The sequence below is a fragment of the Euleptes europaea genome, chromosome 2 (assembly GCF_029931775.1).
Source record: "Euleptes europaea isolate rEulEur1 chromosome 2, rEulEur1.hap1, whole genome shotgun sequence".
NCBI lineage: Eukaryota > Metazoa > Chordata > Lepidosauria > Squamata > Sphaerodactylidae > Euleptes > Euleptes europaea.
Genome location: NC_079313.1, coordinates 44,747,287 through 44,819,375, shown reverse-complemented (window position 1 = coordinate 44,819,375; position 72,089 = coordinate 44,747,287). Strand labels below are relative to the sequence as shown.

The following is a 72,089-nucleotide window of genomic DNA, read 5'->3' as shown; positions in this document are numbered from 1 at the left end:
GGATCCTAGTTTGGACAATAAAAGTACCATCTGTTAATTTTTTTATTTTTATTTATTTTCAGACTTATAACCCGCCCTCCCCAGCAAGCTGGCTCAGGGTGGCTAACACCACTTAAAAACATAAATAACATTCAATATATATAATCGTTGATAAAACCAAGCAATAAAATTCTTTTAAAAAAAAAACCCAACATGATGGCGCACCAGCTCCCAAATATGCTGTAAATGCCATACAGGTGACCCCTTCAGTCTACATTATTCCCATTCAGAGGGAAGGGAGGAGAGAGGGGAGGCTGAAAAATAGGAAGCAGAGAGTAGGAATCAATGGTCCGTTCTCACAATGGTGGGATGTGAGCATTGGGGTGCCTCAGGGATCTGTGTTAGGACCGGTGTTTTTCGACCTGTTCATCAATGACCTGGAGTTGGGGTTAAACAGTAAAGTAGCCAAGTTTGCAGATGACACCAAATTATTTAGGGTGGATAAAACAAAATCAGACTATGAAGAGCTCCAGAAGGATCTCTGCATACTGGAAGAATGGGCATTAAAATGGCAAATGAGTTTCAATGTGAGTAAGTGTAAAGTAATGAATATTGGGGCAAAAAATCCCAACTTCACATATACACTGATGGGATCTGTGCTGGCAGCGACAGACCAAGAAAGGGATCTTGGGGTGGTAGTGGATTGTTCAATGACGATGTCAACCCAGTGTGCGGCTGCTGTAAAAAAAGGCAAATTCCATGCTGGCCATAATTAGACGAGGAATAGAGAATAAAACTAATATCATACTGCCCTTGTACAAATCTATGGTGAGACCACACTTGGAATACTGTGTACAGTTCTGGTCACCACACCTAAAAATGGATATTACAGAGTTTGAGAAGGTGCAGAAAAGAGCAACCAAAATGATTAGGGGACTAGAGCAACTGTCTTATGGGGAGCGGTTAAGACGCTTAGGGCTGTTTAGCTTGGAAAGAAGGCAGCTGAGGGGAGACATGATAGAGGTCTATAAAATTATGCATGGTTTAGAGAGAGTGGACAGGGAGAAGTTTTTCTCCCTCTCCCATACTACTAGAACACATGGTCATCTGCTAAAGCTGGAGGGTGAGAGATTCAAAACAGATAAAAGGAAGTATTTTTTCACACAAGGCATAGTTAAATTGTGGAACTCCCTGCCCCAGGATGTGGTGATGGCTGCCAGCTTGGAGGGCTTTAAGAGGGGAGTGGACATGTTCATAGAGGAAAGGGGTATTCATGGCTATTAGTTGGAATGGATGCTGGTCAGGCTGCATACCTGTTCTCTCTAGTATCAGAGGAGTATGCCTATTATTTTGGGTGTGGTAGAACACAGGTAGGATGGTGCTGCTGCAGTCGTCTTGTTTGTGGCTTCCTAGAGGCATCTGGTTGGCCACTGTGTGAGCAGACTACTGGACTTGATGGGCCTTGGTCTAATCCAGCAGGGCCTTTCTTATGTTCTTATGAGGCCAGTAAGGATGATATCGGCGGCTGACCTCAGTTGTAGTTTTAGGGAAAAAACTCTGTCTTACAGGCCTTGCAGAATGCCTTCAGATCCCACAGGGCCTTGATGTTACCAGGCACAGCATTCCACCAGTCCAAATGTTACCAAAATTGCTCTTTGGATGGGGAATTAGCTCGAGCAATCGGTAACTATGTATTTATTAAGCCAGGATCGCCCTATGTCTACGAGGGTTTTTCTCAGTGACTCCCCAAATAAAGACAGACTCAGGAATTCCAAATTAAAAGGTGTTTATATATATATTCATTCATTCAATGTTACAAGTAATACACATGCAAGAAACTAGGAATAATGATAAAGGAGGTAAGCTAGAGACATTGAGGGAGTTATTAATTATGATACTTTACCAATCTCTAGAAGTGGAGATGTTCCAACATCCGTGGCATAGAGGTAGACAGAATACAGCGGGGGGGGGGGGGTATGGAACTTAACACACGAGGGAGACATGGCAGAGTGAAGGGGGAAGATCTGCACTGAGCCTTGTTGGGTAGGGCAAAATATACCCTTTTCTGGGGGTGGGGGGGGGAAGTGAGATTCTCCAGATGGCTCCTTCCAACAACAAAAAGAGATTAAAAAGACTTCAGGATCAGAGATAGGGTGAGGTGGTAATTTGTTTACTAAGCTGGCATCCTTGATTTATACATCCTGAGATGGTCCTTCACGTTTGACCAAATCGGAGGTTGTAAAACTTCACATTCCAGGGAGGCAGCAGGGGGAATCCTTTAATGTAGATAGCTGAGGATGTTTTCCCAGGATACACAGGAGGGGGGGGGAGAATATGCAGAGAACGGCTACGTGATGCTCTCGCCTTGCAATAATGGCTTCCCTTTGGGTCAAGAGGCAATCAGGGATCATGGCAATTCTTTTGCAGGTTCTGCAGGTGATCCGGCCTCTTGTCCTGGAAAGTCTGGCTTGTACAAAGCTGGGGAGAGCTAGCCCACAGCAGCAGGCTATTAAGGTGCAGGCAGCAATGTTTCAAACAGTTCAGTGAGTCTCTGTTATGGGTGCCATCTCCAGGGCTGGAGCTTTTAGGTATCAATTCCCCCCTTTGGTGGCTCCAGAACTTCGTGACGGAGCCACCACAAAAACTGGATCTTAGGAACTGCTGGAGGCAGGATAACAGGAGCTCTGAAGCATGAATGCTGGAAACAAGAGGCAGCAAGTTAGAAACAGGAACGGACTAGAATACTGGAACGGTCTGGAACTTGCTTGTAGTGTTGATTGGAGACCCAGGAGATGTATAAATCAAAGGGAAGTGTAGGAGCCATTTTGCAATCTAAGCTAAAAACGGGCCAGATTAAAAAGGGTGACAGCCACGGGAATTGGAAACACCTGGGTGCTATATTGGTTTTGCTGTTACTACTCGTGAGAAGTAGATACAATGAATAGAGATGTGCTAGGAGGTATAGATATATATGTACAATTATTTACACTTGTTGATTTTCTAACTAGTTTAAAGATAACAAGAAAGAGAGAGAGTAACTGAATTGGCTATCTGCTATTTACAATACATAGAAAACTGTACAGAAAAAAAACTCTGGATGTTGCAGTTTGCAGAGAAAAAAACTGTCAGTCTTCTTTATAAGGTTACAGTTAGTAGGAAAGGAAAGTTTCCGCTGGCATCGCAATTAAGTTACAATGTAGGAAATAGGAAAGCACCCCCCTTAGAGCACTTCGTGAGCTCATATCTATAGCAAGGAGAGGGTTAATTAGCTTAATTAGGTCGCTGCAGGCTGGTGACAGAGACGCTTGCAGGGCTTCAGGTGCTTAGAGGCTCGGTATCACTTTCACTTTTTGGTTACAAAAAATAATAATAACATTGCTGAAACAATTCCATAAATTACAGCTCTTTTACGGCTGTTCATGTTTCTTGCTTGTATGTATACCCGGAAGACTGTGGAAGGGGTTAATTGGTTCACAGTGAGCTGGAAATAGAGCGGGCTGCAAGGCTAACACAAAAGTGAGCTTTCTCATACACATTTATATCCTTATACAAAAGAGAAATTGGTGCAAAATCCCGTGCCCCAGAGGGCCCGGCACATGCATATCTTCAAATGCTGGAGCATGATGGGTGCCTTACTGGTTGTCAGGGCAAAAGCAGGTGTCAGGGGATTGACACATGAAGAAGCAAAAACACATTTTCAGGTGCAAAAAGAGATTGACTGTCCAAGGGCAGGACCTTTTTAGAGGGGGGGGAAGGGGGGTCCCTCAGTCCCTCTCTAATTTTTGTCTAGGGGATGCCAAATGTTGTCCCCACCTTGGAAAGTCAAAAATAGAAAATAATAAAAACTTAAGAGCAAGCCTAGGGGTTACACAGGTCTCTATATTGCTTTTAGGAGAGCCGTGTAGCCTGGTAGGTGACTGTCATTTTGCTGGGCCATTTTTGCATCCATCTACTAAAACTCATAGATGTGTGAAAGCATAGGTAAAGGAAGAATGGCAGCTTGCATACACATATATATCCAATGGGATCAAACCATAACATTCATGTTTATACCCAATAAAAGAGACTACACATATAAATATCTAAAATCTATTCTGTCAATGCAGTGGCTGAGCTAGGTTGTTATCTTAATCTTCCCATCTTGGGCAGTCAACTGTTTCAGAAAAATCCTAATACTAACATACATAAAACCTTGCAAGTATGTAAACATTACTAAATCATTAAGTCTAGGCATTGAACTAATATAAAACCTTGGAAGGTGAAGCAGGTACAGACAAGTAATGAATGTAGGATACCAATGCAATCTAGATTAGTATACTAAAGCTATCAGCATGACTGTTTGCAGGGAAACCTAAGCATCTGTGCCTACAAAATAACAAGAAATCATAGGGCTATAAGTACTGGAAAGGGTTAAGTCAGTTTGTTAATGAGCCCTTGTGAGAAAGGACAGTGCAATAACATTGCTAGTGGAAGCGGTAGTTGGCAGTTGTCTGGATACCCAATGTTTTGATGGGGAGGGTGTTCCTTACATGGGAGGTTGGCACAAGGGGGAGCCCTGGGTTTCAAATGTCAGCGCAGGGTCCCATCTGAACCAATCACATCCTTGCATTAATACATACATCATAGTAACCTGGGACTGAATGACTCATATATACCCAATAGCATGTTTGTTTCGAGACAGGGATTCATTTCCTAAGTATGCCCCTACAACAAGCTCCTTGTTGACTCTCCTCCTTTCTCCCCGCAGGTGGGCTGAAGTAGCATTGCTTCAGATCAAGAGTCTCCTGCCTGGGAGGTGACTATGGGGGGGAGCACGCAGCAGAGAGTTCCACCAGTGACTGATAGCAGAGACCTGTATATTTAGGGATAGAACTTATACACATTAGTGGTTGGAGGATCACTCCAAGGACAGCTGCTCCTTGACGCAAAACAGAAAAAAACTCATTAAGGTGGAGAGAAAGTTAAAACACTGCACACAAAACAAAAAAGTTGGTAGTGGGTTGCCTCTCTTCCCGGTTTCCTGGCTGGTTGGCATGGCTTTCAGGAGGGAGGGAAAACAGGAGGCAAGATTGTTAATGAATACCAGGCAATCTGCATTTCAAGAAGAAGGGAGGGGGAAGAGACCCTTCAAGTGGGAGGGCTCCCCCCTTTCATATCTCTGATAGCCATATTCATTGGTACTCCGCAAGGGGAATGAAAGAGCTAGGTTGAAGCATTTCACTGACATCAATATATATATACATAAATCAGGGCTTTAAAAATCCTCAAAAATGAAATTCAAAAATGAAGGAAGACAAAAATCATAAACTTAATCACAAACTTAGGCTGGATTATTAGAAGGCACAATGATTAAAATGGATCCATTGCAAATGATCAGGTATTGTTCAGGAACTTAAAAAAAAATCCCTCAAATTCAAAGTCCAAAAGTAAATAAAAATTGGATCATATCTCCCTTTCCTTTCAACAACAAAAATGGACCGGACTGGACCGGGTGTCCTTCTCTCCCCCCTTCCTTTCTTCTGATGCAATCAGATGAAAGGAGTATATAAATGGGGCTATTGTTGCAGCCCTGGGGCATGTGCAAAGTGCTGCTTGGAAAAGTACAATGCAAGTCCTGAACATTGATTTAAATGGGACAGGACTGCTTTTAAGCGTTTTATACATACAAATAACAATACAATCTTGGGATGGGCAAGACCATTGTTTACATATAATATTACAACCTTGGGCTGTGACCATTATTTTGTGGGGAAAGTTTCCTTCCACTGCTGCATCAGTTCAGTGCAGCCCCTCTGAAACACATAGACACCTCTGTCAAATCCTTTCATTTCCATACCTTCAAAACCTTCCATTTACGAAAACACACCTTAACAGGTATCTGTTATGAGTAGCAGCCTCACACTAGATGCCATGCCATTAACCATCACTTTCTATAAAAATCCTGTCTTTCTACATACTTTTACCATTCCTTTTTCCACCACAATAAATGACTACAAGACCCAGAAAATATCGAGTGTGGAGCTGAAAAAAGGGGGGGGGAGCAAAGCGTACTAAGCTGTCCCTTCCCTCATTCATTCCATAGGGTAAAAACAAACAAACAAGGAAACCTTTGCTCTGATGCACTCACACTGACTCTTCACTGGGTCACATATTCCTAACTGGCTGGAGAACACATCACATTTTATACATTACCCCGGTCCACACATATATTCACATAAAAGAAAATTTAAAAAAAAGGCTTTCATTGCGCAATGAAATAGACACTCCATATTCACTTCATTCAATACACTCACAAAATATCTCATTCCAGTGCCTTCCCCTGGTACCGTGGGGTCGACACACACACACACACACACACACATACAAGTTTCAATATGAAGCAGGCAGGGGGGGGCACATATACACATGTAATTTCACTTCATTTTCCTCTTTGCCAAATTGTGCGAAAACTGCCTTTATTTTGGAGAGGTGGACGGGGGTTGATGATATTCTTGGGAAAGGCTGGCCATACCTTTCTCAAGAAACAAGCCCCGGTAAAAATCTTTACTTAAAACCATCACAAGGGTGATGAGAGATACACAGAGACATGTCATTGTTTCCTGCAAATGAAAACAAGTTATTTGGTACTCTTTATGGTTCAGGTACACTTCCCTGCGCCAGGGAGGCTCTGCTATAATTTAGAGAACAGTGAGAGAGCTTTGCACGGATCTTCCCTCAAGATCCGCTCCCCCATGGCAATACAGCTTGACTTGTTTACTCTTTCGTTGCCGAAGAGGCTATACATCTTAACATTGAGTTGCAGAGATTTTAGTTCTTTCATTACATAGTTAAAACTAGGCACACACTTCTTTAACCATTTCCCTTCCTGCACTGAGGAGGCTTTTTGCATGTTCGTTCAGTTGACTAGGAATAGTACAGAATGAAGTTTAGAAAAGAGAGAGGGGGGTGGGGATGCGCGCACACACACATTCACTCAAAAGGGGGAAAGAGGTGGGGCAGATTGCATGGCAAGAAGAGATGCACATTGCATGGGAAAAGCCCATAGGATCAAAAGAGATGGAAAAGGGGGGGGGAGATGCACATTGCATGGTAATTTTCAGACAGAGTCTTGAAACGGCATTTTTCCTTTGTATTGAACCAAATCACAATGTTGGATTTTGATTATGAAGTTACTGCAATTTTCCTTCGTGTCTTGCCGCTCCCAAGGCGGGGGTAGGCAGGTCGCTGCGTTTATAGCTAGCTTTCCTCCGCGGGGGAGGAAGCCGATAGTTTCCTTTGTCACTTGAGGGAATGAGCAGAGCCAGTTTTGCCTTGCTACAATCCCATGGGATATTCCGCTGTTCCTTCATTTGGGAAGGTGCAGCAGAGTTTCTGCTCTTGTCTTGGGCCATGATTTGCTCTTGTAAATACTGGATTTTGGCCCTAGAATGGTCTAGTTCTTGCTGAAGTGAGGTGATCCTGCTCAAGGCAGCTTTCATTGCTCCTTTCACTTGATTTAATTCCTTCTGTGTTTCAAGGAGAGCGTGGGACAAATCACTCCTATCCTTCATTAGTCCAGTATTAGTTGCCTGGGATCCAACAGGGTCGCGTTTGCCAATATTGTGCCTTGAAGGATCACCATGACTTAATTTTGGCAGCCATCTCTTTAGTTTGCTTAGGCTGGGGTCACTGTTCAATTTTCCTGCCATGATGAAAACTATAGCTCTGGGGGAAAGGGTGGATCGCTCTGGCTGATCCTCGTGAGGCAAAAGAAATCCGTTTCTCAGTAGAGAACCAGGGGAATGGGTTTGAGCCTGACCTGCACTCTTGGGATAAAAGCGCCACTTGCGGGTATTTCAAGGCAGCGGGGACAAAAATCTTTCACAGCAAGGGAGGGGTTGGAGTCGATCAGGGCTCTCTGGATTTTTAATCGCTGGCTGTTGGGGTGCAGCCCAGCGCGGAGAGAGGTGGAAGGTGGGGTCGCTCGGGTTGATTTTGGTAAGGCAAAATAAAAAGGTTTCCCAGTGGAGACCCAGGGAATGGGTTTGAGCCGGACCTGCACTCTTGGGATTGAAACGCCACCTGTGGGTATTTCAGGGTGGCGGGGGAAAACGTTCCATAGTCCACATCAAGGGAGGGATTTGAGTTGATCCGGGCTCCTTGGATTATTAATCACTGGCTGTGGGGGTGCAGCCCAGCGTGGAAGAAAAGTTCAGGGATTCAAGTTGAGCTATAATTGCTACAATTCCTAATTAGATATTTTTGCAAGCACTCTTTTATTGCTCTGGGGGTGGTTTTAACCCAGGGTCCATTGCTTAAGGCAGGCTAGTGCAGTCTGCTGCAGCCAGACTACACAACCCATATTGTTTCAAGGGGATACTCCCCTCCAGGGTTCTCTATTGGAAATTCTGTGCATTCCACTCCAGACTTTCCAATCTCAGTTGCTCTTGGATTGGGGCCTCGACGCACCTCGCTCTCGAGCCCATCCTATCATTTACTCAGTAGCAGACAGCCAGCGCTGTCGCTCCTTTTTTTTTTTTTAGGATTCCAGTGCACCTCGCCCCTGGCTCCTGTTGCTCAGACTTTGCAGTTGCTCTTGGATTGGGGGGGGGCACCTCGCTCCCGGCCAATCTTTCAGTTTCACTCAGTAGCAGACAGCCAGTGCTGTCGCTCCTGTTTTTGGGGGGGGGGCTTGAGCTCACCCCGGCTATGATCTGCGTCCAGATCGCAAGTTTTCAGGTACTCAATATTCAAATATGCAGTTACTCAAAAAAAAATTCAGGTTCACAAAAAAGATTCAGGTTCACATTCAGGTTCACAAAAATATTCAGTTACTCAGAAATATTCAGGTTCACAACAATATATTCAGGTTCACAAAAAGATTCAGTTTCACAAAAAGATTCAGTTTCACAAAAAGATTCAGTTTCACAAAAAGATTCAGAAAAAGATTCAGTTTCACAAAAAGATTCAGTTTCACAAAAAGATTCAGTTACTTAGCTCTAGTGGTGGCTGGAAGGTAAGCGCACCATAGAGAAATCTCAAGGAGAGAGTGACCAGTTTACTCACAAGGAGTTCTCTAAAAAAAAAAATCTCCTACAGAGGATTTTCCAGATGGGGAGGGAAGCCAACCCACAAGATAGCGCTCTCTAGAGCCAAACACACAGTTTACACACACACTTTGTTATTTTAATATGACAATTTTGTTCAGGTGATGCATTCAGTCAAGATTCAGAGAGTCACCGAGACTTCCCCTTACGTCTGCCATGGAAATGCTTGTGCGTCGACTTCACAAGGCATTCACAAGTGCAGGGGCTGCCCGCATTTTCTCCACCAATAAACTGTTACCAAAATTGCTCTTTGGATGGGGAATTAGCTCGAGCAATCGGTAACTATGTATTTATTAAGCCAGGATCGCCCTATGTCTACGAGGGTTTTTCTCAGTGACTCCCCAAATAAAGACAGACTCAGGAATTCCAAATTAAAAGGTGTTTATATATATATTCATTCATTCAATGTTACAAGTAATACACATGCAAGAAACTAGGAATAATGATAAAGGAGGTAAGCTAGAGACATTGAGGGAGTTATTAATTATGATACTTTACCAATCTCTAGAAGTGGAGATGTTCCAACATCCGTGGCATAGAGGTAGACAGAATACAGCGGGGGGGGGGTATGGAACTTAACACACGAGGGAGACATGGCAGAGTGAAGGGGGAAGATCTGCACTGAGCCTTGTTGGGTAGGGCAAAATATACCCTTTTCTGGGGGTGGGGGGGAAGTGAGATTCTCCAGATGGCTCCTTCCAACAACAAAAAGAGATTAAAAAGACTTCAGGATCAGAGATAGGGTGAGGTGGTAATTTGTTTACTAAGCTGGCATCCTTGATTTATACATCCTGAGATGGTCCTTCACGTTTGACCAAATCGGAGGTTGTAAAACTTCACATTCCAGGGAGGCAGCAGGGGGAATCCTTTAATGTAGATAGCTGAGGATGTTTTCCCAGGATACACAGGAGGGGGGGGGAATATGCAGAGAACGGCTACGTGATGCTCTCGCCTTGCAATAATGGCTTCCCTTTGGGTCAAGAGGCAATCAGGGATCATGGCAATTCTTTTGCAGGTTCTGCAGGTGATCCGGCCTCTTGTCCTGGAAAGTCTGGCTTGTACAAAGCTGGGGAGAGCTAGCCCACAGCAGCAGGCTATTAAGGTGCAGGCAGCAATGTTTCAAACAGTTCAGTGAGTCTCTGTTATGGGTGCCATCTCCAGGGCTGGAGCTTTTAGGTATCACAAAGCCAGGGCCAAAAAAACCCTGGCTCTTGTCTAGGACAGCCACACACTCTTAGGGCCAGGGATCACCAGTAGATTCTTGTCCGCTGATCTTAACATCCTCCAGGGGGTATAACAGGAGAGGCAGTCACAAACATACGAGGGTCCCAGACCTTGTAAGGCTTTAAAGGTCAAAACAAGCACTTTGAATCTGATCCAGTACTCCAGCTGGAGCCAGTGCAAGTGGTAAAGCACTGGCTTTATATTCTCCCTGGGTGAGGCTCCCATCAGGAGCCTTGCCACTGTGTTCTGAGCCAGCTGGAGCTGCCATGTCAGTCTCAAGGGCAACTCTACATAGAGTGAGTTACAGTAATTCCGCCTAGAGGTGACCGTCCCATGGATCACCATGGCTACGTCAGGGGGGGAGATATAAGGCACCAACTGCTGGGCCAGGCGGAGATGGAAGAAAGCCGCCTTGACCATAGATAAGGAGGCATCCAGGATCACACCCAGACTCCTGATGGCAGGTGCAGATGTTAATTGCACGCCATCAGGAGCTGGGAGCTGGCACCCCAACCCCAAACCGCCCTGTCCAAGCCACAGGACCTCCAACTTCACTGGATTCAACTTCAGCTGACTTTGCCTCAACCATCCAGTCATAGCCTTCAAGAACCCAGACAGTGCATCCAGGGCGGAGTACAGATGGCTGTCCATCAGTAGATAAAGCTGGGTGTCATCAGCGTACTGATGATACCCCAACCTGAAACTCCAAACCAGCTGGGCAAAGGGGCACATACTTATATTAAACAACATGGAAAGAATTGCCCTTGTGACACCCCACACACAAAAGGGTGCTGCTGTGAGACTTCCTCCCCAAGCGCCACCCTTTGTCCCCAACCTGTAGGAAGGAGCAGAACCATTGACGGGCTGTTCCCTGAATTCCAGTGTCAGTGAGGTGGTTATCTAAAAGATCACGGTTGACTGTGTCGAAGGCTGTTGACAGATCAAGAAGAATCAGCAGCCCCAACCCACCTCGATCCAGCTGTCTATGGAGATCGTCTAAGAAAGCGACCAGAGCCATCTCCATCCCATGGCCAGGGCAGAAGCCGGACTGGAATGGGACTAAGACCAATGCATTGTCCAGGAACTGCTGTAGCTGCTTGGCTACAACAGTTCCTGGATCTGTCCTTCTTTCATTCTCCTTTGGAGGCGGTCAAAGCTTGCCTGCACATGCAGATTTAAAAGGACCCCCACAAACCACTGACTAGGTATTACACAAGGCCATTCATAGCATGCATGCCCTGCACAAGTGTCTCTTCTTGGGAACAGTAATCCTCACCTTGATTTGCATGTAGATGAGAAGATGTATGCCCACTTGGGTCCTTCCTGGGCAGCTTTTTCTCAAAGAGAGGTCTGTTCACTGGCCTCAGCCCTTACTGTGCAAAACAAGCTTCCCCCTCACAAGTTGCACCGAATTCTTCCCGTCTCATAGAGTATACTAGCAAAGTTTTTGTCTCTTTCCCTAAAAGAAGGTAAAGAAAGGGGTGGGGGAGATTAAGCTTTGAACAAACATTCTGCCTCTATCACTTTCCCAGTTTACTTCCTGTCATCACCACCATCAGGCTAATGCTGGAATCGTTCAGTCAAGGAGCACTTGCGCTCACACAGAGCAAGAGCCCTCTGTAAGCCAATGAGCCAGAAATACAACTGGGGAAAATGCTAAACACAGAAACACCAGCCAGGGATGATCCTGTGTGGCATTAATAAGGAATAAATGTCTTAGGTAGAGGTGTGCCTATCGGTGTCATAATAAAATCCTGAAGACCAGATTCGAATCCTTACTCTGCCACATAAGCTCGCTGGATGACTTGGCCTCTCTCTCTCTCTCCGCTTAACCTACCTCACAGGTTCTGAGGATAAAACGTCAGTAAGGAAATCAAGTGAGCCAGTGTGGTGGAGTGGTTAAGAGCAGAGGACTCTAATCTGGAGGACCAGGTTCAATTCTCCGCTCCTCCAGATGAAGCCTGCTGCATGATCTTGGGCCAGTCACAGTTCTCTCAGAACTCTCTCAGCCCACACAGAGGCAAGCAATGGTAAACCACCTCTGAACATCTCTTGCCATAAAAACCTTACAGGGTTGCCATAAATCAGCTATGACTGATGGCACTCACACACACGAGGAGAACAATACTGTAAGCTGCTTTAGGTCTCCATCACAGAGGAAAGCAGAGTATAAATACCTAAGTAAATGAAAGTCAGGGCGAATTTCATTCAGATAAGTTACCCTTCTGAGGTTAAGAAGTAAGGCACATCTGTTTCAAATTTTGTTACATTTTGAGTGCACACCTGTAGGCCCATGGTAGATGGCTCCTTTTACAGTGATAAATCTCCCTGCTCCCTTCCTGTTTGCTACTATCAGTACTGGAGGAAACAGCCGTAGAAAACATTCAGATTCTGCATGCATTATTATTCTCAAAGGCTGGAGCATTTGTTTCTTGCTTGCTTGCTTTTTTAAGGTTCTGATTGAAGTGAGGACCACTTTAGCATCAAAACCTAACTTCTTGCACCATTAAAAATTATGGAATGTTAAGGCTTATTGTGTCCCTTAATTATTTAAAACCCTATGAGGAATAACAACCTGTACATTCATTATGCAAATGCCCTTAATTTATGACAGATTGCTACTTCAAATACAAGTAGTAAGTCACTATTAGATTTGTTTAGGTAATGCACTAATATGCATCACTAAGGTCTTAAATTGGTAAGCAGCAATAGTGTTTGTTAGACGCAAATAAGGATTACCTTAATTAAAACACCATCCCCAGCATCTCAGAAGATTTAGTCCAAATCTTTATATAGGGCAGATTCATTATCTTTCTCCAGTTAATAGAAATACAGCCTTCTTTTGTTACATTTTAGAATTTAACATTGATTACTAATTCATTCCTAGAAATAAGATACTAATGACTTTTAATGCGAGCCAAAGGCAATTTTAAAGCCCAATTAAAATACTATTTAATAGCTGTGAAAGGAACTTTAATTTTTACATAATTATCTAATGGTTAAATGTTTTTAGATTTTCTTTTTTGGTTTTTAAAAAAGAATACCACATTAGGAAGCAGAAAGCAGAACCCATAGGTATCTGTTTTGAATAACTGCCTTTTCTAAAATAACACTGAGTAGACACAACTAATTGGTCAAAAGAAATAGTACATATGTACATCTTTTGTTACAAGATTTCATGTGAAGCTGTTTTTACCATAGAGTTTTGCTCAAATACTAGAGCTTCTCCCTTGACATCGCTGACATGATGATGTCACTTCTGGAAGTAACATCATTGTGCCAGCGACGTCCAGGCCTAGCCCCAGTAAGACCCCCACCAGCCAGCTGGACAGCGCTGGGGGAAGGGGTCCAAAGCGGGGGTCTGGCAACCCTACTCCCCAGGATCTACCCCTCAAATGTCCAGGAATTTCCCAACCCACAGTTGGCAATCCTGAAGCACATTGTCAAGCCTCCTTGCAGAATCTCAGGGCAGTAACTCTAAAAAAAGTCTGCTCTGAATAGAACTTATCTTGCTTTCCTAATAGAAGGGAAGGCTTGGAGCAGGGGTTAAAAAGGATAGAAAGTGTATCGAAGTCCTGAATGTGGTCCACATTATAGAATGCTTTCCACTTGGTTGTATGAAAACCATTGTCATCTATGATTAGAAACACAAGCAGGTACATAAAACAAGCTTGACAGATTTTTAAAAAGGTAGAATGCACCTGTTGGAACTGCTGGCAAATAGATTTGTGCTCCTTAAGAACACAGTAGACATTCAATTAATAATACACTTTGCCAATAGTTTGTAATATTCTGCAAATGAGCTAATGAAACCAAAGATTCATATTTTGTGTGCACTAATAATGCTTGTTTAGCAAGCCACCATTAGTGGATTTAATTCAGATCTGCCAACTCTAGTTAAAAATTATTGCTGTTTTCATTCTTCTGAAAGAAGGCAGGGAACTGAAGCATCCTGCTGTTTTGAAACACAATGTTTATGGCAACCCTCTAAAAGTTATTTATTCATTTCTCTGTTGTAAATTCAAAACCAATGTGGGAAAATAATGCCACACATATATATCACAAGAGTACTCGCAGCAAGTGGAAATTCCCAGTTTAATTAAAGTCAATGAATATCATCTTCCTATAGATCTTTTGTACCATAAAAGATGTCTTTCCAGACAGCAGGGGATTCAGGCCTTATCAGAGCTGCAGCAAAATTAATGGAGCTTCACCTCAGAGGCCAAGACAGGTCCCAGCAACAGATAGAAGAAGAAACTAGGAGACAAAAAGAACAGCCATCCCCTAAGGCTACCCTGATGTTACTGTTTCTCTTATGTATTGCTTTTATACATCACAAAACTGGTCCTGACATTCTCCATGCCACATTAAATAAAGTGTGCATGTAATTTTCTCTTCTTTCCTTCTTTGCTGTTTTGGTGTGATCCTCGTGCCCTTCCTCTACCTTGTTTTATCCAGACAACAATTTCCATTGTCTGCCTCCTCTCCCAAATCTAACAATATACCAAAAGCAAGCAGTTTCCATCAGCCTACTAAGCTGTCATCAGTTCTGTTCCAATGCCATTAAACAGCCAATAACTATATCTCAGGCATGTAAGTTTTATCAGTGGAGATGTAAGACTAAATGGCTTTGGAAGCATCTTTAGGTGCCATCTTCAGTTCAGCCAAGATGCCATTGTGGTGTGGTGGTTAGAATATCAGGTCAGGACCTGGGAGGCCCAAGTTCAAATCCGCACTAAGTCATGAAGTTCCTTGGGTGACCTTAAGCGACCTTGGGTGGCTTTCTATCAACCTAACCTTCCTTGCAGAGTGGTTGTGGGAGCAAAATGGTGGAGGGAAAATATATTTATTTACTTCATTTATACCCTGCCTTTCTCCCCAATGGGGACCCAAAGCAGCTTACATCATTCTCCTCTTTTCCAGGGTATCCTTGCAACAACCCTGTGAGATGGGCTAGGCTGAGGTAGAGAGAATGGCCCAAGGTCCCCAGGGAAGGTCTCATGGCAGAGTGGGGATTTGAACCTAGGTCTGTTAGATCCTAGTCTGACACTCTAACCAGTATACCACACTGGCTCTGAAACATGTATATTGGGGGGAAAGGTCTTTTCTGTCTGATTGGATGCAAAGAGTTTCCAGAAGAGGTGCAGAATCAACTGGTTAGGATTTGCCTGTGGAGTGCCACAGGGTTCTATTATCTCAGCCATGCTCTTTAATCTCTCTCTAAGGAATGAGGAATATGAGGCTGTGGAATGTCATCATGTGGAACTTTGGAGTTGGAAGTTATCAATATGCAGATGACACCCAACTCTGTCTTTCATTAACAAGCCTCCAGATGTATCTGTCATGGTTCTAAACTGGTGTCTGAGGCTGTGGTCAAGTGGCTGAGGCAGAACAAACCGCAGCTGAATCCAGATGAGAGGTAAAGCTAGTCAGGAAGGCTGATGTTCTAGAGGGATTGTATCCACTTGTCCTGGCAGGAGTGGAGTTGGCTTTTGCAGAGCAGGTTAAGAGCTTGGGGACCCAGCCTTGCTGTTTTAAAAGCAGGTTAGTGCTCTGGCCAAGATTACCTTCTATCAGCTGCATCTGGTATACCAACTATCTCTTTTCTTAGACTTGGCAAGTCTGGCCATGGTGATTCATGCTCCTGTAACCTTGTGGTTGGATTAATGTAATGCATTCTACATTGGGCTGCCCTTGAAGACAAGCCAGCCATGGCACCTGGTCCAGAATGTAGCAGCCTAATTATTGTCAGGATGGGAACATATCTTGCCCATTTTGAGACAGTTACATTAGCTGCCAACTTGCTTCCAAGTTCAATTCAAGGTATTGGTCTAAAGCCTTTCAAAGCTGTAGAGGAAGTATTTGGGGGGTTGTTTGATCTGGTATTAATGTGTATTTTTTAATTTGTAAGCCACCTTGAGACAAGAGGAAAGGCAATATACTGTCATGAATCAGCCTGCTAAGGCTTCCTCTGAGGAAGAGGACCTGGAAGCAGCAAGCAGTGAAAGGGAAGAACCACAGCAAGCAGAGCAGGCAGAATATGCACAAAGAAATGAATGTTCCCCATGTACACAATCATCCAGGGCAGGGGACTCACCTGTGTCTAACAGCAGCCCTCCACAGCCTCTGGAGCAGCATTGCAGGAAAAGTAGATCAGTCCTGCTTGAGCGTAGGTTGCAAGCACAACTAAGAGCACTGCCAGCTGACAACAGTGGGGATAATGAGCCTCCTCTGGCAATAAGTGCTGAGTCAGAGGAACCAGCAACAGCTGGTTCCTCCTAGGCTTATTTAAGCAGAGGCTTGCATCCAGATGGATGTGGAAACAATGTGGGCTATCCTGTGCCTTTATCTTGCTGCTTGCCTATGACTGGACTGATGCCTCACTATTCTCTTGGACTGTATTTGTACTACTTAGACCTGAGCTCTACAGATACACCAGCTTTGACTTTGGACCACTCTTGACCCTGATTCCATGGCCATTTATGCATGGTAATTAGCTGTGTGTTCCATGCTGAAGTGCCCTGCAGCTTTTGGGGGTCCACCCCCCTGATTCCCCTGCTAGCCGCTCCTTCCTGTGTTGGAGGTTTGTTGGGCGGGGCCTCCTCGGCCTCAGACCATTCAGAAGGGGAGCTGGAACTGTCTTCCCCTTCTGTCGTCGCCAGGGCTGCTCTCTACAGGCAAGAGCCACACCTTATGGCCAAGCAATCCTCCTCGGCCTCAGCACCCGCCGACCTTAAATCCCTTCTCCAGTCTGCCGCCACCCAGGGTCTTCCCCTGAGGCTTTATCAGGGCCTTGTTTTGGCTCCTGCCCCTCCCTTCCGTCCCTTCCCTCTGTCGGCGCAGGCCACGGGAACTTCTGGGCCATTCGACGAGCCCGCCCGCCTCTCAGCTGCTGGTGACTGGGAGAAGCCCCCCCCCCAGCCTCAGGACCACCCCGGGAGTCAGTGGCGGGGCACCACGGCTCATTTGGCCCCAGGTTTCCTCGTCTCTTCCCTGCTCTGTCCCGCTGCAGCAGGGGCGGGGGCTGCACCTGCTCCTCCTGCCGTTCCTGTCCCCGGCGGCTCCCCTGAGGCCGGGGCGAGAGCCCCCGGGCTGCTTCGTCCCGAGGCGGCCGAGGGGAAGTACGCCGTCTTGGGACACAGCTTTTTTTTTAGTTTTGCACGGGGAATTGATTAATCAGATGTCACAGCACAGCTAGTGCGCACAAACTTCGCATTTTGGGAAAGCACTTCTAACGCGACCTTTTTGGACCGCCCCGCTGTCACTGTGAAGAATCTATGCTAGGTTGCATGAATAATAACAGCTGAGAAGTATCGTGTCCCCACCTCTCCTCCGCCCACCCAGGTCTTCCCACCGCCTTTGTACCACCTACCTGATCTTCCTGACCCCACCCTCTTTCCAAACCCGCAGTCGAAGTAAGCCCTTTTCTAGATACTTGTGCTGAGTGAGGCATGAATGCTTGGTGCAATGTATTGTGCTGTAAAATAACTCACAATTTTTTTTAAATTATTTGGTTACCTTTATTGATATATCGCTATTTTGATTTATACCTTTATTGATATATCGCTATATACCGCAACACAGCATGTTCTCATGCTACACTCCTTCTCCTATCCTGGCAGCTTTTTTTCGCAGTTTCATGATTCCCCCCCCCCCCCATTCTATAGGGCGGGAGCCTTCTGCAGTTTTGCAACCCATCTTTGTTGCTGAATTTCTGTGATTTTCTTGGGAATCATGATATTTCTGCATGGCAGGTTTTGACTTGGATTTGCCGCTCTGTAGGTGCATATTATCCCATGAATTCTAAAAACAAGCAGGGGTGCTTGTTTTTGAGTTTTGAGAATTCGGGAGGGGAAAATGTGCATCTAGAGAGCGACAAATCCAAGGCAAGACCTCCCATGCAGAACAAAAGATTTTTCCTTTTCTTGCGATTTTTAATCTCATTTTATTGCAACACTCTGCAAACCTCTCCCTTGCAACGCCCCTCTCTTGCGGAGTCCATCTTTCTGGCTCCTGGGATTGCACCAGCAAGGGCGAGGGGGGAAAGCTACCTTTCGCTGGCAGCCCGCTGCATAAAAACCACAGCTGGCGCTGACCCTGAGGTGGTTGGTGTGCTTAGGAAGACTCCTAAAATCTGATCTGTTACTTTATCGATATATCGCTATTTTATCGGGGAGAAATTAAAAAAATTACGGAACGATGTAGTTCTTAGCGAGATCTCCACCTACGGAAAACAGGTTTATTCGAGGGGGGGCGCTGCGCTGCACTCATGTGTGGGACAACAGAAGGTGGGGAAAGAGACTTGCCTCCCCACTCCAAAAGGTGGGTAAACGGCTGTGGGAGGAAAACCATTGAGATAACCCAGCCCTCTCGGAGCAAAGGTCTACGCATTGGGATGCCATTGCATAACACGCGGCTCCAATCAGCATCGGACTTTCTCGTCTGATTCGGTGACATGAATAAGCGTTTTAAAAGGCGGATTTAAAAAGAGAGCTTTGAGCGAGCAGCAAATTCATCCATGCATAAATGGCCCCAGCCTCTGGCCCTGGGACATGACACTTTGTTTCCACCACAGCATGCTCATGTGCAACTACAGGATGGAAGCAGATGCTGTTGCAGCCAACCTGGCTGTTCAGAACCAAGCCCTGCAGAGTCAGGTTACTCACCTCTCCAGCGTGTTAAATCAACTCCTGCACCACCAGCAGGCAGCTGCTGCGAGTCCAGGCCTGCCCGTGCCTCCAAGGAAATGCCCAGTAAGCTCGCCTGAGAAGTTTGGAGGCAGGTCAGAAGATTTCCCAGCTTTCCTTGATCAGTGCCAGTTGTACATTGAGCTATGGGCCTGGGATTTCTCTGATGACAAAACCAAGGTCTGTTTCATTATCAGTGTCTTAAAGGGGCAGGCAGAAAAATGGGCTATTCCCTTGCTACTGGCCTAGTGTCCTTTGCTGAACAACTTCCTGGGGTTCCTGACCCACATCAAAGATGAACCCTCGAAAAGTGGAGGATGCCAACAGGCATATCCAGCACCTGAAGCAGGGCAAAGGAACTGTGTCCATGTACACCACAGAATTCCGGTAACTGGGCCAGGATCTGGAATGGAACGAGGCAGCCCTCATTGACCACTACCACGAGGAGCTCTCCGATGAGGTCCTAGATGAACTGGCACGAGTTGACCACCCTGTTACCCTCCAAGCCCTGATCTTACTGTGCCTCCGCATCGATGGACAGCTGAAAGCCTGGAAACAGGCATGAGGCATGGCGTGTCAGTGGCAAGGCCCCTATGAGAGTGGGCCCAGTAACACGGCTCCTACCCCTGTGGTCACAGAACCCTGTGAGCCCATGCAATTGGGGGCTGCCCAACTTCACCTGCTGTGGAGAAAGAGAGATGGTGCACACAAAACCTGTGTTTATATTGCAGAGGGTCCAGCCATTATGCATGGCAATGTCCAGAAAAATGATGGCCCCAACCACCAGCAGGAAACAACCAGCCCCAAGTCAGCACAGGCTACGCAACTTGGGACATGGAGCCCAATAGGGCTGTCAAAAAAAAAAATTCGGTACAGTTCGGATTCGGCCGAATTTGGCCCTTGTGGGTTCGGTACGTGCCGAAGTCCGAACTCCCCCACTTCGTATCCGTTCAATTCGGCGGGAATTCAAAGTTCGGAAAAAAATTCGGCCGAATAAAGCCATTAAAAACACAATCGCGCCTTTCCGCGGCTCTGGGGGGGCATTTTTGGGGTTAGAGGTCCCAAACTTTCGGCAGAGCTTCAAAGGACGTTTATTGAAAGACTCCCCAAGTTTTGTAAAGATTGGGTCAGGGGGGGCTGAGATATGGGCCCTGAAAGGGGTCCCCCCACCCTTAATGTGCATCTCTCAGCAGAGCTTGCCGCCCATGCACAAAGCTCCCAGCCCCGACAACAGCTGAGAAATTTGCAAAACAACACAACCTTGTTAAACAACACCTTTGCAACACACAACTGAAACCTCCCCCCTCAAACCAGGGAGCAAGAGACTCGAGGGGGAACACACACCCCAGGCAGAACCGACGAAAGCCCCCTTTGGCTTCCCCCCCACCCACAGAAACTGCTCCCTCCCCACACACACACAGACTCTGCTTTCCCCCCCACACACACACACATACACAGGAGAAAAATTATAGATTAAAGCCCCCAAAGGGGTCTTACTGTGGCTGTCTTCTGTTCCATCAAGAGGGGCTGAAGAGGACTTGTAATCCAAGATGATTCCAATTAGGCACGGAACGTTTTGCTCTGGAGATGCACAGGATCGGCTGATCCATTCATCCCAATAGGGGAAAGGGGAAAGGGGAAAGCCCATATCTCGGGACCCCCTGACCCAATGTTCACAAAACTTGGGGGGTATCTTAAGAACACTGGTCTGAAACTCCGCTCAAAGTTTGGGATCTGCACCCCCAAAAATGCGCCCCCTGCAGCCACGGAAAGAGAAAAGGGGGAGGCGATATTTCTGCCCCCACTGAACCCATCTTTACAAAAATTGGGTAGTATCTTAAGAATAATTCACTGAAGCTATGCTAAAAGTTTGGGGGCTATATCCCCCAAAAAGCGCCCCCTGCAGCCACATAAATGGAAAAAGGGGGGAGGGAAAAGGGGGAGAGCCCATATCTCGAGACCCCCTGCCCCAATGTTTACAAAACTTGGGGGGTATCTTAAGAACACTGGTCTGAAACTCCGCTCAAAGTTTGGGATCTGTACCCCCAAAAACACGCCCCCTGCAGCCATGGAAAGAAAAAGGGGGAGCCCATATCTCGGGACCCCCTGACCCAATGTTTACAAAACTTGGGGGGTACCTTAAGAAGCTTCATCTGAAGCTCCAGTGAAAGTTTTGTGTCTGTACCCCAAAAAATACGCCCCCTGCAGCCACAGAAAGGAGCGAATGTGCACAAGCACCCCCCACACACACACACACACGAGGATTTCGCTCTCTCTCTCTCTCTCCCTGGCCGGGCCGCACATCAGCTGATTCCTCCAGTACTCAATCCTGACTGATTGGCCAGAAGAAGACCCAGCTTGCCCACCGATTGGCCGGGGGAGGAGAATGCTGCTTACTGACGGTTATGCTGCTTACTGACGGCCGAATTTGCCAAATTTATTCGCGAACTCCCGAACTCGCTGAATTCGGCCCCCCCGGTTGCCCGCCAGTTTTGAGTTCGGTTCCTCCCGAACTAAAAACCACCGAATCAGGGGAAATTCGGCTGATTTTCAGTTCGGGCCGAACCGAATTGACAGCCCTAGAGCCCAATCCTGTGGCCTCGACGATTCCAAAGCAGGGCAACTCCTGGTCCCAGTGAAGATGACTTGACCCACTGGGTGCCGCCTGCAGGTTAACACCATAATAGATTCAGGGGCATCCCGCTGTTTTATTGATAGGGCATTTGCAGCAAAGCACCAGGTCCCACTGCAGTCCAAAAAACTCCCCAACGCTAGTTGAGGCCATTGATGGGAGCCTTCTCCTATCAGGCCCGGTGACCCAGGAGAGGCAGACGCTCACCCTGCAGGTACAGCACCACCTAGAGCAGCTATACTTTGATGTGGTTCAGATGCCATGATTTCCTGTCATGCTGGGCATATCCTGGTTAACCCTTCATGACCCAGTTATCCAGTGGAGGCACCAGAAGCTACAGTTCCAGAGTCCTTGCCCCCATCGGATACCCAAACCAGTCATAGGAGCAGCTGCTCACCCAGAGCCATCCATTCTACCTGCGTCATACTTGGGCTTTACAGACGTGTTCAAGGAAAAGGGGGCTGATCTGTTACCCCTGCACCAGTCTCATGATTGCACCATTGACCTGGTTCCTGGGGCTCCCTTACCAGTGGGACACCTATACTCCCTGTCTAAACCAGAGTGTGAGGTCCTTTAGGAGTTCTTGGATAAAAACCTGGGAAGCCATCCGCCTCTGCCCAGTTCTGTTTGTGAAGAAGAAGAGTGGGGAATTAAGACCCTGCAACAACTATAGGGCTCTAAATAAAATCACAGTGCAGGACCGGTATCCACTGCCATTGACCCCTGAACTCCTGTGGGAGCTACACTGTACACAAAACTGGACCTACAAGGAGCCTACAACTTGGTGCACAGCTGGAATTGGGATGAGTGGAAGACATCATTCAGCACACGGTATGGCCAGTTCAAATACTTGGCCATGCCGTTCGGACTGTGTAATGTATCAGTGGTGTTCCAGTGATTGATTAATTTAGTTTAGTTTATTGTTGTTACGGTCATAGACCAGCACATATATAAAAGTGATTGATGAATGACATCTTCCGAGACCTGCTGGACCAGTATGTCATCAGCTATCTGGATGACATCCTGATCTACTCTAAGGATCCCATCTGGCATTAAGAACATGTACACGCAGTATTGCAGCACCTCCAACACCGTGGGCTGTATGCCAAACTTGATAAATGTGTATTCCACCTGCCACCAGTGGAATTCCTTGGCCACATCGTGTCACCCCAGGGTATCCAGATGGACCCCCGAAAAGTCACAGCAGTGCAGACCTGGCAGGCTCCACATAATCGGAAGGATGTGCAGCAGTATCTACGGTTTGCAAACTACTATTGTCAGTTCATCCTGGGATTCACAACCCTGTCTGTGCCCCTGACCCAACTACTGAGACAGTGGGAACCATTTCGGTGGACCCCAGAAATGGTACCTGAAAGATCAGTTCACCTCCAAACCCATCCTCCAGTACCGAACCCATCCTCCAGGAGGCATCAGTCTCTACTATGAAGGGCCACCGAGCGTCCGGTTCTGCGGCCCTTCATAGTAGAGACTGATGCCTCCAGTATTGCTCTAAGAACTGTCCTGTTCCAACAAGGAGAACCCAATACATTACCACACCCCTGTGCCTACACTACTCCCAACAATTCACACCAGCCGAACAGAATTATGCCATCTGGGAGCGGGAGCTGCTGGCAATCAAGACGGCATTAGAGGTCTGGCGGCACCATCTGGAGGGACCAGTTGATCATTGTCCACTTTAGGATGCTATCATAGAGGCAATTTCCAGGACATTGATCAGAACATTTCTAGGGTCCTTTGTTATGCCAATTAGAGGGGTCTCCTTTTATTGGGGAAAATTAGCTAGGAGACTGGTAGAGCTTTACAAGAGGTTGGCATGAGGAATCTTTGAACCTATTTTTATGGGGATGAGCACATCAGTGGAAACGGTTCCCAATAAAGAAGCTTTTATAAACTTTAAGGGTTTTATTGCAACCGCTTCCCTAGCTGGTTTCCTACTCCTAATATACAAATAATTTCTTATTGTTTGTTTTGATATGGTGTGATGAACGAAGAGTTAATCTTTGAGAGAGGCTCAGAAACAGGGAGTGGGCACAGCTAAGGGAATCACTCTCTCACACTCTCTGAAAGGAACTGAATTCTGATATTGGTGGCCTGCATGAATAGTAGCTGTGTATGACTCTGAGAACCTGAGGGTTCAGTTTTGCTTAAGCTGGTGTAAAACAAATCCTGTGATGTGACAGGAAGAGATTGGGAGGGAAAGGGCCCTTTCTCAGGTCACTAAGAGGGAATAGGCTCTGGGAAGGAGATATTGCAAATACAGGGTGTTGTTTAGGGATTACCACCACAGAGGTGAGGTATATCTTTCGTGATAAGTGGAAGGGAGATTTGAGAAGAATTCTCCACACTTCTGTGTTTCTCTGGGGAAGCAAGATTGTATGATCTCCACTTTCCCTGATAGAAACATCCATAAGAAGTTCGGGGAACTGAAATGAAGTTGTCAACTGAAACTAACAAGTGTAATTCTGTACCATCTATACCATATAAGATCTATGCCTTCTCTGAAGTGAAACTTTCCACACATGTATAAGCAGAGGGGAAAAACCATCCTTGGTTCAAGAAATTGGCTGTTAGGTAATGCAAGAGTCTCCTGCAGTGTATGCAAGAAAGGGGCAGCTGAGAGAGAGAAAAAGAAAAGGCAGGTTTAGAAGAAGAGCAATGGATCCATGACTTTTGTCCTGGGGTTTTAACATCTGTGGGTTTGCAATTGCCATCTCTGTACACTCAGGGCTAAGACCAATTCTTAACTTCCTAACATTAACTTTAAATTCATATTAAAACAAACTTCCAATAATACTGCTTAAACTTAAATTATTACAGAAATCAAGATGGGGTTAAATGCTAAGGCAAACTTACTTGAAACAATAAAACAAACAGGCACTAAATGATTAAAGTTAATACTCAAGAAAACTAGGGTTTTAACATCAGAAAAAAGATTTAAGCACAACTGATAAGTAAACTAAAACTGCACAACAGAAAGGAAAGGGTTAACTTCTACCGCTAGAGAGGCAACGCGATACAGAAGGGAAATGTGTAACTGCACTAGATGGACTAAATAAATACAAACAAAGCAGGCATATATAGGGTTAAATTCAAACAATACTAGAGAGAATAGGTATGCATCATGAGTAGTATTCATTTTGACTAGTAGCCAAGGATAGTACAATACAGGTGGGGTCAATCAGTGCTTCCAGGTGGGAAAGTACACCCACTGGTGCCTCCTGTATTCAAATACTTCTGAGTTGCCAGTGACTAGTATGAGAATGTGTCTTGAATCCTAGAGAAAATAAGGTAAAGGTAAAGGTCCCCTGTGCAAGCACCGGGTCATTCCTGACTCATGGGGTGACGTCACATTTCGACGTTTCCAAGGCAGACTTTGTTTGCGGGGTGGTTTGCCAGTGCCTTCCCCAGTCATCTTCCCTTTACCCCCAGCAAGCTGGGTACTCATTTCACTGACCTCGGAAGGATGACAGGCTGAGTCAACCTTGAGCCAGCTACCTGAAACCGACTTCCGTTGGGATCGAACTCAGGTCGTGAGCAGAGCTTTTGACTGCAGTACTGCAGCTTAACACTCTGCGCCACGAGGCTCCTTCCTGGTTAATCCTAATATGACTTGTACAGAAACAATCCTAGCCTATGCCTGGCTATAACCAGCTACTGAAAGTCAGATGCGTAAATCAAGCACCAGAGAGTCTGTTTCTCTAGATAGCCCCAGTTCGTTCCTCTAAATATTATGCCCCATCAACAAGGCTGATTCCAGCTTTTCAGGGCCACTGGGGACCCCTTTCACTCCTCTTTCCATTACCAAGATCCCCATTTATACCTCCCTTGCTGCCCATGCTCACAAGCCACTTGTATGCCCATTCATCAGTGTGGCTGGGAATGCTGCTGTTGTGATTTCAGGAGCAGCACTTGCATCACCTGCACACTCTTCTGTGGTGGTCAGCAGGATAACCGGATGTGGAGCACTTGCAAGTGAGCAGGTGTGGAAAGGCCAAACAGGCAGGTAGCGGAGGAGGCATGGGGTGGGCATCAGTGGGCCCTACCAGAAGCCCTGGCCCCTAGCAGATACTTCAGGGCGTCAGCGTATGCTGATGCCAGCCTTTCCTATCAAAATATTCTGCTATCACAGGGCCACGAGGATTTTTTTTTTTCTTAAGAAAGGACTCTTGCCCTGAAAAATTCAAGGAAACAAGTTTTCATGACAAGATCATTACACCTTAGGACTACTCTTCCACCTCTAATGTGGCCAATGAATCAGCTTACTTTGGTGTTCACATAGGTTGCTCCTGTCTATGCTTCCTTTCGATATTTAGGCACCTCCATTAAATGCCTCAGCTCACTCAGAACAAATTTGAACAAAACTGTAAGAGTGAAAATTAGGAGTACTGATTAGCTCTTCAAAAATAATTCATACCTTTGGATCAGCCAGTTATTAAATCTATTTTAGGTCTGATGTGCTGATTTTACCACAGTGAATGTAGTTTAGTTATGGCTACATGCCTCAGTTGTAAGCTATTATAGTATATAGTTACCTGAATTCATGCCCTCCAAAACAAGTACCATATTGATTTTTAATATACTGCCCTTTTAATAAGAAATCCAAAGCTAATTCTACTAAAATATCAAAAGGATTTTTTTTAAAAAAAATCTTGCTTACATGTTGACATTATTAAGCACATTGTGAATTTTACATGACAAGATTTTTTTCCAGGATTTATCATGTACATAAATATCACCCACTGAAAGATTGTTGGCACAGATGTCTCCTATAGATGCTGGGCCTGTCTGTAACAGAGAACATGAAATGCTTTCTCCAACAATGACACATTCTGCAAACATGTATTGAAAATAGACCTTTCTGTCTGTGATGGCAATCTTTTTGAAAGGCCACAAATCACAGGTGCCCAACCAAGAAGCTCTATTCATACCAGGCCTCTCAGACAACAGAAAAACCTAAATGAAACAAAAAGAAATCACAAGATATCCCTTGTCTGACAGAATGTTCTTGCACAATTATAGGGACAATCCACTTAAAGTAAAACACCCTTGACAATAATCGTCTTTCAGTTGTATTGGGCATAGTAGTGACAAGATAGGATCATTCCTAAACCCTAATCTTGAAATTGGTTCTTGTAGGTTATCCGGGCTGTGTAACCGTGGTCTTGGAATTTTCTTTCCTGACGTTTCGCCAGCAACTGTGGCAGGCATCTTCAGAGTAGTAACACTGAAGGACAGTGTCCTTCAGTGTTACTACTCTGAAGATGCCTGCCACAGTTGCTGGCGAGACGTCAGGAAAGAAAATTCCAAGACCACGGTTACACAGCCCGGATAACCTACAAGAACCAATGAACTCTGACCGTGAAAGCCTTCGACAATATCCTAATCTTGAAAGCTTCTTTTGGTGGGAAGTAGCTGTGATGCATGACCAGTTGCCCTTACCACACCTGGATGAGCAATGTCATCTCCCACTGATATATTTGGCACCTAAAAAATGCTTACATGTGGTTAGATTGTGCCCTGTGTTTTTAATGAACTTCTTGTAATAGGGTGATTCAAAAAGCCAAAAAACAAACAAACCCAAAACACCCTCATCTTTCAGTTAAACATACTTACTTCAAACAGGAATATAGAGTGTCCTTACAATTAGGTATGTCTATCTGAAGGAAATACCTTTTTGTAGCTATATTAATATTGCCCAATTTATTTGCAAACATGATTTTACTCTGACTGTAGACCCAGTTTGGAGATAGAAACATATTTGACTGTTCTAGTTGATAATCTCCACTAGAAGAGAGACACAGGAAGTGTGACCTTGATTTTCCTAGGGCTCTCCATAGATAATTGGACAGGTGCCTGCAGATTCCAAGTTGCTAGACTTCTAAGAGTTCACCTTACCAGCCTTGTTCCCTCCCTCCCCAGTACAACTAGGATTACTCTTCTCTGACAACATATAGGTACATTTGTCTCATATTCTTTATTTGTCTGGAAGCAGGGAAACCTTGGAAATATCACTCTTTAGAGATAATCAGAACTAACCTCCCTTGCCTTCTCTCTGAATGTTGGGATGTACTGGTACAGAGACCAAGTACCACCAGAAATTTCAGAAAAAGAAAAAATGTAACTTTACTTGAATAAGCAATCATTGGGGTGCAAAAAAATTGCTATATTAACTGACAACATCTGAGAAAAGGAAAATAAAATGGGCATTTAAATGCTATCATCTAGCTCTAAACATATTTCTTATCATTGGTAAAGAGGTAGGCAGAATAATCTGAAAGTTACCTGATTTATTGGTGAGGCTCTGTTGATATCATTTTACTTTTCTTTTTACTTGTTGGCTTTCCTCTTTCTCTCATCTCATCTTCTGTGTCTGAGTTTTCCTCAAATGCCTGACCCTCTCACATAGACTCTTACGAAAATACTCCCTGCCCTATGACCTAGCGGGAAATTATCAGAAACCTCAAAAATTCTAGCAAGGATCCATTGCTGACATGCATCCTTTTGGGCTGTATCTATTGACGTAAAAACTGACTTCCTGCTACATTGGCAGACTGGAATTTAGAGGAAACTAAGATGGTTCTTCAGCCTTTTATCTGCCTGGCAAAGTGGATTTATATTAGCCTCTGGGTGTTCAGAAAGTGCAATTCACCTTTCAAACGGGTACATTTTTACACAAATATTTGGGGTGAAGTGTCCCATTACCACACATAGCATTGGCCATAGTATCCTTCTGGATCATCTCTTGCAATTGGAGTTAGGAGGTACACAGTGTCATCCCAAGCAAAGTGCTTCCCTTCTAAGCCCATTGCTTTCAATGGACTTAGAAAGGTGCAACTTTGCTAAGGATGTTGATAACAGCTATGTAGCTGTTCTGGTTCATCCTAAATGAGACATCCTAGAAAGTGGTATTGGCAGACTATGGTTCCTTCCCATCTGGCTACATTGGACAACCTCAGCTCATCAGATACAGATGGCCATTCAAGGTAGGCAGAATCCAGTGCTGAACCAAAAAGAATTCAAACCCACCCCTTTCGACTTTCCACTCCCCAAGTCCAGTACCACAGGAAATCTCACATGATAGCAATTCCTCTTCTCATAGCCCCCACCATATTTTTAATGTAAATAGCCAGTCACTACTTGATTTCCTCTATACTTTCTTCAACAAATTGAGTGGGGAGATCTACACATGAAATCTGCGGTATGTGGAATCCAGTACAAACCTCTACCTTAATTCTCCATTCTTAAAGTATTCATTAACAGAAAAGGAGAAGCAGCTAGTCAAATTTTGCTCTGAAGCATGCTTAATTCCACCCCAAAGCTTTTTTTTATCCTTCAAATTACAAACCATGGATAATCAAGATTTATTACAGAAACTGTGATCAGCAAAACACTAATACTATATGTGAACTGATTGTTTGCATTAAATTATGCACATGGAATACAAACAAGACAAAGGAAAGAAATTAAAGCTTTGTTCCCTTATTAGCATAAGGTTAAAGCCAATGAATGCATAATTGTTCCACACCCAAAGTATTAAAGGATTTTATTCTTAAAGTACAAAGAATCTTCAGATATTAATGTGCAAAACTTGCCTTATTTTACAGGCAAATAATTTTTTTTCTTTGCTTCTCTCGAGGATGCCGCTCTGCAGCAGGCTAGACAACCAAACTAATATTGATTCAAGAGTATATATCTCAGCACAGCTCAGAACAATAAGTCTCAAATGCTATTAGCATATTTTCATTTCAATTCCATTTATATCTACAAATCCTGTAATTAAGTTATACAATATGCATTTCCTGCATAAGATACCATTAAAATTAAGCAAAAATATATAAACTGCAAATTGGCAAGAATGCAACCCATGTAAAACATTAAAAAGACAAAATGCATTCTAATACTACAAAAAATATGGGATTATTACAATAATTACAGTTTATTGTCGTGTGGGCAATTACCGGTTTAAGTTCAGATCCAAATATTAGAACAGTACTGATCTATCAGTTTAATGAACAGCAACAATCCAGTCTCAAGGAAAGGATTCTAATATATAACGCTTGCATTTTGCTTTTAGATCTAATTGGTACTGTTGGTTTTGATGGGAAGATGGTGTTGCTTTTTAGCATCTTGAATTTTGTTCTTCAACTGCTTTCCCCATGTCTGTAAACTGAGCATCAAAATCATACTTTACTGAGGGCCAAATGAGATGTTACAGTATCCACTGGTCCAACCGGCATGGTGGAACCAGGTGTTCTTATGTCGTCCCCCCTACACACACACACACACACCATACCTTTTCAAGTGCCAAAACAGCCTTGCCATAGCTGTTTTGGCACTTGAAAAGGCGAGGGGAGGGGGAGATCACCCCATCCTGCTGGGCTGCAGGCCCAGTCAGGGTTGGGCCCTTGTGGCAGTTTTAAATGGCTGAGTTCAGCTCTAAAACGGCATTGGCATCATGGGTAGACCCGTGGATGCCATAATGTCTTGTTTGGCCCTCAGTTTTAAGAAAACCCATAGCCTCTGGCTAGTGATTTTCAGGTTTTGGAACAGAAAATACTTTTACTGCTGCAATAATAAATGCTTCATATAAATGCTTACTTTTATTTGTCGAAGCCTCACTTCACATACGTACATTAGCTTAATTGTTCAGTATGACTGGGAGGCTGGTTTATTATCCCTACATTTCAAATGGTTGACTGAGCTGAGTGCTGTCTGCTTAGTGAATTCATGGCAAGATTTGAACCAATTTTTTTCTGGATTACGGTTCATTTTCTTCACCACTGTGAGGTGTAGTGGTTAGAGTGTCAGACAAGGGCTGGGGCAACCCAGGTTTATACCCCCACTTAACCGCTATACCCACTAGGTGACCTTTTGCCAGTCATTTGTCTCTTAATCTAACCTATCTCAATAGGGTTATTGTGGGAACAAAATGGAGGATGAAAGAATCATGCTTATTACCCTGAGCTTCTTGGAGGAAGGATGGGATTAAAAAAAGGGTACATTTCACCAGCACCCATACCCATTGCTTAGTTTTAGGTGCAATCTCTCCACCAGCACATTGCAGGAATTTTCCTCTCAATGTATCTATATATATTTTTAAAAAGAAAACAGCTTCCATTGCTTTTTCTCCATTGCATTAAATCTCCCAATACCAATTAATTGCTGACTTCATTCCTTTCAGGACTATTATAGCCTTTCTGAGCCCTCTCTAAATTCAGGTTGCTTCTATGTTGGGATTTTCCCCTGGATGGAGATCAGAAAGCCACAAGATGTCCTGCTCATTTTGAGGGTGACTCGTGAAATTTAGAGCACGACTCATGAAATTCCCAGAGCATTTTCCTTTAAACCGAATCAAGAAGAAACCTTCTTAGAGATGACTCAAAGGAGGACCTGCAGGGTGGCTGCAGGTAGAGCATCCATCTGGACACTCGACTTGCAGCCACCAGAGAAAAAGGGCAGAGCTAAGATTCAATCCCCCCCCCAGACCTTTTTACTTTCCCTGATGAGCCACAATGTACAGCTCAGCAGAGAAAGTGGAAATGAGGGGAAAATCTGAGGTTTCAGGCCATGGGGGGGGGGGCTGGTGCAATTGCTGTTTTACTGTTCTTTTGTGAAGGTGCAACAGGTGAAAAGGAAGAGTGGCCGCGGGGGCAGCAGTGGTAGGGCCCAGGCTGTGATGACAGCATCCCTGAGAGGTGCTGCCCTGCTGGCTGTTGCTGTTGCTGCTGTGATAAGAGTGTGTTTTCATGCCCCCCCACACATGTATCCAGCTTCAGTTGCAATTTACCCCAGCCAGTGTAACCATCTCTTTACTTCTTCCCAAACAAGCCCCTCTAGGTCTTTCATTAAGAGGGGGGGAACAAGGCCTGCCTTTTAAAAAGAAAAGCTATCCTATATGCGACTTTCACTTATTTTATTTATTTGGCTTTCCAGTCTTGCTTTCTACTAAGAATTCAGAAGAAGAATTTAAAAGAAAGGTGCATACCAATGAACTTTACAAATTTACCATATAAATTAGATTAATCAGCTATTAACAAATACAACATGAGCGCCAGCTTGGTGTAGTGGTTAAGGTGTCAGACTAGGGCAGAGGAAACCCAGGTTCAAATCCCCTGTCTCGCCATGGAAGCTTGCTGGGTGACCTTGGCCCCGACATACACTCTCAGCCCTGACCCTAGCTAGTACTTTGGATGAGAGACCTTCAAGGAATACCAGGGTCGTGATGCGGAGGCAGGCAATGGCAAACCCCACCTCTGAATGTTTCTTGCCTTGAAAACCCTATGGGGTTGCCATAAGTCAGCTGTGACTTGACAGCAAAAAAAAAAAAAAAAAGTCCCAATATCAACAGATGTGCTGGCTGGATGCCAACTCCCAGGTGTTGGGTTACAGCCGGAGAGAGGAGTTATTGGAGCTTGAAGGTTGCAAAGGGGAGTCAGGAAAAATCCAGTCCGGAGGTCAGAATGCCAGAAATCAGTGTCTGTTAACTTGCCAAATCAGAATCCACACACGTAGTCACTTATGCTGGCCCAAGGTCAGAGAGAACGTAGTTCAGAGTCCTCATTGTTGCCCTGGCCAGCCTTCTCTTTTCCAGCATGCCTACCTGGGCTAGGTCTCATCCTGCAAAGACTCCCCGCTCTGTTGCTCCAGCAAACGCTGGTATGTTTCAAGCCTGGCACTGTGCCTTTCAGTTACTAGTTGCTTTCTCCATCACTGCCTTCACCTGTCAGCCCTTGACAATGCCTCGGGTGAGTCAGTAGTTTGAGGGCTCACAGCTGGGTTATGGGGTCCAGGCTCCCCACAGGGTGGGAGTGGTCCTGACAAGACTTCAGGCTGTGAGTCCTGCAGAGGCTCTGTGGGGGTCAGCAGACTGAGAGCTGCCAGCCGGGCTAATACGCTCCTCGCAAGGCTGGGATGGGTCACATAACACTTCAGGCTGCGAGGCCTGATGCAGATCCAGCAGGGCTGGATCCTCCCGGTAGAGTTCTTCCTCTGAAGATGACTCATTCCCGAGACTGACCCATGACAACAGAGTAACATCAGTAATTTTTTAATGAAGGTCTTCAACAGGTTCCAATTCAGTCTTTAGTGACCAGCAAGAGTACAACTAATTTTGTGCATAACTTGGGATCAAACAGGTTTTCCAGGGACCATCTTGGGAAAAAAGATCTGAGTATACTATTGGAAGGAGAGACGACAATCTTGCCAGTACATATGGATCCATCCCAGGCAGAACTTAATTGACAAGTGCCAAGCCTCAAAACTATCTGGAAATCTAAGGTTTGGAGCTCTTCCTCCAATGAGTGGAGGTTCATTGAGTGGTGAATGCAAAGCGCTCTGCATGTGCTCACAGTGTGTATTCTCTGATGTGACCCCCACCTTGTGGAATGGTCTGCATGATGAGGTCAGGCAGGCTTCCACCCTTGCGGCTTTCTACAAACTATGAACACTGAATTATTCAGGAAGGGGTTTTTACATGCATAATGCTATACTGTATTTAAATATTTTTCAGAAAGATTTTTTAGTAAAGAGATAGGGACTGTGGTCTGTACTATGGTGTCTAGTATTTATTGTCTGTTGCTATAAATATGATCCTACTATGTAAGAACACATCAAAATAAACATTTGGGGTGTGTGTGGAAAGAGTGTTTTGAGCTAAAATACACATTTCTACTTGTTCACATTTATTTCATTCTATTGGGCTCCAGAATCAGAATCAGACAACAGACATCCAGGGTTTCAAACCAGACAACAGACATCCAGGGTTTCAAACCAGGGAAACCAGGGATAGCAGGACCCAGGTACTTTAGATTCTGAAATAATATACTGACTGACCCAAGGAAGGAGCTGTTGGTCTGCTCTTTACTGTACTTCAGTGCCACCATTGCAATTGACCAGTGTTGCAACTATGAGCTCAGTGGGGACCAGAAAACAGCATGACCTAGATCCATGGGGTTACCGCACTTCATATTCCCAGCGTTGTATTAAGAGTTTGAAAATGTTGTAAAAAACATCGCTTTAAAAGGTTTTTTGGATACCACGGCTTATAAATGGTTGGAAGATGTCTTCACAGCTAAAGGGGCCAAACAAAGTGCGAACAGTATTTTTTAAAACATTTTCAAACTCTTAATACATCGCTGGGAATACAAGTATGGTAACCCCCCCAGTCTCCCCACTTGACCAATTGGCTGCTTCCCAGATCAACTACCAGCCTGGTTGGTACCTGCTTGCCTCCAAGGTGCAAGCCCTGAGGTTGTTTTTCCATTTCAGATTTTTTTACCATGGATACAAAATAACTGATATCTTGATAAATTCTTCCGTTTTTTCTAGCCTGTAGGCCCAAAAGACTTTGCCCATCTTTCCCACAGAACATGCCTCTAATACATGCAAATTAGCTGTCAAGTAAGCTCATAAAGGACAACCTCTTAAAAGTGTCAATTACTTGCCTGAACACAAGATGTCCACATGTTCTTTAAAGTCAGTGGGGAGACAAGAGCATTTGCTTTGACAGAATCAGGTTGACATCTACTTTCATGTTATCCTCCAAATGTCTGAAGAGCATCGTGCTCTTTTAAAATATGTCAAATTAAGCCGAAAAACTCAAGGCATTTGCTTATGCTGAATGGCTATGCCGATTTGGACAATTTAAGAACAGTGAGTAACAAATTAAGCAGGTGATAGAAGATCGATGCACAAAGTGTCTGTTATTATCTCTAGAGCTGACAAATAATCAAGCTCCTTAGAACAAGTAATCAACACTTCTTGCCTGGTGAATGAAGAGATGCTTTAGGCAGTTGCAGTGTAGTTCCAGCAACTTTGTGCTGGGGCTCATTTTACTTAATGTATGAACTGCACATCCTATGTGTGGTCAAGTTTTCTCACTCCAACCATAAGAATAGGGTATGTCAGAAAGGACTTCCATCATCCTCAAACATTGTCATTTATAGTAACAGGGCTTGAATATATCAATGAGGTATCTAAAAGTTTCATGGCCTTAAACGACAGAAATGAAGTGTTCTGCAATATCAACCGGATTGAGGTGTTCTGCGATATCAGACAAAAGTCTTTATGGCAATGGAATGGACAGTCTAATTCAACATTTTGCTCCCTGGCAACATTGATCCCAATTGTGATTGTCAACAAGAGAAGATGGGGAGGCTGTTTGTGTGTGTGTATTTAATAAAGGGTATTATTTATTTATGCAAAGGTACATGCCATCTCTCCAGAGACCTGTTCAAGACAGCTGACAAAGTAAACACAATACAATAAAATAACAACAATAATCGATAATAAAACAAGTGGCTGAAAACAAGCTATGGAAATAAAAATAGCATAAAGCACCCATTGAGCAGCCTAAAATGATATAGATAAAACAGTCCTCAGGCCAGAAGTGGACCACAAAACAGCTAAAAAGAGACAGAACCCTTACTTAAAAGCCTGGGGGCCAAGGATGTTTTTGCCTGCCAGGCAAGTTTCATGGAGGGCATTCCAAAAGTGAGGTGTTGCTACTGAAAAAGTCCTGTCTGTAGTTGCCACCCACCTCACCTCTGCAGGCACAGACAGCAGGGTAGAAACATTCAGCCCTCCTGGATAAATTCATCCTGTGTGGGCCTCAATGAAGACCTCTAGATTAGTCCACAGATGAAACTATGAGAGAGCAGAGATATATTCTGAAGTATAAAAGTTTAAAGTACCCCATACATCCAAAGGGTGTTCTCCATATACCAAAGGTTTAGGAAACACTGCTTTATCTTGATCAATTGGAGATGCCATATTCTCATGCATTCATGTGCCCTGCTTTCCTTTACACATTGTTATGCATTTGAGTTTCATTGTAGCTTCTTAGATGTCACATAGGCAGTTGTTCCCATGTGAAATACTGAAAAAATTAACTTGATTTCAGGAAGACATTTCAAAACAATACAGAGTGGTAGATGAAATGCTGGAAGTATAAACCATACAAACTTATAAAGAGGTTGGGTGGGCTTTTTTTTACTGTTGTCTCATCAAATAAGCTTGCATAGATTAAATTGATAACTACCATACACTTCAAAACTGAGAACATTAAAAGAATTACAAAATCAGAACTCCAAAGAACTTCAACCACTGTATTCATACATTTGAGAACTGTTGAGTTTTTGTATCACATAGCAGACAAAATTCCATTCCAATCCATTGAATATCATCCATACCCAGAAGTAGGTTTTCTGACACAGATCACCATCTATATTGGGCCTTGTGCGTATGGAACAGTACTATACAGAGAAAAGGAAGTTGCATCTAGCATGCTGAGCTGAGTGTGTGGTGCCTCTTGCTGAACAGGTATTGTATTCTGTCAACACCATGATAATCACCCATTTGGGATGGGCAACTAATTCTAGTCACACTGTACTCCCTTTATATGGTAAGTGCTGTATCAAAACACAGCAACATCAGCTACCAGTTCAGCAAAGTGCATTAAAGAAAATGCAAGGATCTCCAGGGCTGCTTCTACACCAGAGTGGTTTTCCATGGTAGTCTGGTTCTTGATAATCTCCCTTGTAATGGAGATTCCAGACAGCCCAGGGTAATCTATTAGCAGTGGTCTCCCTTTCACACCTGATGTACATTGAAGCCCCTCCCCCACAGTGTTCCCACATGACCCTCAGGACTCGCCATCTACCCTGTTTTATTTTATTTTTATTTAAAGGAACATGAGTAGTGCAGTACTGCATAGAAATAACACAATACCTTTAAAAACTCTTGATAAAAAACCTCCATGCATTTATAAACTCATCTGGTGATCCCCTCCCCGGAATGATTCTCTTCCGTTTTTTAAAAAATGAGCATGAGTAATGCTAGACAGAAATAAAGCAATACCTTTAACAACCTCTTTTAAAAACTCATATTTGCAGAGCCTCTGACGATTCCCTGCCTCCATCTAAAAGACAGGCAATTATCTTCTGATCCTTGTAGTGAAAACAGCCCAGATCACAGCCATTGTCCAGCACCAGAATTAGGAATATGAACACCTTGTATAATACTTCTTACACTTCTAGTACTAAACATCTATTTAACTTACCTTCAAATATGTACTCAGAGCTACACAGACACAGATGTCGGATAGATTTTTGCTCCAGAAGCCTTTTCACAAAATTAACAACCCCACCCCATTAATATCATTGGCACTTACATTGGGCCCTGATCTAATTGAGAATACTGAAATATCCTCCCCCTATATAGTAAGTGAAGGAGCCCTGTGGTGCAGAGTGGTAAACTGCAGTACTGCAGTCCAAGCTGTGCTCACGACCTGAGTTTGATCCCAACGGAAGTTGGTTTCAGGTAACCGTCTCAAGGTTGACTCAGCCTTCCATCCTTCCGAGGTCGGTAAAATGAGTACCCAGCTTGCTGGGGGTAATGGGAAGATGACTGGGGAAGGCACTGGCAAACCACCCCGTAAACAAAGTCTGCCTAGTAAACGTCAGGATGTGACATCACCCCATGGATCAGGAATGACCTGGTGCTTGCACAGGGGACCTTTACCTTTATGTAGTAAATAGTGTTGCAGGAGAGAACTGTAATCATACCCTTTTTTTTTTTTTGCCTTTCTAAAGCAGAGGAGAAAACACTTCAACACTGGAGACAGATATGATGAATAATGGCAGACATTGGTTTTCACTGAATATATCTTAACACATTTGGGTGTGGAGGAGTTCTTCCTTGATACAAGAAGCCTTGCAATCTACTTCACATTCAATTAAATCTCATTACGGGGGAAGAGCTATAACCCGATAGTAGACTGCATGCTTAGCACTGCAAAAAATCTTAGGTACAAAGCCAGCATTTCCAGTTAAAGGATCTTAGGTAGAACAGCTGGAAGTAACCTCTGATTGAGATTTGGTTCAGATGCTTGGAGCCAGAATGTGCCCTTGATTAGAGGAACCAGTGGTCTGGTTCTGCATAAGGCAGTGCAACTTAAAAAAAAAAGTTTACAGCATATGATTTGGTACGGTATTCCTTGTACTTATGCTAAAATATATACTAGAAGTTTCCATACTAAACCCAACCAACTTTCACTTCTATGATACATGTTGGCAGACATGCATTATTATGGCTGCTGGAAATGGTGCAGCCACAGTCACTGAGAGAGCTGCCAGCTGAACATCTGGACCTCACTTTTGCGTTAGTCCTTTCAATGCATAGCTACATACATAACTACACGTAGAAAGTCAGTAGTGTAAATCAACTGAAAGATAAAAGTGGGAGAAGATTGGAGCGAATAGGTCTGTTCAAGAATATGGGCAGTGAAAAGAAATAGCAGCAAGCAAGATATAAAACTGAATAGAAATGAAAGGACCAATATATATTAATAAGTCATAATTAATGATGGACACTGAAAACATAAACATAAAAAGAGTACAACCTGAATGTGACTTCTGCAAAATGATTTCATTTTTTTAAGAAGCTCAGCTCTCCTAATTCAAAAATGGAATAAGTAAACCACTTAAATTGATTTAAACCTCATGTATATGGTACCTCCTACTTTTCAAATTCAGCAAACTGAGCTATCTTAGGAGTGTACTAGAATAGGAAAAAACGAATTTTTTATTTATCCCCAATACTGCTTTTTCAACGTAGAAATAAAAGATTTTCTTCCAGCATTCCAAGTAGCAGTAAAAAATGTAATCTTGAAAACACACCTTTCAAAGATATAGTTTAATTACAAGACAATTAGAGATAAGAGATCCACCCAAATCCAACAAGAACACAGTGATTTCCCCGTCGCCTTTACTTATGACCTACATTTCTTAAATATCAACTGTTCAAACTCAGTTCCCAGCAAAAGTTGTCAGTGCACACAGTCAAAACTATCAGCTCTTCAGAATGTTTGAGCTTTCTTTTGTGTCTTGTGGAGGAGATGGCTTTTTCTGACATTTCGCTACAGAGAAGCTTTAGAGCTGTTTGCCGCCAAACCTTTCATTTTATCATCTCTCAGCAACCATTCAATACATTCAATGACAGTTTAGTCACGGGCGTATGCATTTGCTTCAAAATTATTTTAACCGAGGCAGCACAAACTCTGTGAACAGTTCTGCCAGTCCCGCAGCCTCAAATTCATTTTGTAACTCATCCAGCGTTGAATACTCTTTGACTTCAAATGTCTGGAACCTGTGTTGTACAAGAGAGGCTTTGTGAATATGCCTACTTCTGTCAGAATGTAATTAACAATTCAAAGCTGCTTTTCTATAGCTGAAACAGTACTAAATTATACCTTCTGTCTTCTGCCTGGGCTTTTGTTTTGAAGAGTACACTAATCATTTTCTCTTTACATTTCTTCCCGGTCGAGTCCACATCTACCTTGCTAGTTTTCTGAAGAATCATATATTCCTAGGTGCCCAAAAAGAAAAATGAATTAAAAACAAAACACCAGAACATTAAGTGCCATCCATGGCAACCTGTTGATACAAAAATACTGAAAAATATTTTTTAATCCCTCCATATTAAACATTTGTGTCCCTGTTAAAATCAGGTCACATCTTCAGTATTCTACTGAAGACAGCTCCATGCATTATAGACAAATGCTACTGCTGCAAAAACATTAGTGAGGCATTGTGTTTTCCATATAAAGTCTGGAAGACTGAATACGTGTCTTTAAATGTGTCTGTGAACACTGATCAAAGCTGTGTACCACATTAATTCTGGAGAATTCCAGTATATTTTAATGGGGACAATGTTGTGACTGCACCTGTAAACCTCACAGAATCAGTTTGGATACAACATTGCTGATCCTTCAACCCATATGTTGGAGAAGGATCAGGAATGTGCTTATTGAGCAGGGGAATTCAATCCTGTATCCATACATCATTGGATATTGCTCTTTCATTGCACTACAGCAGTCATTCACAGCAATCACTTGCAAATAGGCTGGCACACACACATACACACAACTGCAATGGCTGCTAAATGGTGAACCAGTGAGGAATGGTCTGGAAACCCATGTTCAAATCCCCCACTCAGTCCTAAAGCTCAATAGGTAATAGGGCCATCATTAAATATCACAGAGAAGACCACATCCACCATCCTGAGGTCCTTGCATCAACAATGGAACAAATGTATTACTATAATAGCATGACTCCTTAGGGTTAAAAGAAACCGCTAGAGGAGACGTTAAGCGAAAAGAATTAGAAAGTTCCTTTCATAGCCATAAAAGAAGAGCAGTTGACAGGACTGTTCAAATTTTGTACTCCTTAAAAGGAAAATTCTTAGTTTAGGAGAACGTTGGTTAGCACCATTTCAATTAACACAGCAAACAGAAACCCACCACAGACCTCCTACTGGCTGTTGAGAAACCTGTTGCGTGGGGGGAGGGGGTCATAATGAATCCATAATTTTGGGCCCAATATGTAACAGCTCACATACAAGTGGGAACTGCTTGGCATCAGGGACCAACAATCAGCAGTTTTCTGTTTCTCCCATGGTTATCTGGACTGGGGGGTATTTCTTAAGTTTGGTGAATTTTAAGATCACTTTTCTTTCTGGCCTGTACAAAGGCCAGCCAAGCAATCAGCCCTCAGAGACCAACCATCTGAACTCCAATTTATTCACAAGCCCAGATGTCTTCACTGCAGCTTCTGTTTTCGTCTGAGCAGAGCAACATGCAAGATACTCTCAATCTTCCTTCCTAGTATGAAAAGCAACAGCAGTTCTGAGAGAGTTGCTCCCCTCGTGCAGCTCAGCTGATCATACCCGTGTTAGCCAAACATGGGCAACTAGGAGTGAGCAGCCGAAGTATCTAATTCTGCCATACAGAGCCAGTCCATCTATTAGATGAACCTAGGCAATGGCCTAGGGGTTCAGTCTGTCCTAGAGCTAGAGGGTCACCAAGCCAGATCTGCTGCGGCTTCACGGGGTTGGTCGCCATGGAAGGCATTGCACCGAGGTGCCCAGGCGGGGCCTTCCACCATCACCAGATCTGGGATTGGGTTGTGTGTGTGTGGCACCATTTATTTATTTATTGAAAAGTTTTATTAGCTGTCTTTCTACCTTGCAGAACTTAGTGCAGCTCACAATATGAATAAAACAATGGGTATTAAAAAAACGCACATAACAGACCACAATTTAACATTTCCAATTAAGACCGTCAATAAATACAAACTAGTCAAATGCTGTCCTAAATAAAATAATCTTCAATGACTTCCTGAAGACTGGAAGTGAGGGGGCTGGGCGCACCTCCCAGGGGAGGCTGTTCCATAATTGTGAGAATGCCACTGAAAAGGCTCTCTTGTGTGTCCACCAAGCTTCTTTCATTGGTGATACAGTCAGGACGGAGGGCCTCTCCCTGTGATCTTAATTCCCAGGCAGGAACATATGAGAGAAGATGGCCCTTCAGATACCCCAGTCCCAAACCATGTGGGGCTGCAAAACCAACACCTTGAATTGGGCTTGGGAGCAGATCGATTGCCAGTATAATTGTGGTAGTACTAGGGTCATATTCTCCCAGTAGCTGGGCCCAACCAGGAGTCCAGCCGCAGCATTCTGCACTAGCTGCAGCTTCCAAACACTCTTCAGGGGCAGCCTCAAGTAGAAAGCACTGCGATAGTTCAGTCTAGATGTAACTAGATGTAACTAGACAGTCATGCTAGGAAAAGTTGAGGGCAGCAGGAAAAGAGGAAGACCCAACAAGAGATGGATTGACTCAATAAAGGAAGCCACAGCCTTCAATTTGCAAGATCTGAGCAAGGCTGTCAAAGATAGGACATTTTGAAGGACTTTCATTCATAAGGTCGCCATGAATCGGAAGCGACTTGACGGCACTTAACACACACACACACACACTCAGGGCATCGATAATTATAGCTAGATCTGACTAAACAAAGAATGGACTCAGCTGACACATCAGCCAAAGCTGGACAAAAGAACTCCAAGCCACCCCAGCCACCTGATTTCTAAGGTGACTGCTGGGTAAAACAGCACTCCCAAGCTGTATTTTTGGCTTTTCTAGGGGTGGGTATAGCCCCATCCAAGACAGGGCCCATCTCAGATCCGCAGTCTGCCTTTCTGCTAACCCAGAGAACCTCTGTCTTGTGGCAAGCCAGAGTCCCAGGCCCCATAAGGGCAGCCTGAGTGAGGGCAGTTTCCTCACTGCAGGGAGCAAAGTAGTTTGCCAAAAAAAAAAAAAAACCCCACCTTGGCTGGGCCTGCCGCCATGCCTACTGGCCTGTATCCAACCATGCAGTTCTAAAAGATTAAGGGCACCCCCAACTTTGGCAATTTCACCCTCAATGTCCACACTGCAGACCTCCCCCCTCTATTTTGTCCTCTATGCTGTTCATGAGGGTAACTCACCACCCCAGGAACAAAACTGGCGGGGAGGGGGTACTAGGCTGCAGCAGAAGGGGGGAGAAGGAAATTCCTGATCTATAAGGTTTCAAGCAGATCCCAATAGATAAGAGCCACTGTTGTTGTTCTCTCTTGAGAAGAGGGGGTTAAAAAACCTCTTGAGGCCAGAATATGGTCTACATGCAGTTTGTTAAAACTAAGCGAGTCCGGGCCCCGCCACTGCCTGGAAGGTAAGCCCTATGTATGTGTTTAATACCATTGAGAAAAACAGCCACTCAGCTGTTCCATCCCTGAACCAATGGGAACCTGTTCCAGTATCATAGCTCTGCCTCTGAGAGAGAACAAAGTACTTGGTTGTTGGACCCGTCTCTGGTGATGAGCTGACATTGTACCATTTAGCCTGATTCTTGGGAAAGGGCAGGCTGGTGTGGGTGGAATCCTGTGTGTATGAAAGGATCCAACCCAGGGGTTAGTTGGTGAAAGCCTGTTTGTACCTGTAAGCATTAAAGAGAATTCAAACCATACTCTGAAACAATAACTAGCGTAAATGTAGGTGCCTTGGCCGGGTTTCTCCTTTGACAGTCTAGAGACCTGTGCTGTCTTTCTGTTCTGTTCTCTGAAAACAATCTGTAAATAAATAAATCCTGTTGGTTATTTACATACAGCTCCTGCCCCCCGTGATCCCCATGTTTGTCTTGATCACCACAAAACATATCCCGCGGCAACAAACCCAAAGCCTTTGAACTCAAATACTATCTTGTAACTGAGGGGAAGGTTTAGTTTTAAACAAACCCGGTCCCCCAAAATCATAAGAGGTTGTGTGGGCCACCTCAGTTCCAAGAAAGGGCACGTCACAACATGACTTTCAGTTCTATGACGGAAGAAAGGCAGGATTTAAAGGTAACAATACAAGTTTTTTTCTGGTTGTGCATGAGAATGAATCAGTGGACATGTTCACAGTGCTGGCCTTTCAGCCTAGTATCTGTATAGCTGAGGGGAGGGTTCACAAGATATCTAAAAACTCATGAAAAGCAAGCTTATGTCTGCTGTCTTTAGCATTGTATTTATAGGGCCCTGGTCAAAATTAATTTTAGCTGTGGCCAGATACTGAACTGAGTTGCTGAGCAGGGTCCTATACATATAGTGCTAAGTATTTTTCTAAACATTAAAAGATTTTTGCTTGGGCAGAAAAACATGCCTAAGTGTTCATGGTCAGAGACAAATAAGTATTACTACCAGTTAACCAAGTACTGCAGCCAAGAAATCAGAAGGAGATTGAGACTGGGAAGGGCAGTCATGAAGGAGCTAGAAAATATTTGGAAGTGTAAGGATGTGTCACTGGCCACCAAGACTAGATTAATTCATGCCATCGTATTCCCTATTACTATGTATGGGTGTGAAAGCTGGACAGTGAAGAAAGCTGATAGGAAGAAAATAGATTCCTTTGAAATGTGGTGTTGGAGGAGAGTGTTACAGATACCGTGGACTGCCAAAAAAACAAATCAGTGGGTTATAGATCAAATCAAGCCTGAACTGACCCTAGAAGCTAAAATGACTAAACTGAGGCTATTGTATTTTGGTCACGTCATGAGACGACAAGAGTCACTGGAAAAGACAGTCATGCTAGGAAAAGTGGAGGGCAGCAGGAAAAGAGGAAGACCCAACAAGAGATGGATTGACTCAATAAAGGAAGCCACAGCCTTCAATTTGCAAGATCTGAGCAAGGCTGTCAAAGATAGGACATTTTGGAGGACTTTCATTCATAGGGTCGCCATGAGTCGGAAGCGACTTGACGGCACTTAACACACACAACCAAGTACACAATGGTATTACCAAAAAAACAAAAAAAAAAAAACCCTGCAGCACTTATTGAAATGCATCATACCCTCCCCTGCCAGCAACAGAACAGGCAACAGGCAACATTGTTTGCACCTTAATGCTGCTCTTGACTCCTTGAAGAAGAATAAAAATCATCTTGCCCATGAACATCACTCTTCCAGTAAGCCTTAGATCTGCACACCATTTTTCCAGTGTTTTGACATATTTTCCTTTAGCTCTCATGTGATCTAAATGCAAAAGGACAGTCGATACACCATCGTCTGTGGTTGCTTTTGTTGATAGCATACTTTCCCCACTGCCGGCTGAAGTTTCGACTTGCTCAACTATGTACTTTAGATTTTCTTGCATCCAGAGAATCAGCTCGTGTACCATGGGTTGTGAAAAATGTCTCTTTGCTTCTTCAAGTAAGCTCTCTTTCACTGCCATACACTGTGTCCTTGTAAGCTGCTCAGAGTGGACAGAGATATTCGGCAAGGTTGATGGGTAATTGATTGGTAAAGAAAACAGCAGCTTTAACAATATATCTGTCTGCAAAGGTCCTCTCACGCTGGTTTGAATCCTAAATGAGATTCCTTCAGTCTCTGAAAAGTATCCAGAAGTAATCATCAAATGAACATCAATCAAAACTCAAAGCTTCACTACATTTTATTTGGTCTCTTATGAAAAACTTTGAGTGGCATGTATCAATATTTCATACAACTCTCCAGACATTTAAGGGCTACTTGGTGCAAGATTATTTTGCATTCAGCAGCGATACTGGAGTACAGGTTGGGTATCCCTTATCCAGACTGCTTGGGGACCAGAAGTGGTCTGTATTTTGGAACTTTCCTTATATTGCAATGTTTTGGACTTTTTCCTTATTCATAACGAGATATCTTGGGGATGGTACCCAAATTCATTTATGTTTTCTATACACTTTATTCACATAGCCTGAATGTAATTTTAAACAATATTTTTAATAATTTTGTGTACATTGAACCATCAGAAAGCAAAGGTGTAACTATCTCACCAGAATACCTGTATCAGCTGTTAAACAAGAGCAAGAACAAATAACAAATAAACAACAACAGGCATTCATTCTTCACCTACAATGCATGGACCTGCCTGCATGTCGGCTCAAAGGGTCCAGTTTTCGGATCAGTCCAGATATGGGATGTCCAGATATGGGGTACTCTACCTGTATAACATTTACACTTTTGACACAAAGTGTACTGTGATGGCTAAGAGGCTGAGCTTTGTACCAAGAAGCCCCCAATTCAAATCTCATCTCTGCCATGAACTCACCAGGTGGGGTTACTTGGCAAGTCACACTCTCATCTTCAGCTCCCTATCAATAACAATGGGGGGCAATGAAAGTAACCTATTTTAAAATTTAGTTGAATAGATGGCTGAAATGACATGACAAAACCTTGAACATCTTTAACTGGAAATGTAGTACATTTTTTAAATAAATAAACATATGTGAAGCACTATGGATACTTGAAAAATAGTCTAAATGCTCAAGCAGTATAGTATTATTTTAAACTGCTTGCTCCTGTAGCATATCCAGTTGATCATAACAGCACTGTGCTTCCTTGCTTTTATTTTAAGGAGAAAACAGGAAGTACACTTTACATCTGTAGAAAAAACAAAACTCGGAATAGACTACCTCTTTAAAAACTGCATTGAAAATGGAGAACAAACACAGGCCCCCTATCAGTTCCTAATCACAATGGTGAGAGCACATGGAATCCTAGCAAGCACTACATATCCCACTACTGTTTTTTAAATGCAAGAACCTACGTAGCGTTTAAATTACTGTAGTTCTCAGGTTCTGCTCTTAACATACTTCTCTAGTGCTAATGTTCAATATAACAGAAGTCTAAAAGCCCCATTTTGGCATTGGTGAGGGATTACATTTTGATGGAGTTCAGCTGACCCTTGCTGACTCACTTAAGAGCCCTGGGGTTCTACTGGATCCTGGGTCATACTGGACCCAACTCTATTTCTGGAGAAGCAAGTTAATGCAGCTGCAAAGAAAAAAGCTTTCTACCAACTCAAGACTAGCCCAAAAAATGGGCCCTTACCTTGAAACAGCTGATCTGGCCATCTGGATCCACACCACAGTAACCTTGAGAATAGACTGCTGCAACAGACTATACATTGGTCTCCCCTCAAAATCAGTTTGGAAACTAGTTGGTGCCGAATGCTATGGCTTGGCTATTATCAGGAGCTAGATGGAGCATGCATATTACTCCCATCCTACAGACCCTTCACTGGCTACACATCAGTTACTGGGCTCAATTTGAGGTATTGGCTATCATGTGGTGAGCCAGCGTGGTGTAGTGGTTAAGAGCGGTGGTTTGGAGTGGTGGAGTCTGTTTGGAGAGTTGGTTTGGAGTGGTGGAGTCTGATCTGGAGAACCGGGTTTGATTCCCCACTCCTCCACATGAGCGGCGGAGGCTAATCTGGTGAACTGGATTTGTTTCCCCACTCCTACACACGAAGCCAGCTGGGTGACCTTGGGCAAGTCATGCTCTCTCAGCCTCACCCACCTCACAGGGTGTCTGTTGTGGGGAGGGGAGGGGAAGGGAAGGTGACTGTAAGCTGGTTTGAGTCTCCCTTAAGTGGTAGAGAAAGTTGGCATATAAAAACCAACTCTTCTTCTTCACATACAAAGCCCTTCATGGCCTTGGACCCTCATATCTGTGGGACCATCTATCCCCCGTGCTCCGCTATGACAGCTTCGATCACAGAGCAGGGTCTTCTGCAGGTACCAACATACAAATGGGCAAAATTAAGAACTGCCCATATGCATGCCTTTTCAGTTGTGGCCCCCACCGGGTGGAACGGCCTGCCTGAGGAGGACAGGAAGGCTCCCACTCTCATGGCTTTCCACAACATTTGCCAAACTGAATGATTCAAGAGGACTTTTCTATGCCAGCTACAGAGTTGCACTGTACTAAATGATTCACAAAGCTACTTGGAAAAAAAATCAGGGACTATGGTCTATATATACTACTGTGTATAGCTTGCTGAAACTATGATCCTACTATGGAATGTTGTGTTATTTAATGTTCATTTTAATACTTATGCTTTGCTTCAGTTTTGTTTTTAGACTTCTGGTTGGTTCTACAACCCTAATCCAATTGCATTTTTTATTGAATGTCCCATCCATTGATTGTATTGACTCACACTGTGTAATCTGCCTTGAGTCCCAATGAGAAAGGTGGACTATAAACAATGGTACTTGTATTTAAACGAGAAACTGAATGAACAGCAGTCAATCTTGAATAGAAAACAATGCTGAAAGATCAGTTTAAGTGACCTTATTATTGAGGTTCAATGTTAGTCTTTGGGATACAAATCTATATACAAAGTTCTAAACATGGCTCCAGAGCAGATTTAAAAAACTGCACAATGGGGCCAGGTACAGAAAGGATAGATATTTCTATAGATCAAGAAGGAAACACAGGTTTGCAGGAAAATCCTAATTAAAAAGAGAGAGAGAATAAAAGGTTTAAAATGCTGAGATGTCAACAGGCATTTTGGATTACCTAGGAAACTGCAAACATCACCAATCTTATATGTGGTTGTCCAGGTAATTGAAAATGGCTGCCATGGTATTATTTTGAAGCTTTGGATGAGTGGAGGAGAAGCAATAGTGGGCAGGCACATCAGACAACAAGAAAGATTGGAAGGAAGAGTGAGGGAGGAAAGAAAATGGAGCAAAAAGGGAAGAAATGGAGGTTGGAGGTCCCTTCCAACCCTATGATTCTGTTATTCTATGGTTCTATGGAGGGAGGAAAGGAAGGAGAGAAAAGAGAGAAGCAGTGGAGGGGAAAGGGGGAAGAGAAGATTGAGAGCAAAGTGTCAGCATGGAGTGGAAACTGAGACAAAGAGGGGAAGTGCAAGTAAGGGACAGAAGGTGGGTCAGGGGATGAGTGGTCCCCCACATGAATCTTCATGGGTCTCCTCCATGTATAATATAATTTAGAAAACAATAATTTAGAACAATTAGTCAAAATAAACTATGACTTATTGCCAGGAGGAGCTGGCAAGATTTCATTTTCTGTTAAATTGGGAGTGTCGTGTTAATTAAACCAATTATCTTACTGAAAGGTTTTGATTTTAATTTTATCTATTGTTGTACTATTAACTGATGCTTCTGAAATGGTAAAAAGATCATGAATATGTTTTAGAAGGCAAAACTCCCTCTTATTATTGTTCAAAAATTATGGTAAGATAAATTAATGCAATACCTCCCAATAATCTAGTACAGGGGTCTGCAAACTGCGGCTCCTGAGCCGCATGCGGCTCTTTGGCCCGTTGAGTGCGGCTCTCCGAACTTGGTTCTGAGCCCCTGCTCTTGCGCCCGCTCACGCCGGCAGCCAGGCTGCGGAGCCAGCGTGCCTGAGAGAGCACGGGTGAGCGGGTGCGCTCTCTCTCCCCCCCCCCCGCCGTGGAGAATGCCCGGGTCTCCCTTTCCCTTGCCCTCAATGGCTGGGAGGCTAAAGCCTCCCCTCTAGCCGTGCGATTGCTGGGCGGGCAGCTCAGCGGTTCCTGGCCCCCCCGCCTATCAGCTGTTGGGCAGGGTGGGCTTCCTTTGATAGACCTGGCCTCCGGCTGAGTCCCATTGGGAGGCCATGTCTACCCACTGGCTTTCTTGGCGGTAGACCTGGACTCCGAGGAGGGGAAAAAGTCCCCCTTCAGAGGCCAGGTCCACCAATTGGCTTCTAAGGGCCTCCGGAGGCCAGGTCTACTGCCAAGAAAGCCAATGGGTAGACCTGGCCTCCCAATGGGACTCAGCAGGAGGCCAGGTCTACGAATAGGCTTTTATAACGGTAGACCAGGCCTCCAGATGAGGACTCCGGATGGGGAGGGGGAAATGGCAGGGACAATTTAATTTTTATCAATAAATAAGATCACTATTAAGTATGATATCAAGCTTTATTCAGTGTACCTATAGTTTAATTAAGACTTAAAACTTTAATTAAAGTTTATTAAGTTAATAAACAGTGTACCTACCTATATAGTTTAAGTTTAAGAAATTTGGCTCTCAAAAGAAATCTCAATTGTTGTACTGTTGATATTTGGCTCTTTTGACTAATGAGTTTGCCGACCCCTGATCTAGTATAATGATTCTCAGAAGATACCATTTGGTGATTAAGGAACATTCAGCTGGTATTATCCATATTTATTTATATAAAGTCAGTTCTCATCATCCAATCACACTTTAGCCAGGAAACAAAACCCAAGTTGGAAGCATGCATACCTGGACTGGTTTTCAATGTACTATAATATGTAACAAAGAATGGAAGTAAGGCAAAGAATATCCCTTCTCCCAGACACCTGCGTTACCAGGGGCACCTTGGGCTTCTCAAAAGCATCCCTGATTTACCCACATATATATCTTTTTGCTCCTTAATATCTAGCAAAGAAAATATTTTTAGTGAACCCACTATCTCTCTGTAGCAGAGAGCTGGGGCACCCATCCGCATGCCCATCCTGGGCTCGTCTAGACAAGAGATGTTCCGGTGGTTGGGGCTAGGATGGAGGTTGAATGGCGGGGAAGGGTGATCCCAGTCGGACAAGTTTGGCCTGACCTGCACTCCATTCGGCAGGGCTGGTAATGCCCTTGGCAGCCCTGCGAGGAGAGGGCATGCCCCTAGAGATGAGGGGCCCAAACTGGCTCCAGGCAGTGGTGGGCCACTGGTGAGGATGGCCATTGAATATTCAACCTCATGCTACATAATTACAAACTAATCCTTATTTCATGATGAATAACCTTTGGACTACAATGTGTCTTAAACAGAAAACTACCTTTAGATAGATTTTTCCTCAAAAAGCATTTTATTTTTAAAAAGTCAGATTTAAATTTTAAAAATCCAATTTAAATTAAAGAAGCAGATTTTAATTTTTTTAGTTTTTTTTAAATCATTGATTTTTTTATCCACCCTGCTGCTATTCTACATTCTACTACAAAAGGGAACTGTCCTAAGACAGCTGTCCTTTCACCACTGCTGCTATACAGCAGCAGGACAAGCGTAAGTGATGGGCCTTGAGCCTCAGCAGCTGGCCAACAATGCCAACCTTTAACACCCGCTCAGCTAACAAACTCTGGTTGCAGTCATTATTGGCTGCAGAATAATTCTGTCTCCTCTCTTTTCTGTTTAGTTTCACTTAGCTGATTTTATTGGCCATTGATTCTATTTTTAAGTGTCATTCCTTATTGTGAGAAATTTTGTTATGGAAAACAAACAAACCAACAAACAAGCTGCCATTTAATCCCATGGATAAAAAAAGTGGCACAGTTGGGCCCATGTTGCAGAAAGGCTACCGCTTGCTCACCCCAACACTAAATAGCTTCTTCTGCTAGGGACCTTTCAGGCAAGATGCAATGCATCTCTATGAGCACATTTGTACCTCTCCAGAGTACCTCTCCAGAGTACCTTGCAATATATGAGCCTTTGATCAACACACACTCTCCTGGTCATTACGGGCATTTTGTCCATCGTTTTGCTGATGTCCTACTTTACAGGTTTGTTGAACAGATTACCATAATAATATATGCAAACTTCACTGTTGTTGTTATCTGAGAAATCACATAATTTAAAGAGAATGAAAGGGTTTATGGCACATGGATTCGATTGTACTCTCTTTTCCGATGGACATAATGGCAAAGTAAAAACAGTAACTTCCCTTTCACTGAACTGAAAGGGGACAAAGTTCTCACCCACGTCTACTAAAATGGGGGGGATTAGGGTGCAAGATGAAAGCTGCTCTTTTTCAGATCTTCACTATATCAACTCTTTGATGTGTTCCAACCCTTTTCTTCAAAAAGTTGCTAAAATGTCAACTTGATTCATTCTACAGGGGTAGGAAGAGACAGATTTGAAAGGTGCAGCAGAACATTCCTGAGTTTCAGATGAGTTCTTTTGAAGTGGCTTGTCTCTTCTCTACCTCCCAAGTTTTACCCTCCCTTCACATGATAGGCAATGGAATTATGTCTGATTTTCCTCCTCACAGCTGACACTGCTTTGCAACCTTCGGTGCCCTCTGTGAAACAACAGAGACAAAGCCTGTTTAATGAACAAGGTAAGTTGAAATGGTTCAGACAACCTGGAGTACTTCTAACAAGAGGGGAGGCAAAGCTCTGTTTCCAAACTCCATGCTGCATCTGTATATCTTTGGCCACAACACCCTCATAAATCGCAAGGGTACTAGATACCGTCACAGAGCCAATTCACTAGCCTTCAAGTACTGGAGTGAGAAACACCACATGGAAACATAAAGAACCTAAATATACCTGTGACAGACAAAGAATGCCAGGTCATTTCAAGTTTAAGTGAAACTGTAACTAACTGCAGAATAATTTGTCAAACTAAATTTGTAAAATCTCCTTACAATCAGAGATACCATTTACTGTGCCAAGCACAATGAACAGAATACACCAATCTTACTGTTCCAGGAATGATCAAGGAAGCGTTAATCCTGCATTTTTCTGTGTGCTGTAGAGAATTGCTGTGAGGGCAAAAATCAGAAGAGCACCCCAGCGGCATGCTCACAGTGCATTTTTAATGGAAAAGGATACAGAGCGTTTGATGGGCAACACGAGATAACCATTTTCCTTGTTAAAGTTGCATTTTGTTCTGATCATTTTTGCCCGGAAGTCTGTTTGACAGGGCTGATACAGTCACTGGACAAATCAAGCCGACTATCCAGCCCAAAACTTGTTGAACCCGTGAGCACTTTTGGAGTTTGAGAACAAGTAATGGGAGCAACCAAAAATGGCTGCCATGAGGGGCACAGCTGACTACAAAAAGGCTGCCATGGGAACAGTGGCAGAATGTGGAAGGTTCTGAATTTCTGAATTGGTGCTCCCTGCAGTTCCAAAGGTTCTACCGTGGTCTTCTGAAGCAGCTCTTTTTCCTAGGAACTGAAGGAAAGCCAGGATTGGCTCTTTCCTTTGAGGAGGAAGTAAACACCAAGAAACACTGTCGAAGGCTTTCACGATCAGAGTTCATTGGTTCTCGTAGGCTATCCGGGCTGTGTAACCGTGGTCTTGGTATTTTCTTTCCTGACGTTTCGCCAGCAGCTGTGGCAGGCATCTTCAGAGGAGTAACACTGAAGGACAGTGTCTCTCAGTGTCAAGTGTGTAGGAAGAGTAATATGTTGTCAGAAAGGGGTTTGGTTTGAGCTGAATCATTGTCCTGCAAAAAGTAACAAAGGTAATGTGCTAACCATTGTCCTGTAAGTATCAAGATAATGTGCTAATGAGGGTGTGGTATGTTAATATGGAACCATTGTATCCTGAAGTGATCTGTTAATGTGTGGAATCCAAAGCTAATCTGCATGGCTATTGTTGACTGTAGTCTTTGTTAGTCTGGAGGTTTTCAAGACAGGAAGCCAAGCCTTATTCATTCTTAAACTCTCTTCTTTTCTGTTAAAGTTGTGCTGATGTTTATGAATTTCAATGGCTTCTCTGTGCAATCTGACAAAATAGTTGGTAGAATTGTCCAGTCTTTCAGTGTCTTGGAATAAGACCCTGTGTCCTGTTTGTGTCAGTCCCTGTTCAGCCACTGCTGATTTCTCAGGTTGGCCCAGTCTGCAGTATCTTTCATGTTCTTTTATCCTTGTTTGTATGCTGCGTTTTATTGTCCCGATGTAAACTTGTCCACAGCTGCAAGGTATATGATATACTCCTGAGAGGTGAGGGGGTCTCTTTTGTCTTTTGCTGATCGTAGCATTTGTTGTATTTTCTCAGGAAAAATCAGAAAACTCAGGAAAAACAGTCTCCCATAGGAAAGGTATTCTTGCCATTTATTAAAGGAGTCACTGATAGGATGGAGAAACTTTTGAAAAAACATAACTTACAAACAGCGTTTAAACCCACCAAGAAAATACAACAAATGCTACGAGAGACAGAGAGAGAGAAAGAGAGAGAGAGAGGTCTTTTATGCATGGCTGTTTCCTTCGCAGTCACCCCTCTGACAACTTTGGGTCTTTGTATTGGTTATGCATGCCATTTCCGACTGTCAGAGGTCGCCTCGCTCTCCCCCTGCATTTCCCCGCATTTCCCCCCCATTTTCAGAGGCCTTTTTTATCTCAAATTGGAAAACATGGGCAAAACGCAGGGGAATGTAGGGGGAGAGCGAGGTGACCTCTGACCGTCGGAAACGGCATGCAGAATCAACACAAAGACCCGAAGTTGTCAGAGGGGTGATGGCAAGTGAAACAGCTATGCATAAGACCAGGGAGAAAGAGAGAGACGTAGACAGAGAATTCAGTGTGTATAAGAACTGGGAGGAAGTGAATTGAATGAGGTGCTGTGGAGTGTGAGAGAAATCTGTGTACTTTGTGGAAGTTATTAGCCAAAGTGGTGTTAGGAAATTAAGCTTCGTCGAAATTATTAGCCTAAGTGGCAAGTGAGAAAATAAGCCTTTGTGGCTCGATCTCATTATGGAACTTTAGAGAAAGAAGAACTGTACTAATCTGAACCCATTACACTTATCGCCTTTACTGAAACTGCTACATGGTTATACTTCTAAACAAACACTGTTTATTTTTAGGACTCTTCTGGAGCAAATTTTGATCAGCATTGAATGAGAACATTGACAGCTACTTCACATGTAGCAAAGTCCTTGTGTCTCCCACATGGCAGCCACAGGTTCTGCTAATCAGACGAGTGCCTGCAGTTCTGTTCTCAGACCCATGGCCTCCAACAGGGGGAGGACTAAGAGGACCAAATGCCAGGGGCCATCACTCTGGGGGCCCATGCGTCTGGGCAAGTGATGTGTTCATTTCCTTTCATATAAAATTTGGGCTAGGTTCTGGCAATGGAAGGGGGACCCAGGGGGAGTCATTGCCTAGGGGCCCACAGAGGCCCTTGACCCTACTGGGAACATAATTACCAGGTGTGCAGGTTCAATTCAGACTGGGACCTCAGTGTGAGGGGAGAAGTGGCTTCTCCTGTGCCATTTTCTCAACCATTTTTCCCAGGAAGCTGCTATTTTGCCCTGCTGGGAAAACTTATATGTACCGATTGGTGCTTAGGAATTAAGCCCCAAGCACAGAACTCCCATTCCATGACTATCAACCAGATGCTTGTGGAACACAAAGAGTTTATAATGTGTGAACTGGCCCTAAGTGTACACCTGAGAGCGCCTGCCCACTACTAAGAAATTATCCTCTTTGCCTTCAACCCACATGTCAGAGTGTAGAACTAGTTGAATTTAAATTCAGAAGCCTTCCAATCAGCCTGTGGCCAGCAATACTCCAGTGTTTAATGAACCACTGCATTTACAGCTTGAACACTTTGCTTGAACATGGACATTTAATCCATAATGCAAAACTACTATGTTTGTGTCTTGGGTTGCCATTGTTTTTCTTTTACATTTCAAGTTATATTTGCATTTCAGGCTGAACTTGATAACAGACTGACTTTGAAGGGTTGCTTGCAGCTGAAGTTAGCGAATGACAGCAGCTTTTCCTATTGACTACCAGTAATAGTGCCTTATATTTGCCTGACTCTATCAGAAGAGGTGCTATCTGAAATAGAAAGCAGTAAATTACCATTCTGTTGACATTTATTGTGCTAATAAGTTGGAACTCAGGAGATTCTCACTTATTCCCCCAGCTGCATGCTTATCATCAGGAAATTTAGTGTTGCCACACTTCAGATTGCTTCCTGTGTTCCATGTCAGCCACAAAGGCTTCCCTATCCATAAACTTTCGGTCACTCACTCATTTTGCATTTCTGAGAGTTACAGAAATCCAAGTTTTGATGAACAAATACATATTTTACTGCAAGATAGCTGAGCAAACTAGAGAGGAGAGAGCGGATTAACACTATATTCTGTGAATTGTATTATGCCAATAAAGATATTTGAATTTTTTTTTTTTTTGGTGGATTAACAAGTACATTATGTCATTCTAATGGCAACACTAACCTTTGGTACCAGACAAGTGAAGGAAAACAAGGCTTCGTTAATTAGCTTATTTAAATTCGCACACACATCATTTTCAATAAAACATCTTTTGCATTTTGGGCATGACACTTTTAAGATTCAGAAAGCGCAAGTTTTATGAAAGGAGGGGAAACGTCTCCTTACCTCAGTTCCCCAGAGATCTGCGTTCTGATCTTTAAGGTCACTTCATTTAACACTTCAAACTCACAGAAAAATACCTCCCGAGTATAATTTGTCATTAACAAACGATGCTCAGGAGATACATTTCTGTGAGGTTGACGTGGTAAATAAGGTGACCTAAAATATCAACATAAGAGTCTCCTGAGGACTGGGGTAAGGAGGCAATTTCCTTCCCCTCATGATATATAAAAATATTCATATGTGCAGGATCATTACATTACAACAGGATGATAAGCAATTCCTTGAATTAAGGAAAACTGCTGTGTTTATGCTATACAATGCGCCCACCAAATCTTGGAGTACCTCAATATCATGTTTTTTCTTTTTAAGAACAAGGACACAGTACAGCCAAATTTAGATTTTTTTTAAAGTTGCAGTGATACAGTTAAGTCTGTTTTTCAGTGTTCAAGTACCCATTATGTGGGAGAGCCATGGCTGATCAGCTGATTTGTTTTCCTTTTTATTAAAATTTTATTAAAATGCAGCTACAGAAGGGAGGAGGCTAACAATTTGCTCAAAGCAGCAGGATGGGGGGTTAACCCTTTCCTCTGCACTGCTTTCCCAATCAAAATTGCCTTCCCCCCACCCCAGAGTTTGCACGCCAATTTTGGGGAATTGGACTGGGGCGTTAACTGCATTGGCATTGATGAATGTATTACCTAGTTCTGTAGTTTTGGTGCAGATTTTTCATGGAGTATTTTTCAATTTTGAAGTTTAGTTCTTATTGTATTTAGCATATTTTGCTTATGTTGTGTATGTATCATTGTTTATTGCTTCTTTTTTTGTTTAATATATTTTTTAATTGCCTTCTCCCCAACCTATTATTTGTCCTGCAGAAGGAAAAATGCATACCAACTCAAAGGGCAAAGAGCAATTTAAGAGGGGGTGGTATCAGTTGGAAAAACAGAAGGTAGAAATAATAAAACACCTTTTCCACCTGGCTGTCCCAAGCAAACAGGCAATCAATACCTTTACATTTGTTTTATTTCTATTTTATTTATTCATATCCTGCCTTTCTTGCTAAGACTCCAGCTGGATTACAGAATACAAAATACAATCAGACACCATAAGACAATCACTCTATGTGGGGCTGCCCTTGAGACTTCTCCGGAAACTCCAGCTGGTCCAGAATGCAGCAGCAAGGTTCCTTACGGGACCCCGCTAAGAGCACACATTCAACCTGTGCACTGGCTCCAGGTGGAGCACCGGATCAAGTTCAAGCCCTATACAGTCTGGGACCATCGTATCTGTGGGACTGTCTCTTCCGGTATGCCCCCCAAAGAGCATTACGTTCAGCTAACAATAATCTACTGTTAGTCCCCAGCCCGAGAAGTGTCCAGCTGTCCTCAACCAGGGCATTTTTGGCCCTGGCCCCAGCCTGGTGGAACTCTCTGTCTAGTGAAACCTTGCAGGACCTAATACAGTTCCACAGGGTCTGTTAGACAGAGATGTTCCACGAGGCCTATGGTTGAGGCAGCAATGATTTTCATCATAGCTGGCCTCCCTTCCCATTTCCTTATTTATTCTGACCATTCCCCCCATCTGGCTGTTGACCAGTGCAGCAAGAAATTGGGCGCCAGATGTTTTGGTATTTTAGAGATTTATGGTTTTAATTGCTGAATTATATTTTGTATTATATTGTAATGTAGATTATATTATAACTGATACTTGATGTGAGCTGCTCTGAGCCCGGCCTCGGCTAGGATAGAGCAGGGTACAAATTTAAAAATCAATCAATGAACACAATAGGACAAGGATTACAGAATTAGAAAACAATGCGAACAGCAAACTGTGTAAGGCAATGTGCACTATAAACAATGCAGAAAGTGGAATTGAAAAGTTAGAAAATGTCTCATAAATGAATATTTTGAGGCAAGAAAATCTTGCACTGGATGGATGTAGGAAATAAAAATCTTTTAAAGTTTTATCCCATCCTTCCTCAGAGGCTTTCAGGGCACCATACATGTTTCTCCCCATCCCAGTTTCAAGTATGTGAAAGCTTCACATATTTCAACTGTCCTATGAAAAAATAACGTTCTAATTTTGTGTAACTTTAAAAAAATTTTCCATAGACAGTTATTATTTTGTATTCTGGTTATATCTATAAGGTTAAAATATGTGTTTTATAAGATATAGACCATGAGCTATCCAAAACAAAAAGCCAGCTGCATTCAATTCAACTGAACAGAGAGATTTCCACAAGTGTTCAACTGTCTCATTGAAAACAATGGGACTGAAAAGTGCATAACTTTGAAAGAATCATGCCTATTGTGGATTAATCTAATTAAATGTTTTGTTGTTTGTTACTGTATTTTTGCATAAAAACATATTTAAAATGTACTGGTCCATTATGTATTGTTTGTTTTATGATGAATTTAATTTTTTCTTCTTTAAAGATGCACAATAACATTCAATTCCAAAATGACTGTCAGAGATATACAAGAATAAATCTACTTCTCAGTATGGTCATCAGAAAGAGAAGACACAGCAACAGGCACCACTCATGCATCAAGTCAGCAGCCACAAAACACTCCAGTGTGCCTGGACCAAGAAGTCACAAGATTCACCCACCCCAGCAGCTTTTTAAAAAATTATATTGTGATTTGTTTCTGTTTGTTAAATTAATGTAAACCTGGGAGTCAATTGTTGGGCTGAAAAGCAGGGTATAAGGACAATGCATTGGATTCAACAAGTTTTCCTGCTGGTGAAAAAGGAAGGTCTCTTTTGACCACCCAAAAGACTATGATGGGGATCATGGGACCTTGTGCAATGTGGGGAGGGGGGTTGTAACAAGGAGGGAAATTAGGTGAGATTGCATGAAAGAGCTGGCTGGATCCAACTCAGGGAATACATACAAGTGCGCATTAGTTGCAGATCTGAAAGCCAAAAATGTCTTAGTGATGTAGCAAAAAGAGATAGGTCCTTAAAATTAAACTGGGAGGCTTTGACTTTTGAGCATGTTCATGTGATCATGCTGCTGTTAAAGATAAAGTAGCCTTGCCAGAAAAAAAGAAATTGGCAACCCCAGGAACATTATTCAACCTCTACACTGATAAGAACAAGAATGCGTGGTGCAGGTTTTCCATTGGAGGATCATGTTCAGTGAAGTCATGCAGAGCTACCCCAGAGTTTGGCTCAATGTTATACACTGGAAGAGGATGCTTCTCTTCCTACCTCACTTCCTTGTTTAAAAAAACTTTATTACATACATAAAATTACATACATACCTAAAACTGGGGGAAACAAAAAGAAACAAAAAATATTAATCAAATTTACATACCGTTACAGATAAAAGTAATAATAATAATGATGATGATGATAACAAACCCAGCTACGCATATTAAAGCCAGCAAAAACATAACTTGTCTTTTTCTCCACGTTCCAGATTTTTGAAAGTTTTTTCCATTCTGGAGATTATTGGGATCCAGACAGCATCTAGATCTAAATATTGTCGAAGGCTTTCACGGTCAGAGTTCATCGGTTCTTGCAGGTTATCTGGGCTGTGTGACTGTGGTCTTGGCATTTTCTTTCCTGACGTTTTGCCAGCAGCTGTGGCAGGCATCTTCAGAGAAGTAATGCTGAAGGGCAGTGTCTCTCAGTGTCAAGTGTGTAGGAAGAGTAATATATAGTCAGAAAGGGGTTGGGTTTGAGCTGAGTCATTGTCCTGCAAAAGTATCAAAGGTAATGTGCTAATCATTGTCCTGTAAATCATTGTCCTGCACATTATCTTGATACTTACATGACAATGATTAGCACATTACCTTTGATACTTTTGCAGGACAATGACTCAGCTCAAACCCAACCCCTTTCTGACTATATATTACTCTTCCTACACACTTGACACTGAGAGACACTGCCCTTCAGTGTTACTCCTCTGAAGATGCCTGCCACAGCTGCTGGTGAAACGTCAGGAAAGAAAATACCAAGACCACGGTCACACAGCCCAGATAGCATCTAGATCTTCCATATCTTAATCATTTTTATAATAAGTCAGCTTAATTAATACATTCATTTCCTTGGTCAGTATGAACAGGGCAGGACCACTGATTAAGGACCACTGATGGCTTTTAAGAGCACTGGTTAAAGCAAAATAAGTTTTGTGTGAACATGGCCCAATTCAGTGTTTGAAAGAATTTAAGGCAGTGATCTGAGTCTCAATCTGTGAGTTGGGACCCAAACGTTTGTCACAACTCTACTGCATGTGGGTTGCTACGCTAGGGGAAAGGAGGAGGAACAGGGTGAGCTTTGAGAAAAGGCTCAATAGCAAATTTGGATTTGCCTTTGCATAATGTGCAAATTTGCCATGCAACACAAGACAATAATGCTATAGGTTTATAAATATAAAACTTGAAAAATAATATATAAACTTGTTCGGTCTTGACTGATGTGAGATTCGTGTGTATTATGTCAAGGAGCGGGAAAGTAGTATACAGTTACTTCACAGGAGAATCCTGAAAAATGCAGTAGGTTTAGAAATGGATCTCAGTTAAAAAAAATTAAGAACCACCGAGCTCAGGGTTAAATCCTCAGAATAATCATTCTTAAACCAATACAAAAGCACTGGGGGGGGGGGGAGAGAGACTGTAGTTACACGTTATTTTAACCCAGAAAAATTATTTTCTTAGAAAACAGAAAATAAATTTAAGATTCCCTTTAGCAAATGTTGCAAATTCTGACTAGTGTCATTCATTCACCTATCACAACTTGCAGCTTACAATGTCAGGGGATGGGAGACAGAAACCTGTAACAGGAAAGTGACACCCATTAGAATCTGCTCTATGTCAAAGCTGAAAATAGTAAAGCTGTAGGACTTTTGACAGGAAAATATGTGGAAGCATACATAAATGTCATACTGCTATACCTGTGGCTTTCAAATTCTATATCTTTAGGGAGCTTTTTTTTGCTGCAGGATTCTCTGCTTGTTGCAGAGTTTCTGAGATCTGTTCTACGGCATGCACTCGGCTAAGCACTGCTAGGTCTCACTGCCACCCCAGGTAAACAGAACACACCTTAAAACACATCAACTAGACCTCTGCAGATTTCTACCACATATGGAAGAGATGGAGAGTGGTAATTAACCTATGTGGATACATGTATCCACATAGAGCTACATGTATTGAGAATAGCTCCTGAAGAAAAAGGGGAACAAAGAATCTCAACCTAAAAGTCAGGGGAAACCAAAGGGGTTGAGTTGAACACTATCTAATATTACAACAAATAAATCTATGTTTATTATATATTGTGCACAATTATATTTAAAAACACAGGGCCTAAAATATAGTTACAAATATTACTAATATATAACATAATATTACTAATAATATTACTAATAATATTACTAATATATAACATAACAGTTGCTGTTAGTACATAAAATGACCAAAATCTGACCAGATGCGTTTTGGCCTTTTAGAGGCCTTCCTAAGTGGTCATACACAATTTTACAATACACATCCTGACATATACACACACTTTGCACAAGGATATATATATATATACACACACACACGGTTTATATATACACACACACACACACACACACACACACATATATATATAACCTTGTACAACGTTTGTGTGTGTGTGTGTGTGTATGTATATACACACATATATACACACATATACATATACACATACGCTTTTTGGAAGGAGAAAAAAAGAGAGTCGGAAAATCCATTTAGTATTACCTTAATAAATAATATAAACAAAAAAAATTAATATTGACATTACATGTTTACCTTTTATTCTGTTTAGCTTTATGTTAAAATAGTTAGTCCATGTGTCTTAAAGCATGACTCACAGCTCAAACTTGGGTCAAAATATATATATTTAAAATCTTAAGATAATGCTTATAAAAGAATTCTAAACAACCCTCCCATTTCTTAGAAATATCCCAAATTTCCAATTAAACTTTGTATATGGTATCCAGGGTTTTAAGATGAGTTATAACATCAACAAACATGAAGAATAGAATGGCATAATCTCTACTACAGTCAGCTAATAAATCTTAATTGAGGATGATGCACTCTCCCCCATGCTCGCTCTCTGCCTTATACAAAGATAATGGTGTAGCGGTGCTAGCATATATAGCCTAAAATATATCAAATTATTGCAATGTATACTAATTAAACTTAGTCTCCTGCCCAGGATATGACAAGTGTCTCACTGAGAATTGAAAGTACAGCAGATACTGTGAGCTCTAAGCCGATCCAGGCAGCTAGCCAAGGTCAGCCAACCCTTAAGGTAAACATAGATAGCAAACAGAAAAGTTTGGTCCCTTTAAAACACGGCTTCAGTGGGGGTAATAGAACTCCATTATAAGCATCTTTCCTGGGACTTTCTCACCATATTATAATTAATGGGTTTGACATTGAAGAGCGGATTATATCGGCAAACCTTGCCTTTGGCCATATAAAGACACCTTGTGAGGTGTGAAACAGGTGAAAAGGATTAGGATAATGTCATGAGAGAATTTTGAAAGGTTTAACATTGTTTTGGGAAAGAATTAAGACCCCTGAGAAAATGCCATAAAAGTAAAACCACAGATTAGGTTTCTCATGTTAAAAGGTATATAAGGGGTTAGAAATTGTTCCATAGTTGGGAGTTCTTTAGCATAGACTAGGCTGCAATGCTGTCTGTCTGTCTAAAGAATCTTCCCCATTAGCATGGCCCATCCAGAGGTATGTGAACTTGGTATTTCTATTGTAACTTTTACTGAACAGATCTGCTTAAACTTTGTAATATTCTGTTAGGTTTTTTCTACAATGTAACTTTCATATATTTGTAACTGATGTGTTTTGTATGTTCTACCTTTAAATCTTTTTTATACTGAAGTTTCTACAATAAAAAGGAATTTCTTAATTCAAAGCTTGTATCACTACTTATGGGGTAACTGGTTAAGTAAGATAATGTATTTTCCAATACCTTTCACGGTATTGACCGCTTCGCGGGCGGGGGGGAGGAAAGGAGAAAAAAATTTTGTACAGAGTCATTAGCACAGTCAAATGTAGCACATCCAATCTGCTGACTCATTCAGACGTTTTGGTACCAATGTTTGTAGATGATAGATCCAGAATGTTTCTCTTCTTTGTAGACAGTGCTCAGAATTGGGATGAATCGACGGCAGACTGTCACCCAGAACCTCAGCCATTTCTCCATGTGTCCAGATGTTGAGCGGTGTTTGACTAGCATTCATTTTCTTGGTTTTTATAAATCATTTGTGTTCATTCACACTAGTTTTTACATTTCTGATCGTCATCCCGACATACTGTACATTAAGTCACAAGGACACTGGATAGAGTTGCAATTGTAAAACCAATTTATATAAAAAGTCCTGCTGTTACTCAAATCTTGGAAATGTACTTCTCTTTACTGCACTCCCACAAAAACAGCAATGTCAATAACTCACAAATACATCAGGCATCAGGGCAACAACAGTCTTCTAGAGTTCCACTCTTCTCTATCCACAACAAGGAGGGAAAGAAAGATCCATTCTGGACATGTTTGAGATTTCCAGAGCATCAGATAGGTAAAATTGGTGGATCACTTGATCAGTGGATACAGGGACTGTGACTCTTTCCTATGCTTGGCTTCCCCTGCAGTCCTTTCCAACCTCAAGAAAGTTTATTTCTGGGCTCCTGGGACCCATGAGTTCTAACAGATACGTGGGTTGGGATGCTGCAGTGGGGAGGGGGAGGGGGTGAGATCACCTTCTTTTCCATTAAGCAGAGCTGGGTTTACATAACAGGCAGAAAAGGTGGTTTCATCCCCTTCCCCCTCCTCACTACAGCATCCTGACCCATGTGGCTATTACACCACATGGGTCGTATAACCATATGAGACATTGATCAATTATGCATGGAAGTTTTACCTGAGGTTCGTTGCTGGCTAGACCCACTTTCCAGTTGGGAATCTCTGCACCAAGCTCTCTCCAAGTTCAAATCAAGTCCTGCCCCTTTAAATGCTGCTTTGTAATTGGCTTACTTTACAGTGCTGACTGTGAGAGAAGATTCCCCACCCCAAAACCCAATTGCTGCATTTAAAAAAACATTTTAAGAACAAAAAAACAAAAAACGGAGCAATCTGAAAGAAAGGGGGGAATTGTATTGAACTGTTATGATGATATGTGTTAAATTACTTGAGTTAAGAATTCTAACTTAGCTAATTAATGCAAACATTGTTTTAGAAATGTTATTGAATAAGATACATGAGTTAAGAAGTATAAGAAATATATAGAGGATCTTGTTGACAAAAAAGCTAGGGAAGAGTGTCAGAAAAAGCAGAAACTATATTATGACTACAGGTGTTAAAAAACCAAATTTGACTTACTAATGCTTATATGCATTATGATTAAGAAATATTACTATATGTGCTAAGAATTTGAATTTGACTGACTAATGCTTATATTTATATTTAGACTAATAATGGAATGTCATAGAATATGTTAAAACTATCAGTTATGATGACATGTGTTAAGAATACATGTGTTAAGCAATTTAACTCAATTAATGAATGCAATTATACAGCTTAAGAAATGTTATCAAACAAGATAAATAATAAAAATAAGAAATATATAATAACAGTGGGCAGGGGGGAAATGACAATTTATTCAAATTTTATAATTCATATAATAAAATCCATAAAAGGGGCCGAACCAAGTATGAAGATGGCTTAACTACATATTTATTTTAGAAATAGTAAAGAGAAGTATTAATCTACTTTGCCTCCCAAATTTCTTTTTTATTTTCTTCTTATATATAATGTTGATGAAAACAGAAGGTAGAAACAGAATAGTTATATTAAGAGTAAGTTCTGATAGATGATGTAAGATTAGTATGTAATAGTCTGTATTGTGGTTTTAGGGTGTTTATATGGTGTTTGTTTATGCTGTTTAATGTTTGAAAATAAAAAAAATATTTAAAAAAGATATAAGGGAAGATTTTGCAGCCTGTCTCACCACTAAGGTAGGTTCCATTAAGGATGTTATAGAACACTACAGGCATAAGGTCTGAAACCAACTCTACCTGTCCCATACTACAGTCAGTTCTCTCCATTATGTCATGGTGACTTTGGCCACTATCTCAGTGGTTTCAGACAACTAGGTGACAGTTTCTGCTGTATTTCTCGACCTCTCTGACAGGGATTTTAGTTTCCTAAGGGAGTTCCTTTTGCACTATAATAGCCTAGCACAACTACCACAAGTTAAGACTGACAATGGGGTAACAAACTGCATGTTAGAAAGGAACATCTATAGTGGGTGGGCAAGGTATTTTTCAGGGAAATATCTCTGCCATGACTGATCTTCTCATTAAGGAAGCCCTGATGTTCTAAGGAACCCCAGGCTCCCGGGTATTTGAAAACCACTGGGCTACCACAAAGTGAACATTGACAGGTGAAACATTTTTCTGTCAAGGCAGTCTGGAGAGGTGAAAGTGCTTCTGCAACATATTGGATGCATATTTAATGTGAATTAGTGATGTTTAGCAGTCCAACAGTAAACTCTTGCAAAGCAGCCTAGAGGTCTTTGGAGGCTAGCAGCAGCAAAAGAAGATACTTAGTTCAGCTTGCCAGCAGGTGTTGAGAAAGAACATGTGCAGAAGAGAAATGTTGACAAGAGAAGAGGGAACGAAATGAAATCACTCTGCATGTTTATAGACGTTAGAGGGAGGGGGGGATTTAAAACTTAACACCGTTGCCTGTATCCTCATGATAGGGATAAAGATCCTGAGAGAAAACACAGCCACTATGAAGTTGGTTTTTCACCCTGCTTGACATAGGAGGAACAAGCTAAACAAGGGGGAAAGGAGAGAGGGAAATAATTTCCTATACTATAAACAGGCTAGCTATTCCCTTGATAAGGCAAAGTTGATATGGGCCTGTTTTACAGTACCAGAAAGTGCTTGCTCCTTACATGGCAATTACCTGATTGATCCTGGACAATCCCTACACTTGCAGACAACAAAGAATACAAAAATGTGAGAATATCATCACAGTGTATATTTTCCTTTGAACACTCACTGGTTCTGGTCCAAGCTTCTGGAGCAACAGAAAACAACATAGCACCATCCTCAAAATGACAGCCCTTCAAAGATCTGAAGATGATTATCTTATCACCTCTCAGTCATCTCCTCTCCAAGCTAAACATACCCAGCTCCTTCAACCTTTTCTCATAGGACTTGGTCTCCAGACCCCTCACCATCTTTGTTGGCCTCCTCTGGACATGTTCCAGCTTGTCTACATCATTCTTAAATTGCGGTGCCCAAAACTGAACACAAAACTCTAGATGAGGTCTAACCAGAGTAGAGTAAAGCGATACCATCACTTCGTGGGATCTGGACAATATACTTCTGTTGATACAGCCCAAGATCGCATTTGCCTTTTTAGCTACCGCATCACACTGCTGACTCATGTTCAGTGTTTGGTCTAATAAGACCCCAAGATCCTTTTCACACACACTACTGCTAAGACAAGTCTCTCCCATCCTATAATTATGCATTTGATTTTTCCTACCTAAATGCAGAACTTTACATTTATCTCTGTTGAAATGCATTTTATTGGTTTTAGCCCAATTCTCCAGCCTGTCAAGATCATCCTATATCCTGGCTCTGTTTTCTACCATATTTGCTACCACTTCCAATCTAGTATCATCTACAAATTTAATAAGCATCCCCTCTATTCCTTCATCCAAATCATTTATAGAGATGTTGAACAACACAGGGCCCAGCACAGATCCCTGTGGCACTCCACTAGTCACTCCTTTTCACATGGATGAGGAACCATTAACAAACACTCTTTGGGTGCAATCTGTCAATTAGTTACAGATACACCTAATAGTAATAGCATCTAAACAGCATTTTCCCAATTTGTCAACAACATTATGTAGAACCTTATCAAAAGCCTTACTGAAATAAAGATAAACTATGTCTACAGCATTCCACTGATCCAACAAGGTAGTAACTTTCTCAAAAAAGGAGATAAGATTAGTCTGACATGGCTTGTTCTTGAGAAACCCGTACTGGCTCTTAGTAATCAGACCCATCCTTTCTAAATGCTCAAGGACTGACAGATGATTTGTTCTAAGAATTAGATTTAAAATACTACACAATAAGAAGAGAGGAAGTCTAGATCTTCCAAATATAAAGCTGCATTATCAAGCCGAAGGATTAATTTGGATAACAGACTGGATTAAGAATCCCAAATCAAGATCTAGAAAAATCAGGTATGAAAGAAGGATTTCATGACCATTTATGGTCCAAAAACACATCTGGGACAAAAATAAGACAAAATTCAGAACATGTGATTTGAGAAAGTCTATTGAAGATTTGGGAATTTAATAAAAAAAGACTAAGCCCAACACTCTCATTATTGCCTCCTATAGAAGCATATTATGACAGATTTGTACAGAAACAGAATGACTATATTGGTTCTTGTAGGTTATCCGGGCTGTGTAACCGTGGTCTTGGTATTTTCTTTCCTGATGTTTCACCAGCAGCTGTGGCAGGCATCTTCAGAGGAGTAACACTGAAGGGCTGTGTCTCTCAGTGTCAAGTGTGTAGGAAGAGTAATAGTCAGAAAGGGGTTGGGGTTGAGCTGAATCATTGCCCTGCAAAAAGTATCAAGGTAATGTGCTAATCATTGTCCTATAAGTATCAAGATAATGTGCTAATGAGGGTGTGGTATGTTAATTGTGTGACTAATTAAAAGTTTATGTTTAATGTAATGTTTAATATTTAGAATTAATTAGCATATACGATTAGAGTTAAACACAGAAATATAGAATATATAAGGTATTATTTTCTTTAAAATATAGTATCTAAAAACGTAAAGGGAGTGATGTTAAGTTATGCAAGGATAGCTCAGAGTAAATGAATGCACGAAAACAGCTGTAATATTTCAGGTTAAAAGTATATTTTGTAGTAAACTCAGTTAGGTTATCAATATTTGACACTTGTATGTTACAATTCTGTATTTTATTGGTGTTTTCTATTCTGTATTTTCTATGTTTTTTTTCTGTTTCTATTAGTAAATAGTAATAAAAACAAGTTTAAAAGAACAATGGATCTGGTTCCCCTAAATTGTGCGGATTCCAAAAGTTAGCTGAGTTTCTAACTGAGAAGCAGGTGTCAGGGCTCAACTTTGACCTTTTTTGCACACCGGAGTTACTCCTGATTTTCTTGGGAGTCGATCCACAAGCATTGCAATCGGTATGGGCAAGGTTCTTCCGCACATCTGCCCCCCATGCATACATACATTTATTGTTACGGCCATTGGCCAGCACAAAACAACAGAGCAGCCTTCCTATGCATTTTTACAGTTGTGGAGTCAGTTTATTTTCTTCCACATGTGGCTTAAATAATGAAGATTTTCAAGGGAGGGTGCTGTTGTCATTAGTGGCATTACTGATGACATCAAAGCACCCCCTTATTTATTTATTTTTTAAAAACAACTCTAACAACAATAGAACACTGTAGTGTAGCAATGATAAGCAGGTTCTCTGAATTCCAAGATTTTATTTTTTAAAAAGTAAGTTTCTTCCCTCATTGAGATATACTTTTTCCTTATATCTCCATGATGAAAGAGGCTAGAGATTTACTTTTTTAAAAACTAAAGCTGGGAATTCAGAGGACTTGCTTAACCTATCATTGCAAAACTACAGCATTATATCGCTATTTGGGGACTGTTTAAAAAAAAAAAAAAACATCTGAGAGGAGAGAGAAAGTCCAATCATTGAAAAGTGGGCTGGAGGTGGGTGGGATGAAGAAAACAGATAGAAACATTAAAAAGGTAAAGGTCCCCTGTGCAAGCACCGGGTCATTCTTGACCCATGGGGTGATGTCACATCCCGACGTTTACAAGGCAGACTTTTGTTTATGGGATGGTTTTACATGCTAGGAAAAAGCCAACTTAAAATGGCTTGCAGAAAAAGATCGGGGTAAAAGTGGTCTCAAAAGAGCTGGGGTGGGGGGGACAAGGTGGAAGAAAAACAAAGTGAAAATTAAAGGGAATAAACTGAAGCAGTACAGGGCCAGAGCCAACAACAACAACATGCATAAAAGTCCTTTGTCTGGAAGTCACACTCATGTCTTCACAGATCTATTGATACAAACAGAACAGGTGGCATTTGGAGGCACTATTTCGTTTAACAAATGCTGTAAAAGTGCTGATGTGGGGAAGGGGGAAAGGGTTAAGAATTGCAGCCCCAACCAATTCACAAAATTACCAGCCACTGCTGATGGTAAGTTTAAGAGCCCTGTACTTTTCTACATTATGTATGTTAAGTTGCCATCAAGTCGCTTCTGACTCATTGGTGACCCTATGAATTAAAGTACAGGAACTCAAAAAAACAAAATAAAAAACAGCTACGGGAAAACGATATTGGCAAAGCTCATCCTTGCGACATAGGATCAGATATCAAGCCAATAATGTTGTGGGTTCAAATCTGAATTCAACTCTTGCCATTTCTTTGTTGCCTTGGGCATCTCACCACAGCAGGGCTGGATTAACCATTAAGCAAAATAAGCATGTGCTTAGAGCATCAAGGGAAGGGGGCACCACAGAAATTTTCCATTGCCAGATTTACCATGGACCATATGGTGCAAAACTGCAAATGGTGTAGCTGAACCAGTATCCACAAAAAGGGGACCCCACAATAAATGAAAACAACAACATATATACAGTGACTCAAAAAAACCACTGAGCATCACAATTTTTACTCTTATCCTTTAAAAAAACATAAGGATGACGAAAAATTGGGAAGTGAGCATGATCACACTAATCTCAATATTTTATTTTTAAGTCATCAAATTATTTAATATTAATTGTTGGTTTTTACATATATATGGGGGCACCAAAATCTTTTAAGTGTTTAGGGCCTCTAAGGGTCTTAACCCGGCCCTACGCCACAGCCAAAGGACTGCACCGCTTTTTAAAGAGCGTTCACTGTGATCGCTTTTAGTTTCGTGAGCCGCTTTGTACATCTTAGGGTGCCAGGGCAAAAGAAAAAGATTTCTCTCTCACCCGTAGCAGGGTTGCCAATGCCCTGAGATTACAATTCATAATAATATTCATTCTCAAAGGAAGTTAAAAATGATACTTATTATCTAATCCATTTTTTATTATAAAAATAGCGCTTTTTATTTCTGTTCTTTTTTATGTTTATTTTCTTTCTCTTTATTTGAATATAGACAAATGAAACAGCAAATACTTAGATTATGAGTAATGTTAATGAAACAAAATTAAAAAAATATCTTATAAACGTTTATAATAATATTAGGATTAGAACCTCAAACAAAGGCGATTACAAATAAATGACACGATTGAGGGAGGTGTAGGGAAGTCTTTATCTTTTATCTTCATATGTGTACTTTCAACAATTGTTTATTAGAATTTATACTTTGATGTTTACCTATATTGATCGTTGAATACCTTGTCTCATTAATATGGAAAAATAATAAAAAACCTTTTATATATATAAAAAAAGAGATTACAATTCATATCCAGACGTCAGAGGCCAGCTCATCTGGAGAAAACGGCTACTTTATATAAAAAAATTATATATATATAAAAAAGATTACAATTCATATCCAGACATCAGAGGCCAGCTCACCTGGAGAAAACGGCTACTTTATAAAAATTTTTTTATATATATATAAAAAAGATTACAATTCATATCCAGACATCAGAGGCCAGCTCACCTGGAGAAAACGGCTACTTTATAAAAAAAATTTTTATATATATATAAAAAAGATTACAATTCATATCCAGACGTCAGAGGCCAGCTCACCTGGAGAAAACGGCTACTTTATTAAAAAAAAACTTTTATATATATATATATAAAAAAACAGATTACAATTCATATCCAGACGTCAGAGGCCAGCTCACCTGGAGAAAACGGCTACTTTATAAAAAAAAAAACTTTTATATATATATATATAAAAAAACAGATTACAATTCATATCCAGACGTCAGAGGCCAGCTCACCTGGAGAAAACGGCTACTTTATAAAAAAAAAACGTTTATATATATATATATAAAAAAACAGATTACAATTCATATCCAGACGTCCGAGGCCAGCTCACCTGGAGAAAACGGCTACTTTATAAAAAAAAAACTTTTATATATATATATATATATATATATATATATATATATATATAAAAAAACAGATTACAATTCATATCCAGACGTCCGAGGCCAGCTCACCTGGAGAAAACGGCTACTTTGGAAGGTAGGCTCTATGGCATTATACCCCGCTGAGGTCCCTCCACTCCCCAAGCCCGGCCCTCTCCAGGTGTTTCCCAACCAGGAGCCTGCCAACCTGACACCCATGGGCACACCTGGAACCCTTCTCAGAGGGCTTTGGTCAAAGCCCAAACGCTGAACTCGCGTCCAGAAAAGACCAGGGCTGAGTCTGTAAAACAATCACCTGATGCTCGCAGCACTTCGCATTCGCCCTTCCCGCAGTAAATAGCGGCGACGGCGGAGAGCTCCTCCAGAGCCAACTCCGACATGGCAGCACACTCGCCGCTTCTCCTCTGCGGCAGGCAGGAAACCGAGAGAGACGCTTCCGCTTCCGCCCGCGGCGAAAAGAAGCCTCGCGCCCACAAGGGGGCGCTGCGCTCCCTTCGGTTCGCGTTTCTTATCCAAGCGAAAGCTGCCTGCCTTGCGGCCACGCTCCCATTCCCACGTTGGAAAAAACCCCGCACAGTGGCAGAGGGAGACATTGCGTGAATGGACCATAGGGTGCAAAACTGCACACTGTACGTGCACTTGATTTTTTTGTTTGCAAAATTTTTTGTTTGTAGTTTGCAAAACTACAACCTGTGCGTGCACTTAATCTGATAAACTGCAGCCAGTCCCTCCCACTTAGCCAATTCAGGGAGGCACTTTGAAAATTAGCCTAAACGCCCCTTATTTCCTCCATGAAAAACTCTCCCTCTTGTATGTCTCCCTCTTTCCTTGCTATGCGTTGCTTAATACATTTATAGATTTTACTTTTTTTGTGGGGGGGGGGGCCAGTCAGTGCAAATGTCTTTTAAACTGACATTATCTAATGACACAGAGATCTCCAAGCAGAGGTTGCTGCGCTCTGACATTTGGAAGTCATCACACCAGATGGCATTATGTCAGTTTGATGTTTTTCACACTATTAAAATACCAGCTTCATGTCAAAGATCTAAATCCCATCTAAAGGTAATAAATTTTCTTGTAAGTTGCTGACCTATGAAAATGCTAACTATTTAAATTTGAGATTGTCTTTTCTTTTATAGTTTGGCTTTCATCTTGTATTATTACTACACTCGAAGTCAAGATTTCCATTTTTTATTCCTCCAACAATGTGATATTTGAAAATTAATGGTCCTTATTAGTAACTCACCAGTGTGGAGGTATCTGGGCCATGGGTCCCAGGCATGCCAATATTTCATACTCACAGACCACAACCTGGTTTAAATGAGACACCTTTTCCTGCCCGGCTGTCAAGAGTTAACAATCTCCAGGTGGGGCTTGGAGTTTTCCCAGAATTGCAACTGGCCTCCAGAAATAGCAGCTTTGGAGGGTGGACTCTATGGCATTGCATCCCTGCTGAGTTTCCTTTCCTCTCCAGACTCCACCCTGCCTAGGCACCGTGTCAAAATATCCAAGAACATCCGTAGCTGGAACCGATAACCCTAGGCTATCTTTGCCCCCACGTTCAGAGGGGAGGTGGGTGGCAACCAGAGCTTTTTCAGTGGTGGCATCTTGTGTGTGGAACTCCCTTTCCCTGAGGCCACCTGGTGCTAGGGTTCTCAGGTCCCCCCTGGCCACCAGAGGGGGTTGGGAGTAGCGTTGCCAGATTCAGGTAGGGAAATTCCTGGAGATTTGGGGATGGGCCCTGGGGAGGACAGGGACATCTGTGGGGTACAATGCCATAGAGTATACCCTCCAACGCATCCATTTTTTCTTTATAGTTTGGAGATCAGCTGTAATTCTGGAGGATCCCTAGGTCCCACCTGATGGTTGGCATCCCTACCTGGTGCCTACTTTACTGTCTTTCAGACACCCGAGTAAAATATTTTGTTTTATCCAAGCTTTTAACTGAGGGGTTCCATCTTTTTTAAGCCATTATTATAGCCTGCTTTGAGCCTGAAGACTGAGGACTGCTATGTGCATATCATCCACAGCCAAAAAAGCGCACTGG

At 42.5% G+C, this 72,089-nt stretch overlaps 1 protein-coding gene across 1 annotated transcript; it reads right to left on the bottom strand.

Annotated features, from left to right (window-relative positions):
• Positions 1-38,336: 38,336 nt before the first annotated feature.
• On the bottom strand, positions 38,337-70,635 carry RWDD3 (RWD domain containing 3). The gene is made up of 4 exons (XM_056844740.1): positions 70,338-70,635; positions 43,878-44,365; positions 38,878-38,993; positions 38,337-38,774 (listed from the first exon to the last, which is right to left on the bottom strand). The coding sequence occupies exons 1-4, from the start codon at positions 70,633-70,635 to the stop codon at positions 38,660-38,662; spliced, it is 1,017 nt and encodes a 338-aa protein (XP_056700718.1). The 3' UTR covers positions 38,337-38,659.
• Positions 70,636-72,089: the final 1,454 nt, after the last annotated feature.

Excerpts from the sequence above, each read along its gene's own strand:
- RWDD3 (XM_056844740.1), bottom strand. The coding sequence starts at position 70,635 with ATGTCTCCCTCTGCCACTGTGCGGGGTTTTTTCCAACGTGGGAATGGG. Across the intron at positions 44,366-70,337 it reads CGAAGTGCTGCGAGCATCAG|AGACTGAAGGAATCTCATTT; the intron begins GTGATTGTTTTA and ends GATACTTTTCAG. Across the intron at positions 38,775-38,877 it reads GCCCAGGCAGAAGACAGAAG|GTTCCAGACATTTGAAGTCA; the intron begins GTATAATTTAGT and ends TGTACAACACAG.